General features: G+C 44.8%; 4 protein-coding genes across 4 annotated transcripts in view; all 4 read right to left on the bottom strand.

Moving 5' to 3' along the window:
- LOC311242621 (SH2 domain-containing protein 1A-like) overlaps positions 1-10,451 on the bottom strand; it is a gene marked incomplete at both ends in the record, with an annotated part of 16,546 nt that extends 6,095 nt beyond the window's left edge. The window contains 2 exons of the mRNA XM_084331614.1: positions 9,676-9,739; positions 10,315-10,451. Coding sequence (XP_084187740.1) covers positions 9,676-9,739; positions 10,315-10,451 — 201 coding nt within the window. The remainder of the gene's footprint in view (positions 1-9,675; positions 9,740-10,314) is intronic.
- A 2,701-nt stretch (positions 10,452-13,152) lies between these two features.
- Positions 13,153-15,265, bottom strand: LOC311243247 (type-2 angiotensin II receptor-like). The gene is made up of 2 exons (XM_084332395.1): positions 15,174-15,265; positions 13,153-14,859 (listed from the first exon to the last, which is right to left on the bottom strand). Exon 2 carries the CDS (start codon positions 14,793-14,795, stop codon positions 13,545-13,547), a length of 1,251 nt encoding a protein of 416 aa, XP_084188521.1. The 5' UTR covers positions 14,796-14,859; positions 15,174-15,265; the 3' UTR covers positions 13,153-13,544.
- Positions 15,266-43,355: 28,090 nt separating this feature from the next.
- On the bottom strand, positions 43,356-59,194 carry apool (apolipoprotein O-like). The gene is made up of 13 exons (XM_084331679.1): positions 59,139-59,194; positions 58,161-58,256; positions 57,909-58,031; positions 56,461-56,515; positions 54,305-54,403; positions 50,387-50,478; positions 49,218-49,319; positions 48,916-49,105; positions 46,933-47,091; positions 46,023-46,379; positions 45,853-45,912; positions 45,130-45,564; positions 43,356-44,250 (listed from the first exon to the last, which is right to left on the bottom strand). Exons 1-13 carry the CDS (start codon positions 59,148-59,150, stop codon positions 44,165-44,167), a joined length of 1,866 nt encoding a protein of 621 aa, XP_084187805.1. The 5' UTR covers positions 59,151-59,194; the 3' UTR covers positions 43,356-44,164.
- A 7,754-nt stretch (positions 59,195-66,948) lies between these two features.
- Positions 66,949-72,089, bottom strand: part of LOC311243244 (connector enhancer of kinase suppressor of ras 2) — a gene marked incomplete at both ends in the record, with an annotated part of 192,895 nt that continues 187,754 nt past the window's right edge. The window contains 5 exon segments of the mRNA XM_084332391.1: positions 66,949-67,161; positions 68,043-68,305; positions 68,513-69,278; positions 70,416-70,516; positions 70,675-70,745. Coding sequence (XP_084188517.1) covers positions 66,949-67,161; positions 68,043-68,305; positions 68,513-69,278; positions 70,416-70,516; positions 70,675-70,745 — 1,414 coding nt within the window.

Here is a 72,089-nt window from a genome sequence, read left to right as displayed (position 1 = left end):
AAAGGCACCTTACAGTCCCCTCTACTGATGGCCCTGGTGGTAATGCCAGTGTCTCCTTTCTGTTGGATGAACTCATTCAATGGGGGAGGGGCAAGTCCATGCAGAACCTTGTACATGAAGCAAGTATATTTGAAAACTTGGAAATTCTCGAAACTTAGCATGTTATGTTTTTCTAAAACATTACAGTGATGAAATGAAATTGGTTTCCTATCAAATACTTTTATGGCTTTTTTGTAGAGTAATTCTATTGGTGTAAGAGTAGTGACATATGAAAGAGACCAGTTGATAAAACAGTACTCGATGTGTGATAAAATCATTGAATGCAGAAACATCCTTGCAGCATTAACTGGCAGGCAGGGCCTGATCTGCCTGAAGTTTTCGATGTTAAACTTGACTGTGTTTGTCACTTTCTTCACATTACTTTTTGAAGGTCAATGTAGAGTCCAATGTGACCCCAAGATACTTGAATTAATGTACAATGTCCAGCTCCGCCTCTCCCAGAAACACATTAGAGTGAGTGACCTCTACTGGTGACTTTGTGAACATCATACACACTGTTTTATTGGTGTTAAGTGAAAGACATGCTTTTGTTAGCCAGTCTTGAATGAGACATGAGACATCAGTGAATGAGATTCACGTTTCCTCCCAACCGCGAGTAGGCCTAGAAGCGCAGAAATGGAGAATGCAAAAAAAGAAAGGGTGGAGCTGAAAAAGCTAGAATTGCTAGTAAAAGACGCAGAACAATGTTCTAAAATTACAGACATGTTTAGTAGAGGAAGGGCTGGCGTTAGAGTAGCTGCTGCTGCTAATGATGATGAAGTTCAAGTGGAAGGAACCAACAGTAACATGACAGGTGCGTGCAGTAGCCTAGTGCATATTCTACTGTTGGTGTGTGCCGGTTCATGAGGGCTAGCTAGCCTATACTAGTTCTTGCAGTGATTTCAGTCATTTTATTACAAGACAATGTGCTTTCCGTATTCCTGATTCCTTACAGCACGTGGACGTAAATAGTCGTGACTCGTGAAGTTTTTTCTCTGACTAAAAGTTTAGTTAGCAATGTTAGGACTAGTGCCCACCACAGCATCAGAAGCTAAAGTGCGAACCTAGAGAGCCAATCAGAACCTAGGACGGGCTGCAAATTAATTGGCTACTAATATTATAATAGTAAATACTCAAATAAAATACTATTATGTTCCCTTTCAAATTTTCATGTTGATATAATATTGGTAATCTAATTGATTGAATTGATTAGTTGCCATTTTACATGCTTAAATAAGATGTACCTTAGAATTCCCAACAGTTAGCCATGTTCTCGATTAGTCTCATCTACATGTTTGTAGATAACCACAGCTAACTAGCTTAAGCTAACAACTAGGTCAACTACTACCCCGTAGTTAAACAAATGTGATTGCATATAACAGCTAACTGCTACAGCTAAGTTGGTAGTTAGCCTATTCCATTAATGTTGAATGTATTTATGAAGGTTGTTGATGGTGGTTGGCGCTGAATAGCAGACATGATTCCGTCAGTCTGCCACAGGTGTTTGCTGATGCTGCTCACGACCACCAGTAGCGTATGACTGTGTGAGTGTGAATGCTTGATGGTTTCTGTGAAGCGCTTTGTGGAACAATGCTGATATACAGTTAAGAATGAGTAATTCGCTTTTGGTTTTTAAGAAAATGGTTTGTAAAGCTATTTTTGAAAACTACAAGGGTGAATAATACTGTTTTTTTTGCTATTTTCTTTTATAATACTGTTTTGGAGTCTTAATTTTTTTTTAATTTTTGTTAAGAATATAGGACAGGCATAGGCTATATAAGCATTGCTTCAGTCTGTACCTTCTCAGTCACTGTAAAATCAAATATTGTTAAATGATGGTGTATATTGTATTGTGTGAGATGATGACTGAATAAACTACTACTACTACTACTACTACTACTACTACTACTACTACTACTACTACTACTACTACTACTACTACTACTACTACTACTACTACTACTACTACTACTACTACTTTGGGTGTTTTCAAAAGGCTGAAAAACGCTGTATGAATTCAAGCCATTATTATTGATTGCTGATGTTCTTCTTATGCAGTTGACTCTGAGGAAAGAGAGAGCGCCCAGTCCAGCACAGCTGACCCTGAGGGGAGAGAGAGCGCACAGTCCAGCACAGCTGACCCTGAGGGGAGAGAGAGAGCCCAGTCCAGCACAGCTGACCCTGAGGGGAGAGAGAGAGCCCAGTCCAGCACAGCTGACCCTGAGGGGAGAGAGAGAGCCCAGTCCAGCACAGCTGACCCTGAGGGGAGAGAGAGCGCCCAGTCCAGCACAGCTGACCCTGAGGGGAGAGAGAGAGCCCAGTCCAGCACAGCTGACCCGGAGGGAAGAGAGAGAGCCCAGTCCAGCACAGCTGACCCTGAGGGGAGAGAGAGTGCCCAGTCCAGCACAGCTGACCCTGAGGGGAGAGAGAGAGCCCAGTCCAGACAGACAGACAGACACACAGAGAGAGAAAGAGAGAGAGACACAGAGAGAGAGACACAGAGAGAGACACACAGAGAGAGGGAGAGACACAGAGAGAGACACACACACACACACACACACAGAGACACATACACAGAGAGAGAGAGAGAGAGAGAGAGAGAGAGAGAGAGAGAGAGAGAGAGAGAGAGAGAGAGAGAGAGAGAGAGAGAGAGAGAGAGAGAGAGAGAGAGAGAGAGAGAGAGAGAGAGAGAGAGAGAGAAAACAAGCTCTTGGAATGGGTGTCTGGGAGGAAGTGGGGGGTCTTTCGATGTTGATTAAACGGCAAGCAACTAATGTCATGAGTGCCAAATTAAAGGACAATAAATCCAATCTAACTGAAATTGTGTAGCACAGACCTTTTCTATGGATCAAAACCTCAATATTATTATGGTGTAGTTAATACTTCATGTATCCTTAATCCCTAGGCTAATGAGGCACTAAGATGTTAGTAAAAAAAAAACATATGCCAATGACAGGAAGTAACGGTATATGTATGTGTGTGTCTCTGTGTGTGTGTGTGTGTGTGTGCACTGTGCATGAGTGCACATCTAGGGGCGGTGTGTAGATTTGGTCTCCCTGATGTTGACTCCTTAGCCACAGCCTTGGGTTGTTTAATACTGGACAAGTGTTTCATAACGGCCGTTGTGTGGGCCGGTTTCGGGGCCGGTGCGTGGGCCGGTGCGTGGGCCGGTGTGTGGGCTGGTGCGTCTGAATGTCCCGGGCTGAATTTGTGTCCCAGTCCGCCACTGATGACAAGGCTCCGGCCATAGCTTCTTTTTGTCCCGCCAGCGAGAGGCCTTTCGTCAACGTGGAGACCTGTGTTGCGGCCTTTCGCCCTGCGTTCCTTGGTGCAGGTAAGATGTCCATTGGACATTACCCCACTCTTCCTTCCTTCCCCTCCCGAATGTTTTGTTAATAACAATGTTTTTTTCCAGGCAAGACATATGTTACTTCACAACATTTGGAGATACGACATGTGCTGTGTGTGAATTGTCTTGGTCGTTTGTGTAGCTTGGGTAGCGTTGGCCAAAGCTGTGTGTGGCCTGGTGTCAGTACCTGGCTACTCTATTTGCAGTTAGCCTATTTAGCTGATGTCGGCCATTGGCTCCTTGCTACTTTGTTTTCTCTGGTATAGACCCTCTTCTCTTTGGATTTAAGTGTTGATCTTTGTCCTTTTGGATCTATGTATATTCATGTTGCCTTTGTGAAGTTATCTTTTCCTTCTGTTTTGTTCTTCCATTAAAAGTTGAATATCCTTTAGGGGCTCATCTTTGCTTATCTCTCTCATACATGCTCTCTCTCTAAAGGCCTCTACATGCTACAGCAACTTCAAAGCAACTTCAACACAACATCGGCGCGATTTCAACGCGCTTGTTGCAGAGAGTCTTGTAGACTGTGTTGCGAGGATGTTGTGTACCTGTCTCCAAAATCTAATCTAAACACCCGTTGCGTTGGTATTGCGTAGCAGTGATTGGTTGGTAGTGAATGGGGGCGGGGCTGTCATAGAATAATATTGGTCCGACTCCCGCAGCGAGGAATACCATCCGCCATTGTTGTAGCCAGCAAGCTATGCTATCAATATTAGCTAAATAATTTGCGTCATAACTGGCCTTTTTCTGAAAACCCAAGCACATATTGTTCCATAGCATACGCCTTCAGTTGATCATGACAAATCCTCTCTTACCTTGACGATTAAAAAGCCTCCATAATTTAGTAAATAAAGCTGTAGCCAGCCAGCTAGCATTGGTGCTATTCAAAATGCTATCCACATTAGCTACATAGCTAACCAACTAAATACAATGGTATCCTGAGGTAATGTTAAATACAACGTTTGCTAGTCGAAATGACTGGACACACACAGGGACAAGTTAAACATCAATCAATTAATTTATTCCAACAGGTAGTTTGAGCTGCATGTGAGCCGGTCTTTCTCTCCTCTCCATTGGAAACTAATGAAGTTACGTTAAAAAGCACAGAACCGGCTGACAAAAGTTAAGCTGCTAGCAACAGACACTATAATACTTCCGGTCGGGGGATTTCAAAATAAAAGAGCGACGACTAAAAGCACCGGAAATACGTTTATTTTGTACATTATCTAACGTTAACACGAACCTAAACTAACTTTAGATTAGTTTAGGTTTGTGTAACGTTAGATATTGTAAAAAATAAACGTATTTACGGTGCTTTTAGACTCGCTCTTTTATTTTGAACCCCCCCGCCCGGAAGTAAAAATGATGCTTATTTTTCTGCTTGTTATCAATGGGTTGGTTGAGAAGGGAAGCGTCATCTATCTAGGGAACCTAGCTACGTACGGGGTACTATGTTACATAGGCTGCGCGTTGATTTTGCAGAAGCATAAAGGTAGAGTGTCTGCAACACCGTTGCTTTGTCGATGTTGTGGTGCAGTTGCTTTGAAGTTGCTGTAGCATGTAGAGGCCTTAACACACAGACACACAGACATGCTCTCTCTCTCTAACACACAAACACACATGCTCTCTCTCTCTCTCTCTCTCTCTCTCTCTCTCTCTATCTCTCTCTCTCTTTCTAACACACATATACATGCTCTCTCTCTAACACACACACACAAACAGACATGCTCTCTCTCTATCTCTCTCTTTCTAACACACAACTGTGCAGCGATAACACTGTATATTGACTGTAGAACGGGAGCTCTCTCTCGCTCTCTCTCTTGCCTGTATCATGCCCAGCGTCGGGCAGCGCTATTATTTAAGAATATGTTGACTGTATGAAAAAAAAAAAAAAAAAAAAACGCGTTTAAATCTCGCACAGGGCCTCGCATTTCTCCCAGGCGGCCCTGGCCCCAAGTGTACGTAATTTCGTATTTCAAAGTTGATTGGCTGGCGTCGGATTACTGTCGGCAAAGAAGTCTTTCATTGCTAACGGCAGCTACTAAACTACCTAGCTAGTGACGTTACGTGAAAATGAACAAGGTGGATTATTTACTTAAGCACAGGTTTGAAACCCTGAATTTGGAGGAGAACATTTAAATCAAACGTCTGGGTCCACACCAGGCAACTGGATATCGTTATAACTCAAACAGCTTGCAAAGGTAACCGTTAACATCTATCCAATGAGAACCACCTAGAAGAGGCTTTTACTGAGACCGTCAGTCTGCTGAACAACTCCTATGACGAGAGGAGAGGAACTTTTCTACCTTAAAGAGGATAAAAACGTTTACTCGCAATACCATGGGACAGCCGCGACTTAACGCAAATTTGGCCAGCATCGAAAGTCAGTGCTGCCTTTCTCATCAAGTGAGCCCACATCTTTGGTTAGTGATATTTTATCATCCTAATGTTATGGTCCTGGTCCGTGCTTTGGCAATGCTGTTGTGTTGAATCGCTTGATGATGGTAGTGTCATGTTTAAAGACAAGGTTGTTATCATAATGTGGTTGTCATCATAGAATCCCTAAAAAGTTTACTGTGTGTTTTTTTGGTGTGGCCTTCAGTGGTGTTGAGCTCTATAATAGCAGTTCATTTAATCCATCACAAAGTGCAAAGGAAATCATCAAAATGCAATAAATAAGGTGTTTTTTTACACTAAAAACATCCGCTCCCCCCCCCCCCCTCACGCCTACCACCAGGCCAGAAAAAATCATTGCCCCACCAACATTTTACATATAAAAACGCCACTGCATATATGGTTAATATTTGCCATTTACCTCTGCTAGATCACATTTATCAATAAAAGTGCTATTCGTTTTTTGTGATAAAATGTGTAAAGATTTGTATTAAAAGATTATCCATTTTAATCAAGACTTGAATGGAATAAATAATGTTTATCTTGAAATGATATAAATGAAACAAGGTGGCGGCAGAGGTACACAGTGAACCTATTTGTTTCCACCTACAATGTCCACACTTCCGGGTCATTGTATTCTTTCTGTTAGTAAACATTGAAAACGGGTCCCACAGACCTGAACGCCTCTATACTTCCCACAAGCAAGTTGTCCTTCCGCGTTGCTCTGATTGGCCACGCACGTTTCTGGTCATGTGACATGTGCGCCCAATTGTGTGACGGCAAGTTCTTTGGACTGTTAAGCTTAGGCGCTCTTTCAAAGTTGGTTAAGGTTAGAGTTTGTCTTAGAGCAGGGCGATAGAACGCCAGCCCTGATTCCAAACTCTAACCTTAACCAACTGCGAAAGAGTCGCCTAAGCTTAACCAGTGATAAACTAGGCGTTAGGGTCGTTTGCAGGCTGTTTGACGCGGAAATGGGCTAAGACACTGCTCGTCATGCGATTGGGCACACATGTCACATGACCAGAAACGTCAGTGGCCAATCAGATTCGCAAAACGCACAAACCGTAGGTCAGTGGCCAATCAGAGCAACGCGGAAGGACAACTTGCTTGTGGGAAGTATAGACGCGACCTGAACACACAAGGGTTACTTTTCCCCAAGTCACTCTCACATCAGAAATTATAGTCTCAGCCGGCCGGGTGGCGCAGCGGACTAAGCGTCTGCCCACCACCACAGAGACAGTGGGATCGAATCCAGCTGTGGTGCTTCCAGCTTGGCCGACCGTCCATACTAACACAATTGGCAGTGTTAGACGGTGGGAAACCCGGTGAGGGTGGGTCCTGGTCGTTTTAAACAGCGACTCCTACAGTTCGGTCGGGGTGCCTGCACAGCAAGGGAAGGATCTGGGAGAGGTAGTGTGACCTTCCACACGTTACACCCTCCCAGTGAGAGTCCGCACTGCCAGGTGAAAAAGAAGCGGTGGGCTGGCTACACATGTGTCGGAGGAAGCATGTGATAGTCTCCGCCCTCCCAGACCGACGGTAGGGGGTAGAGTTTGCAACGACCAGGAAGGGGATTGGGAATTGGCATAACGACTAACATTGGGATGGGAGAAAAACAGAAAAAAGAAGGAGGAAAAAGATAATTAAAAAAGAAAGAAATTATAGTCTCGTCCCTGACTTTTTGCTAATTTTGCTGGTCTACAAAATCATGTTACATGTGGAATCAAAATAGAATTGAAATGATGTGGAATCAAATAGCATTCTGCTAGCCATTTCATGGAGACTTTAAAAAACATTTATTTCAGGATATTCAATATACTCTAAATATTTTAAACGCCCCCGTTCTCTCAAACAGGAAGACTCTTAATAAATGTAATAAAATAACGACTTTAGTTTGATTCTGTTTTAGTTGTCACCACTTTGAATTCATCTTTATTCTATTACTGCCTCAGGGACTAATCCAATGGAAATGATGGAAATGAATCTCCAGGCTGCGAGAGGGGGTTTCCGACAGTGTGTCTTTCTTGCCTGCTGCCATGTTGCCTTCAGAGTATCCCAGAGGGATTCCTACTGGCAGCATATCAGCTCTGCTTCACAGCACTAACCAGACTGTATTTTTTAATTATTATATTTATTTATTTTAAAAAAGAAAATTGTTTCCAATGTTTTTTCTTAAAGAACGGGGCAGATTGCACATGTGATTCTGAATTCATTTTTGCCCCCCCCCCCCCCCCCCCCCCCCCCCTCCAACAAAAGAAAAGAAAATGTGGCTATAGTTTTGTACTTTTCAAAACAACTTTGTTTTGGTTGTTTTCATTAATTTGAGTCACTCTTGTCTGGCTTTAAATGGTCTGAGAAAATAGGATTGCATAAGGGTGACTGACAGTGGTGGAACAACTCAGTGGTGGAACAACTACACAATTCCTTTATTTAAGTCAAAGAAAAGTAGGGTAGAAATACCCAGATAAAATAGTACTCTTGTAAAAGTCCTACATTCAAACTTGCCATTTTGGACCTTAAGACCCTATCTGTCTACCATGTACCTGACATATAGAGACCATCATTTCACTGATACACAGAACATGTTTGCACTACACACTGTAAACTTCTGCACTCTGTAGAGCTGTAGAGAGGGTTCGGATTGCGATACATTTCACAGGAGAGCATACTGAGACCTTGAGCTTCCCGTCTTGGAAAAGCACATTACTGTTGTTTTTGCAAAGGATTTATGATTGCCCATTGTCTGCTATTGTTGCCCAGTGAGAGCCTGCAGGGACATTGTAAGCAGCTCAATACTGGACCGATCAGTGACATGATGGTCTCTATGTATCCGGCACATGGTAGACAAACTGTGAACAGGGTCTAAGGTCCAAAATAGCAAAGCTATGCTTTAAGTAAAAGTTGAGAGATTTAAGTATTGAATGTACCAAAAGTAAAATTATGCATTTGATTCTACACAATGTCCAGTGCAACAATTGACCTCTAAAAGTGGTGTGTGGTCCTGTTTCGCTCTGCTCTGATTATGTCCTCTTGAAGTTGGCAGGCTTGAAATGTGAAAGTACACAATTTTCATGAATTTCTGCCATGTTTTCTATGCAAAATATTTTTCTTCAAAGTAACTATAACGGATGGGTTCAGATGAATGTAGTAGTGAAAGTACAAAGTTCCCCAAAATTTTAATTCGAATTAAAGTACAAATACCTAAACATTTTACTTAAGTACAGTGCTTGAGTACAAATACTTTTTTTTCTTTTTTCTCCACCACTGGTGACCGATACCATACGTAATGCAAGCCGTTATCGAGTGAAAATCATGTACAGTCTTTTTTTTGTGTGTGTTTTTCCCATTCTGTTGACACAGTCAGTAGAAATGAGACGTGTTGTTTCGGCAGCTAGTTGTCAGATGGAGACGTGAACCGTCTGACGTTACATCCAGGTCTCATCTCGGGGTGTTGGACCAACCCTCAGTGATTACACAGACTATCAGAAATCCTGTCAAATGTGATTCTAGATCCTCCCCCCCAACCACCACCCCCTCTGTGATGTGTTCATCGTTTATATGAGGGGAAGCTATCCCTGAGAATATATATATATACCTGTATATACAGTATATATATATTTTTAAAGGGAAAGGCCCTCGTTGCTTCAATGAGGAGGATTGGCGGCACAGGGGGTAGAGGCGCCGTCAATCAAAGGCCGCGTTTGCAGCCAATCCGCTGCCTGTTCAACTGGTTTTGCGTTGAAGCAACCTACCCATGTAATTAATTCCTTATGGTACACAAGCCATGAACGAGGTAGATGGCTAGTTATAATGTATTTGGTTTAGCGCGCGCACACACACACACACTGATGTAAGCCAGAAAAGACAGCGTAGAAATAGAAGAAATGTCTCACTTCGACCGCCCAGCTGCCTCCGCCGTCCAGGAAGAGTCTGTACGTGTACACCTGTCTGTGACGCCTGTGTACACACACACACACACACACACACATTGACATATATGACCTCCATTAATAATAATAATAAATAATGTATTATTATTGTATTTGTATTGCACTTTTCGTTCACTAGGATCCACAAGTGCTACAGGGTTAAAACATAGTTAAACTTTTTATAATTTTTTTTTTATATTTTATATATATATAATTATTAATAATAATAAAATAAAACACAGATAAAAAAATTTATAAAAACAGAACATAGTTAAAAAAACATAGTATAAACAGAAACAAGAACAGCACAAGAAAAAAAACACATTGACATATTTTGACCTCCCACCTTAATATCTACATTTAGTTTTTTCATGTCCAAAACGAAAGTAATTTAATACATCAGTGACGAGCAGAGTAGTAGAGAAAGCGAGGTCACACGTGGGGGTGTTGAGAAGCCAGTAATAGGGGTTGATCAAATAGAACATTTGCTGAAACTGCACTTCAGAGAGTATTGCACCCGTTTCGACTGACATCACTTTTTATACGGTAGAGACAGAGATAGAGAGATATTGCACCGTGGGCGTTGTACGAAGAGATACTCACAGCACACACAGGCAGTAGACGCCAACCACACTGTCACTGTTGCGGACCAGGTAGGAGCCGTCCTGTCCCACCTGCGCCAGCCGCCTCTCACCCTCCTCCTTGCCAATGGCCCCGTGGTACACGGACAGGTTCTCCATCACGCCCGTCCAGAGGCTGTCCTCCTACTTTAACACTCTTGGCTCTGCTTGGTTTCGCTCTCACCTTCGACCTCTCACTGCAGGCAGGTCTGTGTTGTCTCTGCTTCTATGGTGTTGCATCACAGGCAGCGCATCTGTCCAGTGGCTTGTTTGATTTTGTAGCCAGACATTTCCAATTGCTGTCAAACTAGTCAGAGCTGGCAAGCCAACTTTTGCATTTTAAGACTTTGGGGGCAAGAACCTCCCTCATTCTCTCTCTCTCTTTCTCTTTCTCTCTCTCACACTTTCTTTCACACATGCTCACCACACAGTGACAGTTTGTACATCTATCAGGAAATGATGGCATTGTGCGACAGGAAATAGCATCAAAAGATTCTTCTACCTAGAAAACACAAGGGGAAGATAAACATGTCAGCCTCTCCCATTTACAGAAGAAAAACTATTCTGCTTGCTGCAGAAAACGTGTTCCCAGCATTCTCATCTAAAGGCCACATCGTGGCTTTCTCTCGAACACAGATTTTCTTTTTACATTGTCCTTTTACCTTTTGTGTTTTCCAAATACCGTACTGATCTCTGCAATTCACCTCGGTCTGAATATCACACGCAACTCTCTCTCTGACCTTGTCTTTATCATCTTGACGTACTATAAGGAAACATTTGATTCTGTTTCTCTGCGTTTAGGATCATTTGAAGAGTGTGGCTGTAAAATGAGATGTCAATTGCCTTTGGAAAACTGCCCTGACACCCTCTTATGAAGAAAAAAGTCATTATTTCTCACTTATTGGATCTTCAGACTGTACACGAAACAGCTACTTTTTTAGAGGATGTAATAACCTAGCACTTTGGAAAATGTTGAGCGACGAATACAAAATAACAATCTTTTGATGCAAATGGGAGCCTTTTGGTTTAAAATCACATTCTATTTGGTGAGAATATAAACAAACGGGGATATCAGGATCCCCCCCCCTTTCTCTCAGCCACCGGCTTCATGTTCTTCAGCGTCAGTCCATTTATCTCCCAGATCACGTTGTCTCACCGCAAGAGCGAGTTGGATGGCACATGTTCACAGTCGCATCTCGCTGATCCTCCTGCTAATAAACACGTGCCAAGGACATTCACACTGGTGTTACAGAATAGTGAGGAATAGGTAATGAAGCAAGACACTGAACACGCTGCATTAAATAAACCCAACCCTGCAAGTCAGGTCTGTGGTGCCGTGATCCAAACAGAACCGCAATCAATCACTGGGTTTAATTTAATAGAGGGGGCATGATGGTTTGAATTAGATAGAAATATAGAGTAGACACGCCATGACCATTCTTTTTTAGCACAATGCAGGCTATGAGGACTCTGACATCGGGGCCCTCTTGGTCAGGTCACTCACTATTGTGTCAGGTTGGAAGCATTCGGATAGCCAGGTAACCCCCTCCAGCTTCCACAAGGTCAGCCTTTTGGTCACACTATGGCTCAAATCATAAAAAAAAAAAAAAAAGTCATTGTAACATCAGCTTTTTTTTTTTAGTTCTATTCATAAGGGAGCTAGGTTTTATGTATTCATAATTGTACGAGTCATCAGTCTGTGTCGCAACCATCCCTCCCCGGGCACGGCCCGATCATGAGCGGTGGGACCGTTAGGCTGTGTGTGAAAGCGACTCCACACGCGCAACATACACAGCACTCCAGAGCCCTCCAGTGGCCGAGGGAGGGAGACAACGCTTGGGCTTGGGTGCAATGGTCACAATATATTACAGTGTTGGTGTTGGTTGTTTCTGGCTGTACACTGAATGTGTAAATTCAACAAGATATTCAATATGATATCCTATAGGCTTAAATAAAGATTACAAAAAGAATACCCAGGAGAGGTCTCCATTCCAACGTCTCTCTTGTAACGATCGCCCTGTCACACAGCAGAGCTAAGACTTGTCTCTCCGCTCACAGAGCAGCAGGCCAGGGTCAATGCAGAATGAATCCATACTGGACGCAGATAGCCGGCTGAGATACACCATTGATTAGCCGGCGGCACCGTGGATCTGCATGTCAACACGAGTGGCTGGGTTGGAATGCATTATGAGGACATTGGTATGAGATTATGATATCTGGCCTTGATACGCAGGGAATGCGAGTGTGAGAGAGAGCGAGACTAAGTACCCCATCTGCCAAGCCGGCGGTAATCCCTGGGCTCTCACCCGCAGGTGGGCAGCGTTCACACACACACACACACACACACACACACACACACACACACACACACACACACACACACACACACACACACACACACACACACACACACACACACACACACACACACACACACACACACACACACACACACACACACACACACACACACACACACACACAGCTGTGGAAGCCAAAACATGCAAAACAAACAGCTCTCACCAAAAACACAACATTAGTCGGATGTGACTGCATTATCTTCCCATAGTGATAGCAGTAGTAAAAGCTATTTGTAGTAGTAATACTTAGTATAATAATGTAATACTAGTGGTCGTAGTAGTAGCAATAGTTGTAGAAATAATGTTATCTGAATTATTATTTGTATTTCTGTTATTAGTACTATTAGTAATATTACGATTATTATAATTAGTAGTAGAAGCTGCAATAGCAGTATCATAGCAATAGTAACCGTAGTTGTGGCAGTGAAACTGAAAAATAACTGCCAGTTGTAGAGGAATACTTGTATCTTTTTATTTCTCATATATTCAAATCCATATACTGTAAAATATTTTCAATAATATTCATTTTCTTTATATAACTTTACAGAATGATACAAATGTCACAAGTTACACCATAACATACACGTGATATCTCGAAGAAACAACAGAAAACGTAGACTATCTCAGACAGGAGAGGTTGTTTATCGCCCTCCCTCCCTCCAAATCTCAGGAGCTCATTAGCCTCATGGCCTTGTGTCCTTCTCAGGAATTTTTGACTCAGTCAATCATTAATAACAAGCTCCTTCTCACAAACCTGGTGTTGATAAGAGTTCCACAGTCATTTGAGTCACTCTTTGGGGTCCTAGTCGGAGGGAAATTGGAGGGGCCACTTTTCCCCTCCTCCGCGGGGGTACTAGGCGGGCCCGGGGGCCTCCAGCGTCCCCAAGTCCTTCAGGTCACTGAGCTTCCTCGAGAAGGAGCTGAGCCGGGTGCTGAAGGAGCCTCTCTTCTGGCTGTGCGTCTCCTCCCCGCGGGCCCTCAGACACGCACACAGGCCCTTGCACAGGCCCCCCAGGCGGCCGCGGAAGTGGTTCCCGATGAAGCAGTAGAGGACGGGGTTGATGGCCGAGTTGGCGAAGCCCAGGCAGAGGGTGAGGGGGGTGAGGGCGTTGATGCACCAGTCCACCCAGCAGCCGGCCACCAGGCCCTGGCCCTTCAGGATGTCCAGCAGGGTCACACAGTGGAAAGGGAACCAGCACAGGAAGAAGGCGAGGACCACGGCGGCCACTGACCACAGCACCCGCTCCAGCCCCCTGCCCTCCAGAGGCCGGCCTCCGCTGAAGCTAGGGTTCACACAGGGGGTGGGAGGTCTCTCCGTTTTACCACAGCTCTCCTGGGGCTCCAGGGATTTACCGCCTGGGTGACTAGGTCTGTCCGAGGCCCCCAGGAGCCCCAGCAGATGTCTGCCTATGGCGCAGTAGCAGGACGAGATGACGCCCAGAGGCAGCAGGAAGCCCAGGAGGATCTTCATCCACGTCAGAGCCAGGAAGGACCCGTCACTGGGGTAGCCCACCACGCAGGCCTCCACCCCCAGCTCCTCGATGTGCCGGGTCTCCCTCAGAACCAGCATGGGGGCCGCGCTGGCACACGCCAGGACCCACACCAGCACGCACGTGAGGCGCGCACGCTTGGGGTGCCGCGCGCTCTGGGAGCGGAGCGGGTGCACGATGGCCAGGTAGCGGTCCATGCTCATGCAGGTGATGAAGTAGATGGACGCGTAGAGGTTGAGCACCAGGAGACCCCCACAGACCTTACAGGCCAGCCAGCCGAAAGGCCAGTAGTAACCGAGGGAGTAATACACGGCCCACAGCGGCAGGGACAGCAGGAAGAGCAGGTCGGACACGCAGAGGTTCAACATGAAGGTGTTAGCCACCGTTCTCCTCGTCCCTGCGCCCTGCGCCAACACGCACACGGCCAGGGCGTTGCCCACGGTGCCCAGCACGCAGATGACGCTGTAGAGGGCCGGGATGAGAGTGGTCGACGGGGGCAGAGTCGGCCAGCCGAGGCAGGTGGAAGCGTTGGGGGCGACGGAGGTGTTTGCGTGAGGAGGGAGTTCCGGGGGCCAGGAGGAGTTGGAGGAGGAGAGGTCATTCAGGAACGTCATTCTGGAGATGACGGGACGACCGTGCCGCCACGCGTATTGGTTTCCCCCGCTGTCACTTCACTTCCTGTTGGGTAGCAAATGAGAGGACATGTGGAACCATGCTGCCTTTTATGGATACAACTAGCTATTCATAAGGGAATCATCTCACCAGAGGAATCTTTGCTATCAGACACTCTATTTCAACTACTTACTCAGTGCTTTTCCCCTTTTGAAACACATTTCAGTAAAGCTGATTACACCTTAGCTAGTGGGAAAATGGCAAGTAATGTAGTCTACTCTCTGACAAAAACGCTGAAACCACTCCATCAAATTGCTCAAAACTGCTCAAATCAGTAACAAAACAACATTCATTCAGATGGTTAAAAGATCATGTTTTACCTACAGTGAGTGATCTATAGTCCCAGGAGTCCTTGTAACTTTTGAAGCTTTGTTGGGATAAAGTCCATGTCCTGATAATTGCTGTTCTCCTCTGCTCCTTACAGCGATCTGGCTGCACTCTTAGACCATATCCACCCTCTGTGTGTGTGTGTGTGTGTGTGTGTGTGTGTGTGTGTGTGTGTGTGTGTGTGTGTGTGTGCGGGTGTGTGTGTGTGTGTGTGTGTGTGTGTGTGTGTTTGTATTGCATGTGTGTGAGAAAGCTGGGATGGGAGGCACAGAGCAGGCAGAAGGGGTTGGGGTCTTATAGCCCCCTAGAGTCCCTTGGTTGTTGCACAATATAGGGAAGCTGCTCACGCATCATCATCTTCATCATCATCATCATCATCATCATCATCATCATCATCATCATCGTCGTCGTCACAGCTAAGGGGGCTGGATTCTACCTGGAGATATGCCAAGCTCTCTCTCTCTCTCCTCCCATCTCTCTCTATCCTCTCTCACTCTGTCTCTCTCTCTCCCCTCCTCTCTTTCTCTCTCTGTCTCTCACACACACACACACACACACACACACACACACACACACACACACACACACACACACACACACACACACACACACACACACACACACACACACACACACACACACACACACACACACACACACACACACACACACATACATACACACACATGCGCACACTTACCCCCACCAACACACACACACACAAACTATTTCCTCCCCACTTTCAACTTTCTCCCAGAAAAGGATGTAATTGAAGTAAACTAAGTCAAGATGTGTAACAGCCTCTCCAGCCAAGGCTACGGTTATAGTTGTCTCCAGTGGGAAGTTTGCTGACAGCACAGATAGAGACACACGTCATACCTTACGCCCGTCTTAACGGGACAGTGTTGATCTGTCCCCACTGGGCCTCCGGGTGGAGGTATGGAGATTCATGTGTTAATTTGCAGCTCCTCTCCGTTTGTTATGAATGTGTCATATTTTGACTGCCAGCGGTCAGATAAGCCATGGGAAATATTTACTCTGGCTCAGCGGAAGTAAAGCCAGTCACCAGGGGAGAGAGAGTGTGTGCGGGAGACACAGCCCTGGAGATGGATGAGGAGGAGGAGGATTTACTGAAGGGAGTGAAGGAGGAGAGGGGAGGCGAGGGAGAGAGAGAGAGAAAGGAGAGGAGAGGTGATGAGAGGAGAGAAGAGGAAAGGGAGAGAGAGAGAGAGGAGAGGCGAGGAGAGGAAAGGAAAGGGAGAGAGAGAGATGAGGAGAGGAAGGGAGAGAAAAGGAGAGAAGAGGAAAGGAAAGGAAAGGAAAGGAAAGGGAGAGAGAGAATATGAGAGGAGAGAAGAGGAAAGGAGAGAATAGGAGAGGAAAGGAAAGAAGAGGAAAGGAAAGGGAGAGAGAGAAGAGGAAAGGAGAGGAGAGAAGAGGAAAGGAAATGGAGAGAGAGGAGAGGGAGAGAGAAGAAGAGATTCCCTCCAGTGGTTTTCCATTAAAGCTCCTGTTGAAAGTTAATGAGGGATGTGTTTACCACTCTCAAACAGTCCTTTGATCAACAGCGTGTGTTAACGCAGCAGTACCCACGTGCACACATTCTAGCATTTGTACATATACATATATGTATATTTATGTCCCTGCATGTTGTTTACATGTGTTGAGACGTTTGTGTACTCTGTAATTGCACTCCACCCCATTAGGAATCTATGAAGACATGGCGTGTTGTAAAAGCCATGTGAATGATGGAAGAAGGCTACAGATAAACCACCTCTTTGACGGCCAAAAAAGAAGCGTTTGGTGGCTGCTGCTACTGTTGCCCTGCGGGACATTTCTTGTTATTTCTATATGTCATTGCCCCCTGGGCTAATGTCAGTGCTCAGAGCCTGGCCTTTGTCATTAGTTTAATGGACAGCTCATACACGTAACTCTGCTCCTTCCTTATATAACAAGACACTCCCCTGGAGAGAACACTGGGAATGTACTGTATGCTACTAAGTTATGGAAGAAGGACGGATTATGGTCCATAAAACTGGGAGGCGCTACTTCTGTTACACTGGCATGCTGGGTATGCACAGTTGTTCACACACACACAAACAAACACACACACACACAGACACACACACACACACACGCACGCGCACACACACACACACACACACACACAAGCGCATAGACACATGTGTATGCACACATACACATACACATACACATACAGTACACATACACACAAACAGAGACCAGTGTTTCTGAGGAGGAGACTGGTTGGTCATGACACAGTGCAATGACCCAGAACAGACATTTACGATCTCATGTTAGCCAGCAAAAACACAGGCACATAGAACACAACATAGCTGTCTTTCCCTCCCATTACTCTCCCTGTCTCTCACTCTATATATCTCTATCCTTATCTGTCTCTCACTCTATCTCTATCCTTCCCTGTCTCTCACTCTATCTCTCTCTATCCTTCTCTGTCTCTCACTCTATCTCTCTCTATCCTTCTCTGTCTATCTCTCTCTCTCTATCCTTCTCTGTCTCTCACTCTATCTCTCTCTATCTTTCTCTCACTCTATCTCTCTCTATCCTTCTCTGTCTATCTCTCTCTCTCTATCCTTCTCTGTCTCTCTGTCTCTCTATCTATTTCTCTCTCTATACTCTCTCTGACCCCTTCTCTCCAACTCTCACTTTCTATCTCGTTATCTTTCAGTGACAACTGGCTAAATAATCGATATGTTTGGCTTGCAGATACACAGATGCAGTCACCATCGTTATACAAGCTCTGCCTCGAGGAGGAATAGCAGGGAACATTCCTCGCCGTTTCCATCAATAGAAGGTGCAAGATATTATCGGCAGCTTGTAGTAATTTGAGAAAAACCGTTAGTTTCACAATATGTCAATTCACTTCTACTTTTTGATTGATTGGTCGGTCGGTTGGTTGGTTGGTTGGTTGATTGATTGATTGATTAATTTGTTAATTTCTATAACGGGCTCCTCATGCGTGAAGAGCGATTTCCACAATGGATGCCACAGCTACTCCTTCTAGACTACCGACCGCATGCGGTAAACAATCTGAACACAAGCATGACCGCCAAACCATCTAAGGATACCCAACTACTGCAGGGATCAACTGATCAGCTACTGTATTTACTGAATCTTTATATTCCGATCACAGATATCCCTGGATACATGTGTAGCAAGCCAAGAAGATGACACCATCCTGCTTAGGGAGCTCTGGATTCTATATACTTTAAAAGAGGAGGTTCTTTCATATGACAGCATGTGATTAATCAAATCAGATGCATTCCATGTGGGGAAATGGGAGGTATAGAGGCAAAAAATGTAAACAGCTATATTCATTTTGGACCAGAAAAACAAATGTTAAATGATAAATACTTTTTTGGGGGGGAAAGCAATATATATATATATATATATATATATATATATATATATATATATATATATATATATATATATATATATATATATATATATATATATATATATATATATATTTTTTTTTTTTTTTTTTCTTTTTTTTTTAATGTTAACTATAGCACATTTGAGCATTTAATTTATTTTTTGTATTATATGTTTAAAACCAAATTAATAATAACAATAATAATACACTTTATTTGTATAGCACCTTTCATACAAAAAGTGCAGCTCAAAGTGCTTTACAACAGAAAAGGACAGGCATAAAATGAGCACATAAAGTGCAGACATAAATAAAATCACAGTTTTTCACATTAGGATCTAACATCCCAATAGGCCACCTTGTTTATGCTTTGATTCAGTTTTAAAAATAGACAATAATAAAAAGAATACGATAGAATAGACAGAGTAAAATAGTGCAATAGTGCAGTGCAATCAAATAGTAGAATATAATAGACGTAAAATTAGCACATTTACATTTTGTCATTTAGCTGACGCTTTTATCCAAGCAATTTACACGTTTTGTACAACAAGAAGTGCAGACATATAAAATCACAGTTTTTTAAAGTCAATAAAATTGTTCTGGATTACTGTTTAACAGTTTAAAGTTGTCTTTACCTTCTCTGTTTGGTATCCACAGTTTAAAACATGACAGTCTTCCCTCCTGTTTGATACCCACTTTGACCCTTCGAACCTCCCATTCAGGGCAAACCTCCCTCTCAGGGGGCAGTTCTAGGTCTGGGTCCCCTACACAGTTTTTTATTCTTGCTTGATACCCACACAGTTTAATACCTGACATTTTGGAATCTGTAAAAAAGGTTATATAGAATGGACAGAGTAAGATTGTGCAATATTGCAGTGCAATAAAGTAGTTCTGAATGACTGTTTAACAGTTTAAAACCGTCTTTACCTTCCCTGTTTGATATCCACAGTTTAGAACCGGACAGTCTTCCTTCCTGTTTGATACCCACTTTGACCCTTCGAACCTCCCTCTCAATTAAGAACAACTTAAAACACCCAATAATGATGAAGTGGACTGAATTTTGTGTTGGTCCAGCACAGGAAGGAACACAAACCCAAAGAAACACAAGAAGGTACAACAAAAAGGTGCCCACACAAAAAGGGTCCACCAAACACTCAAAGTGAAACAGAAATCAAATGACGAGTACTGTCCTGAACTGGACCAACATCCAACTGAACTGGACCAACATCCAGCTGCTCTGTGTGGTGAGGGTTCATATACACTGTACACACAGGGGCAGGTCATCAGCACACCAAATGAAACACAATTATGATGAACTTCCCACCACAGTCAGGACAGCTGAAACCCGCTCAAAACACACCTCTTCAATAAAAAAACGAACCTTCTTACTATCTTTTACTATTATGTACTTTGCTACTATGCCTATACTACTGTACTATGCTACTATGTCTATACTACTATCTACTATGTACTGTACGATATCTCATTTGAAGAAGAGAAGGATTGTCAGACTCCAGTTGGTGCGTTTCAACAAGTTTATTGAATATTCACCAGGACAGAACTCAAGGCAAAACTAAAACCGGTTTCTGTCTGACCCCACTGAGACCTAGTCACTCCTTACATCTTAAAACATTATTCCTTGGAAGCAAACCACTCCCCACAGATGGTTTGACACTCAGTATATTTGGTCTGGCACTCTGACTCACCAATGGGAATTTATGGTACAAACAAATCAGTATTGACATGCTTGGCCATAAGTTGAACCTAAAAGGTTGTCTAAGGTCACTAACTTCCTCACCAGATGCTTAAACTAGAATACCTTGAAACACACAGAAGATAAAATAGGCATATTGGTAAAATAGGCATATTGGTTTATATAAAAATACCTATGTCTATACTACTATGTACTATGTTAATGTCTATACTACTATGCACTCAAGTTGAACACTGTTTGATGAACAATACCACTTACCCATAGTTACCAGAGTTGTACCCTTCCTGCTGACTTGTTGTACAGAATTTGTAAGTCGCTTTGGATAAAAGCGTCAGCTAAATGACTAAATGTAAATGTAAATGTAAAATTAGCTGGGGGAAATCAAGGGACCGTCCACAATTTACAACACAAATCAAAAACATCCAATATAAAATCACTGCAAACCAAGGGATAAGAATAAAAACTAATCTAAAAACATGCAAAATAAAAGCACTGCACACTAAGCTACAAATCAAAACACCAAACAGTAAAAGGCATCAGGTTCACCCCAATACACACAAGGATAAACAGAATCGCTTGAATATTCCCATGGAAACTGAGAGCAGACAGCGAAAAAGACAAGCATTGGTATCCAGACAGATTTTGGAATATCTCAGCTCTCTTGTGTTTCTCATAATTGGGGAAAAGTGCTTATCCTGCTGTCTTGTTGTACAAAACGTGTAAGTCGCTTTGGATAAAAGCGTCAGCTAAATGACAAAATGAAAATGTAAAATGTGTTGTAAACAGGAGATTGTGTTTGCATGAGCCAATCAAAGAAAATCGACTTTATTCCCAAATAATATTAAAGGTGCTATAGATAAAAATGTGTATGTCGAGTAAAAAAAATAATACATCCACAGAGCTTTTAAAAAGATGCAGAATAAAATGATTGCTTTCCCCCAAAATAATTATGAATTACTGAATGTATCATTTAAAGATCTTTAGCAGGTCCAAAATTAATGTTGTTATTTACATGTTGCGTGCATGTATCCCCTCTCTACTGGTGCTCTAGTGCAACATCTAGTGGCTGAATGTTAATAATAATAATAATAATAATAATAATAATAATAATAATAATAATAATAATAATAATAATAATAATAATAATAATAATAATAATAATAATAATAATAATAATAATAATAATAATAATAATAATAATAATAATAATAATAATAATAATAATAATAATAATAATAATAATAATACTATTGGGATATAGGGTCCCTCTTTGTCATTCCGCCACAGGCCATGACCCATGGTAGAATGCTTCTGTTATACAACAAATCATTCATAATGTAATTTAAACCTGCACTATGGAACTTTTTCATGTGAAATGGTATTCCTTATTTTGCAAAATCACAGAGCATGGTTGGACTGAACAAGAGAAAACCCTCCCAACAGAGAAGCATAAAACACAGTGAAAAGTTGCCCTTATACAATGGCATGCAAATTTCTCGATTCTGATTGTCTGAAACAGTCAAGTTACACGTGGTTATTTCTTATAACCCACACTCGTGGTCCCAGAACCCGCCCACAACCGAATTACAATCACTCCGCCGTTCGTGGTTTTAGAAATGAAAGCAAGATGGCGGACAATAATCTTTACGAATGGATATGTTGAAGGCGTCATAAGTCATAACGACTAAATCAAAAACGATTCTGTCACGGCGAATGTGTTAGTTTCTTACACAATGTTGGATTATGTAATTGGTGGGTCATGAGCAATTGTGGAACAAAATATAAATCGCGGGAAGTCTGCCATTCGTCAAAAGGACAGTACAGTACAGCTCAATAATTGTTAAGGGGATGCAGACCAGAGAAAGACGTTTGTCTTGTTTACATCAGGGTCCCCCATTTTCAATTCATAGTGACATGTACAGTATGACATGCACAACATATATGACATCATGACATTTATGGCATAGGGACATACATGACATACAGGTATATAGTACTGTTACATTTGTGACATATATGATATGCAAATATACAAGTTCAAGTTCAAGTTCAAGTTCTTTAATAGTTGTCATACAGAAGTACAGAATACTTTCATACAAAATGCTTCTTACTGTTACGCTCCAGAGACTGTGCTAGACAAGATAGTATCAAATAACATAATAACATAATATAGCATGAATTTAGAAGAAGAAAATGAGGTCACAGTGTTCGGTATAGACATATGTACAATGTTCTGAGTTACCATATAATATACAATACACAATACTATGCAGTGTACTAATGTACAGTACTATCTAGTGCAAAGCAGAAATGGGATGAGGTACAATTTTAGGTACAATTTACAGTAGGGTGTACGAGTTGTAGTGCAATCCTTCATCCATAAATATAAAGTGTGGGGAGTGGGTGCTACAGTGTGTTTGTTTAAAGTGGGTGTGTGCTATAAGTGTGTGGAGTGGGTGCTACAGTGTGTTTGTTTAAAGTGAGTGTGTGCGTGTGGATGTGTGTGCTATGTGCGTTTGGTGGTTGTTGTTGTGTTGTTGTGTTACCCATAGATCCTGACAGAGAGTATATATGATGGGGAGGGGACTGTACATTAGGAGGGGGTGGGTGGGTGGGAGAGAAATATACATACGGTGGGGAGAGAATATATACATTACATACGGTGGGGAGGGGACTGTCTATTAGGTGGGGGTGGGGCTGTATGTATGTATGTATGTATGTATGTATGTATGTATGTATGTATGTATGTATGTATGTATGTATGTATGTATGTATGTATGTATGTATGTATGTATGTATGTATGTATGTATGTATGTATGTATGTATGTATGTATGTATGTATGTATGTATGTATGTATGTATGTGTATAAAAGAAAAAAAATACAATAGAAATATTGACTGACGTTTCTTAGGCGACTCTTTCGAAGTTGGTTAAGGTTAGAGTATGGAATCAGGGCTGGTGTTCTATAGCCCTGCTCTAAGACAAACTCTAACCTTAACCAACTTCGAAAGAGTGCCTAAGCTTAACCGGTGAAAGAAAGAGGCGTCACACGATTGGCGCTACCAGAAACGTCAGTGGCCAATCAGAGCGCGGAACGCGAACACGGACCTGGAAATCCGTTGGTAAAAGTATTCAGGCGTCGGGGCTGGGATGTGGAGATGCAAGTTTTGACTTTTTATTGCTGTTTTTACATCAAACGGAAAACCTCAAACTCTTATGAAGAGGAGAAAAAATACTCAAGATTAGCCACTTGCAGACGGCAGGGTGTGACGTACTGTATATTTTAGTTGATGAAATATTATTGTTGACTAAATATTTTAGTTGATGAAATATTATAGTTGACTAAATATTTTAGTTGATGAAATATGTTTTCATTTCAGTGTCACAGTATGACATCGATCTCCAAAATAAGAAAAAAAATAAAAATAAAATGTGGGGCCTCTATGACGAGGGGCCTCCAAAAAAATTTAAAATAAAAGTTAAAATAAAAAATAAACAAATATGTGGGGCCTCTAGTGACGAGGGCCTCCAAAAAAATTTAAATAAAAGTAAAAAAAGAAAAAATAATAATTTGGGGCCTCTAGTGACGAGGGGCCTCCAAAAGGCCTTGAGTGACGAGGGGCCTCCAAAAAAAATCAAAATAAAAGTTAAAAAAATAATAATACTAATTTGGGGCCTCTTGTGACGAGGGGCATTCAAAAAAATAAAAAATTAAAGTAAAAAAAAAATTAAAAAAAAATGTTGGGGCCTCTAGTGACGAGGGGCCTCCAAAAAAAATTCACTAGAGGCCCCCCGGACGGCCCGGTCGTTAAAAAACCTGGGTGCGCTGCATGTATCAAGGCAAGAATGCAGTGAGCGTGGGTTATAAGGTTATTGGTTTGATTGATTGATTGATTGAACATTTTATTAATGTCCGCCTTGTTTCGAACTGGTTAATTAAGCATTACATCATGCCCAGGAGTGGTTTGTGAAAAATAAACCATGCCTAGGGGTGGTCGTGAAAAATAAACCATGCCTAGGGGTGGTCGTTAGACCCCCCTAGGCATGGTTTATTTTTCACAAATCACGACTGCAAGTGGTGTAATGCTTTTATACAACTGCCACATTCATCCAACCTTATTGCTATACAATAAACACACATTAATCTAGGGTGACCAAACGTCCTCTTTTGCCCGGACATGTCCTCTTTTCACGCCCTGTCCGGGGCGTCCGGGGGGGGGGTTTATAAATTCATGGAAATGTCCGGGGTTTCATTGTTTTTCAGTTTCAGTTTCAGTTTCACGGCCCTTTGCGAGCATCTGAAGGCTCGGGACTGCATTTTTCGCCCAACATATAAATTACCGAATTAAAGTGCTATTCGTTGCCGTTCGAATGCCATCTGAATCGCCAAAATCCGTGCCTCACTTCTCGAGTTATATGCCGATATGTCAGGCGTGCGACTTTTTACATGGCGCGCCAGATTATCACCCCCCAGACTCCCGGAGAAGCTGATGCAGCTGCAGAGCCGCAGAGCCAGCGGCGCTCTCACAATATCTTGAATGAATGCGTTTATTTATTTCGAACATAAATTGAAAATAAATAATAATAAAAAACAAGTAATAAACAGATTAAAAAACAAACAAGCAGGAGTATAGAATGAAGTGTAAACGTATGTATTCCTACCCCCTTGATTTATTGATTGATTGATTGAAAACTTTATTAACAGATTGCAGAATGGGTACAATACAGTACGGCTCAATACACACAATTGTTAAGGGGATGCAGACCAGAGAAAGACTTTCGTCTTGTTTACATCAGGGTCCCCCATTTTCAATTCATCATAACATCAAGTCAAGTCAAGTCAAGAGTTTTAATTGTTACGGCATACAGGTATACAATGAAATGCGGGTGGTCTTGCCCGCAACGATGTGCAATACAGTGGTACAACATATAATAGAATCAAAAAATTAAAAACAACATTGTGCAGTAAACAGGTAACAGGTAACATGGAGTGACATCTCGGTATCTGTACATAGTTATTTACAGAGCATATGGGACATGCTAGATAGCTTTGGTAGTGCAATACACTGTTCCTGTTATTCTAATTTAAAGTGTCCTTTCCTTTGGCCATAAGTGTGCGTGTGTGCGACATGAGTGTGTGCCCGCTCATGTTAAAGTGTTAAGTGGCTGCTCGTGTGTGAGCGTGCACAGCGTGCGTGTCATGTGTGTGTTCATGTGTGCTTGTGTGTGGATAGTTCAATGTTCTGAGCACTCAATGTTCATTGTTCATGGCTCTGATGGCCTGGGGGAAGAAGCTGAGCCTAAGCCGCTCTGTCCTAGTAGCTGGGGTTCGCAGGCGTCTGCCTGACCTCAGCAGCTGAAACAGGCTGTTATTGGGGTGGTGAGGGTCTTTCATTATCCTGCATGCTCTGGATTTGCACCTCTTGTTGTATAGAACCTGCAGGGGGGGTAGTGCAATACCCGTGGTACGCTCGGCTGAGCGCACCACTCTCTGTAGGGCCTTCTTGTCCTGTGCCGTGCTGTTTCCATACCAGGCAGTGATGTTTCCGGTCAGGATGCTCTCTACAGCTCCTGAGTAGAAGGACTGGAGTATCTTCCCCGATTCTCTGAACTTCCTTAACTGTCTCAGGTGGTAGAGGCGCTGTTTCGCCTTCTTTACTACTGTGTCTATGTGTGTTGACCATGTCAGGTCCTCTGAGATGTGGACCCCCAGGTACTTAAAGCTGCTCACCCTGTCCACGGTAGCCCCGTTAATCATCAGTGGTGTGTGCATCTCCTGCTGTCCTCTCCTATAATCCACGATCAGCTCCTTGGTTTTACCAATGTTCAGGAGCAGGCTGTTGTCCTGGCACCAGCGTTCCAGTACCTCAACCTCCTCCCGGTATGCCTTCTCGTCGTTGTCCGAGATCAGCCCCACCACCACCGTGTCGTCTGCGAACTTCACTATGGAGTTGGAGCTGAACTTGGCCACACAGTCGTGTGTGTAGAGTGAGTACAGCAGGGGGCTCAGAACACAGCCCTGGGGGGACCCGATGCTCAGGGTGATGGTGTTGGAGGTCTGACCCCCCACCCTGACCGCCTGGGGTCTTTCTGTAATAATAATTAGCATTACCTCCACTCTGTCTGCACTGCAGCAGCTCTCTCCACTCATGGAACGGCATACTGTTTGAGAAAAGAGTGTTTATATATTAAATATATCGAACAGATGTTTCTGGTGAAATTTTTTTTTATTACTGTAATTACCGGCTAACTAAAACCCTGGCAGTTACCTCTCATGGTCATAGGGCGTCAATCTTCCATAGTGCAGCTTTAAATAGGATATTGTTTAGTTTATCAAAGGATAGGCTAAAGCAGGGGTAGGCAACCCTAGGCACGCGTGCCTGCACATTTTCATATATATATTTTTTTGCTTTGAAATATTATAGTGAAATATTTTGCACTGTTATCGCATTTATCTTGTTGAAATCCTCCCACAGGTTCTTTTTACTACCACATATATTTATTTGTTTATTATTTCAATTTAGCTGGAAATACATTGCTACATCATTCAGTAACATTTGCAGAGCCTTATAACAAAAACATTATTACGGTCACCATTGTGACCAGTGGGATTAATCAACACATTTTATTATTTATTTTTCTATTTCATTGAACATTGCACATGTTAAAAGCCATTTTTTTTTACTCAAAATGTGAGTATTACCAAGTCAACTTGTGTTCTTAAAACAATGACAATAAACATAGTTTTATTAGGTTGAAACAATGTGGTTGTGTACTTATTTTTCTGTTAACTTATTATGGATTGAAAACTGAAAACCTTAATGCACAGTAACTGAACTCAATATTTGTAAGTTCTGGTAACTTATTATTATTTATTTTTTTACAGTGTAGTCTTGCGATCAATCAAAACTTATTTACACGATATACCTCACATTCACCCTCCATTCACATCCTGGTGTTCTCCATTAGGCCTGTAGGTGGAGCTATGACAGCACACGTACAGTACACACACAGATGGTGTGTGATGTGTCCAAAAATGAATGGGCAAATGTGAGTGAAATGGTCGCACTGTATGCAGCTGTTTGTCTGCATTGCATCCCCCCCCCCCCCCCCCCCCCCAACTCAGATTTAGGGTTGATACAACCATCATAATAATATTGTTAATAATAACAATAACAATAATGATGTAATAATGTAAAAATTATCATTAAAAAGACCTGATTATGAGAAAAAAAAATTATGATGCATGGAATATTGTTGAGGCACACTAGTTACAACTATATTTCAAACAGTCACTCCATGTCAAAAAGGTTGCTGACCCCTGGGCTAAAGGAAGCTTATGGCTGAAGTCTGCTAGTTTACATTTCCAGACCGGCTGCAACTAAATCTGGGGGGAATGAAGAAGCGGATGTACAACACCACCGTACTGGGAGATGGACGTGGGAGACGATAGTGAGCAACACCGGGGGGCAGAACCCTGAGGAACTTTCCTTTAACCCTTTCACTACCACACTGCAGAAGGTTAACCCTTTCACTACCACACTACAGATGGTTAACCAGGAGTACAGGGGTCTGGTGGAGAAACTTGTCTCGTGGTGCGAGGACAACCTCCTGCAGTTCAATGCTGGCAAGACGAAAGAGCTGGTGCCGCCACCAACTCGTACACATGGTTCAAAAGCAAATACACAGAGACCCTAATAAGGAACACTTCAGCCACAGGCTCATCCCTGCTACATGGAAGGTGTCAGGTGTTCCTTTTTTGCAAGCTGCTATCCGCCTCTACAATGCCTCTCGTGACAACGGTCCTAGCCTCAGTCAGATACAGCAGGACACTAGTCTACTGGGACAAGCCCTGCATATAATATATTCAATATTATTTTAGTTTTAGTCAGAGAATACTTTTTTCCTATCCAAATATGTTTGTATTATACAAAAATGTATAATAACACACAATATACTTATTATTGGGGGCAAATAAAATGTCATCATATGTGTGTGTAGGGTAAGGGATTTAGGGTAAGGGGTGTAGGGTAAGGGGTGTAGGGCTAGGGAGTAGGATGTAAGAGATTCTTAGTACTGGGTTTCACCCCCTTATCCACACCCCACGTCTCAAGGCCAAAAACTGTGATGGAAGTGGATATAAAGGTCGATATAGTCAGTTTCACCTATCATTGTATTTCATGAAAACGACAAATGTTAATATACGACTTTAAACCAAGTATTAAAGAATCCAATTACATCCTGATTTTAATTAGCCTGGGTCCCACACTGAGAAAAAAACAAGCACACATTTTCAATAGCGGCAACCTTTTTGTGATAGACCACTCCCATTGCCACCGCCTTTTAGCCAATTGGCATGAACACACACACACACACACACACACACACACACACACACACACACACACACACGCACACGCACATGCACGCACGAAACCTGTATATATTGAAATTCTTTATTCGGAATAACCCCTTGAGATGTAGCATCTCGTTTTCGAGGGGCTCCTAGATAAATCTAATTTGGGTCACTGGCTTGAAAACTTTACAGCATTCAAAATTCTCCTACAGTCAGAAACCTTCACTTTTGTCATGAAAAGAGATGTTGCTAATGATGTTGCTAACAATATGATTCAGTCATGTTCACTGTGTACACAACTGTGTATATCTGTAAACTATAACTGTAACTATATCCACTAGTAAACAGTAACATAAAAAGGCTCCAAAGGGGTTTATATCTGTATTGCATCACTAGTAAACTTGAGACAAAACACATTATATCCTATATAGTTTTATATGAATTCCTCTTGTTTCTTTGAAGTACATTGTTTACAGCTATTTTTTATTTTGTTTTATTTTTTGTGGCCATCTTGGTCTATATACTTATTGTTAAGTATACTATATACTTATTGTTTATGTGTCTTGTAAGCCCATATGGGCTGGGCATACATCTGTATCTGTATGTAAGACACACAAAATATCAATCAATCAAAGTAAACAGTAACAGAAAAAGGCTCCAAAATGCTTTACATCTGTAACCGTTTTTACTAGTAAACTGTGATAGAAAAGGACTCTAAAATGCTTTATATCTGTAACCATATTTACTAATAAACAATGACAGAAAAGGGCTCCAACATGATTTATACTGTATCTGTAACCAGATCCACTAGTAATGAATTTAAAAGGCCATTTACAGTAAAATAAATTTAAAGACAGTCAGAGATAGCTGATTTCCTTGAGTGAATAAAACTGGTATTACACAGTGGCTCTACAGAATGCCCCACTGTAATCAGCTGACCCCATCTCTAGAGGCATGGGAAGAGTAGACCCAAAGGAACACATATATGCACATACATGTCCCCCCACACACACAGAGAGAGATAGAGAGAGAGACAGAGAGAGAGAGAGAGAGAGAGAGAGAGAGAGAGAGAGAGAGAGAGAGAGAGAGAGAGAGAGAGAGAGAGAGAGAGAGGGAGGGAGGGAGAGAGGGAGAGAAACACAATTAAATCGCTTACATAACGACTATGTTTAGGTTTTTTTTTGCAGATAAGTGTACATTTGTTTGATGGTAGGGGTCTCTGGGAAGATAACCACCCCCTCACAAACTCTCTCTCCTCAGTGGAAAACCCCGGGCTAGGAGGGTGAAAGGTCAAGATTCTGGACTCTGCTTCCTCTCTCTGCATGGCTGGGAGGAGCTAAAGAGAACTCTGGACAACATGACAGACAACAGTCCTCCAGAAACATATCCCAGTTAATAAGCTGAGAGAAAACACAAGGCACTATTCCCCAGCTCACCCGCTCTCTGTTGCACAGTCTGTTTTGATCTGACTCGATGGGCTTCATGTGGGTTCATTCCCGCTGTAGTAGATAAAAGCTCAGGGACGTTGAGTCATTCCATTCCAGGAGACAAACTTGTTCTCAGAGCATGGGGCTGATATGTGTCTAAAAACAGCCCGGTCGGGGGCAGACACCAAGTCCCTTAACCCCTCCACTGTAAACAGCAGCACAGCGCTGCGGAGCCACGGGAGGCCAGTCCGCGTGTTTGTATGTGTTTGTGTGTGTTTGTATGTGTTTGTGTGTGTTTGTGTGTGTTTGTGTGTGTGTGTGTGTGCCTGTGCACTATGTTTGAAACTTTCCAATTAGTTTTGTGTGCAAATGCAACATGTACTGAAGTCCAGGCAATTTTTTTTATGCAAAAACGATCTTACAATTTCTTACAAGTTAATGAGTCAGCGGTCAGTGATGCATGCATCACTCCATTTTCACACACACACACACACACGCACGCACGCACGCATGCACACACACACACACACACACACACACACACACACACACACACACACACACACACACACACACACACACACACAGAGAGTCTCAGGGGTCATACTGGTGGTCATCCTCTAGCTGTGTTTATGAAGTCCAGGATGATCCTATTCCTGTGAGAAGCTGTGTAAGAGCACACATGGTACAAGTCCCTGGACACAATGAGGGTAGTAGAGTAGAAACATGTGGGGCCAACATGTATCCAGTAATAATGTAACTTGAGCTCAACACAAATTACAACAACAGCTATTTTACTCGTACCGTATCCCTAAAGACATCCTCTTATACGTACGTACAAAAAGTATGTGAAATTAAAAATTAACCCTTGACCTCTCACCACTAGTGTCTATGCTAATCCCATGCAGTTTTGGGTAAGAACCATGTAGCTTTTTGCATGCAGTAAATGGTAAATGGTAAATGGCTGCATTTATATAGCGCTTTTATCCAAAGCGCTTTACAATTTGTTCCTCACATTTTACCCATTCACTCACACATTCACACACCGATGGTAGAGGCAACCATGCAAGGTGCCAACCTGCACATCGGGAGCAGCCCCCATACCTCCGTCATCAGCTCTATTTTCAATCTTTCTAAATGTTCTTATATACCCAAGTTGCTATTGCATGCACTTATGTGTTTCATTACACGTATATGTGCATGCTTAGCAACTGTTTCGCCTGTTTTATTGCAACACTACTATCACCAACATCTAAGAAGGGAGATCCCCCCTTGAACGGCCCTTCTAAGGTTTCTCTCCTCCACATTGCCTGTGGTGCATTTTTTCCTATTGTTAGGTTTTAGTGAGTTTTTCCTTACCTTCGCATGGGGTATGTCTGGGAGTGTTGCATTCATTTATTTTAAATTTTTTGGACTTCATGGTGTTTTAGTTTTGTTCTTGATTTATTGTGATGTTTCTTCTTGACTTGTTTAAAGAAGACGTGTCCTGCCCATGGGGACATTAACGTGTGTTGTCGGGCCTTACAAATAAATTTGATTTGATTATTTCTCTTCATTGCTTAAACATAACAAAAACTAGGTACAAATCATTCATTGAGCTCTAAACCTCAGCTGAACCTGAGGCTAAACAATGTAGCTGTTGAGCAAGTAGAGGAAACAAAGCTTCTTGGTGTTATTTTATATTGTAAGTTGTCGTGGACGGGACATATAGATTCTGTTGTTGTTAAGATGGGGAGGAATATATTTGTTATAAAAAGGTGCTCGGCTTTTCTGACACCACAATTGACCAAACAAGTCATCCAGACTCTAGTTCTATCACATCTAGACTGTTGCCCAATGATCTGGTCAAATGCGACCAAGAAGGAACTGGGAAAGCTGCAGCTGCTCAAAACAGAGCAGGTCGGCTGGCCCTTCGATGCACACGGTCTAGTGTAAACTATATGCATGTCAAGCTCTCCTTCGATGCACACTAAGGTCTAGTGTAAATGTTACAAAGGATCAGATTAAACCGAATATATATATTTATTGATTGATATATATTGCATAATATTTGTATATCGTTTGATATCCCTTGTATATTCCTTGTACATATACACGGAATATCCCTTTAGCCTAGTACAGACCATAATATTTCATTCTCCTATTGGACAGCGGTCCACAGGTGCCAAGGCCATGCCTCCAAAGTCAGGTTCAAAGTCACCGCCGGGGACATGCCTGGACATGAACGGTATTGCGCAAGGATATGAGACAGGAATAAAGCTGGTACTAGTTTATTCATCTAAGCGTATAAATACGGCGCAGGTGAATACAGAAGCACTTAGTAACTAAAGTTGAAGCCTCACCCACGATACGACGTGCGGTGAAGTATGGCCTGTTTGGCCCCAAATAGAGCATTGAGACCGCGTGCGAATTAATAACTGAAGTGTCACAGTTTAACGCTGTACCGTCGAGTGCGACCTATTCTATTAAGTCAGTAATAGTCTATTTGTGTATAGTGTATCGTGCGGCTAAAGTTCTACAGTGACCAGCATCACCAACGTTTTCTTCGTATCAGCTAGAGTGCTTATCCAGGCTGGGCTGCTTATCATGGCGCTTTCACCCGAGGAGCCCTAGACGAGGACCGTGTGGACATGTACACTGGATTATCTACCCGACGACTGCATAGCCCTTTTCGGCTGGATTATATTTGCTTTTGGTCCTGTAATTAATGGAGCGGAGAATCGCCGACACCCACAAGTGTGTGGGATTTACCCTGTGAGGAGCCACGTCGAGTCTGCCCCTCAGAAGCCTGAGGCAGGCTAGCTTTCTTCCATGTGGAGCTACATGCTACGGAGAACAGCTGTATTCGTCTGTCTATCAAGATCTTATTGCACCGTCTCCTGTACTCGGAGTCTCCTTATCATTGTTGACCCAGACTCTGCTACCGACAGATCCTCTACCCTTGCTGGCTTACAACCGGGGGGACCCTTCCAGTATCTCCCGCTATATTACTAGTGTACCATAGATATAATTCCCTAAGATTCAGGTTGTATGATTACCTCCTGCGTAATATGAGAATGGACATTCGTTATTGATTTGCCTACGCACATTCCTTTGCCTTATAAGCGCATTCAAAGTGAAGTAAAGTAAAGTATATTATGTACCCTTTGCTGCAATAAATACTTAAATACAGCTTTGTGTGGAACCGATTCATTGTGGGGAAGTGTTCATCATTAGATACCTGTGTACTGTATGGCCAGTAGGAATGTACATAAAGACGGTAGTGGTTTAATGATACCATACTTATCAATACAGTCAGGGAATTGTACCCCTCAGTTACAATTGGTCCTTCGAGCCGGAGGGTAACTAGCGTAATATTAATATAGTGGTATTAATATTGACATGGCCAATGATGAACACTCCACAAAACGGTTCTCCTAAAATAGATCGCCCGCAGCGTAGACGGCAGACACCTCAGTACTTAGAGGATTACGTTGCCGATATACTACCTAGCTTTCTACAGACGGTAAACGCGGAAAAAGTAGATAGTAAAATTATGTCCGACCCTATCGACCAGGCTACCCCGCCAATAGAGACCCTAGTGGGTTCTAACGTAACTGACCAAGCTCACGGTGGGGACCAGGAGGGACCTGACATGACTTTACCACCCGCCAAGACCGAAGAGGTAGTCCCCGGAGAGCTCCAGGATAAAGAAAGCCCTCCAGGGATGGAACTCGACCCACTACCAGAAGGGGCGAGCACCCCGGAGATGGATCTCCTCGACTCGCCACAGGAGAACGGATCTCCAACGAGTACTACCAGGAGCGGATCACCTCAACCAGCGTCTTCCCCCAGCGAGGCGGACAAGATGCTGGCACAGGCCTTCCTCGCCAGCCTGGCAGCCTCAACAGAGCGCGATCGACTCCAAGCACAGACGCTTAGTGAGCGCGAACATTCTTCCATGGAAAGAGAACGCCTTCAAGCGCAGCAACGGAGTGACGAAGACCGTATACGTCTAGAGATTAGACGCCTTCAGACGGAAGAGAATATGGGAAGAGACCGGGCCGAAGCCCAGCGCGCCGCCGCCGAAGCCCAGCGCGCCGCTGCCGGTGCCCAAAGAGAAGCAGAGCGTGACCTCGCTCTCACCAAGCGCGAAGCCGAGCGCGACCGATTACAAGCGCAGATAATGGAGCAGCTGATTACCAGGGCAACACCCCCTCCCTCCGCACGGGGCTCCAGGGCCTCGTCAAGACAAGGGTCAAGGGCACCCTCCCCTACCCGATCAAGCGACCCTGAGCCCGACCACCAGAGAGAGCCTATACCCATCTCCGAACCCCTTCCCCGACCGGTCCAAGCGAGACCCAGCTACAAGGAAGAAACGGTCTACACCGCGGAGAGGCTAAATAGACGACTACAGGATCTAGATGACCTGCCAGAGGAAGAAGAAGAGGGAGAGGAGGAGAGTCAAGCCCAACAGCAGCACAGTACTCCACAGGACCAGGAGGTCCAGTACAGCCCAGGCTTTACCCCCGCGGCTCTGCGCTACAGACCCCCGACTCAATTCACGGGTGAGCTTGACGCACGACCAGCCCCGAGGAACAGCACCTGGGTACGCGGGCCATGGTATCCAGCAGGTACCAGCCCACCAAGACACGTAAGAGGAGACTCGTCTAGGAGGCCTCTCTTCCAACGCTCACCGATGTGCCAGCCATCCATGGCATCGTACATTGGCACACCGACGTTCCCGGACTTCACACACGAGAACAGAGCACAGTACACAGAGCTACGAATGTGCTTAGAGACAATGATGTCCGATGTAGCTGATGAACCGTACAAATATGCTATCCTACTAAAGCACCTCAAGGTGCCCCGAGCGCACAATATAGCGCTGGCATATGCCACCTCTACTACCCCATACACCGCGGCTCTAGCAGCACTCGACCAAAGATATGGACGCATATGGGACTACGTAATACAAGAGATAAGGCATATTGACCGCCTACCCCCAGCCACAGACAATCGCTCACTAGATGACCTGTCTATCAAGGTACAATCCCTGGTAGGGATGCTGGGGGCGCAAAAGGAAAAGGGTATGCACGAACTGTACGCAAACTCTAATGTCGAGAGGATTTTAGAGAAGCTTCCGCCCGCCCGACAAGAGCGCTTCAGGCGGCAAAGAGACCACCGTGATCCTAACGGTCCCGAGCCATCCCTCCTAGACCTAGCCGACTTCCTGGCGAGAGAAGTCAACAGCCTACGGTTGGATACGTTCATGCGGAGCACACCAAGCTCCAGAGAGGGACCTAGGAGAGCAAACGATGGCCGCAGATTGGTGACCGTCATGCACCAATCAGAATCAGTACCGAGCAGCAAGAACCACAGTACCCCCTCGATGAAAGAGAAGTGGAAGATGGTGTGCCCGTACTGCGAAAAGGAACACTGGCTGTCACAATGTGACACGTTCAAGAAGATGACCGCCGACGAGGTGAGTCAATGGATAAAGTCCAACCGACGCTGTTACCGATGTGCGCGCAGTCACATGGCAGCCGATTGCCGCTTAAAGAAGAGGTGTAGTCGGTGTGACGGAGCCCACCTAGACGTCCTACACGACAGTAACAGAAGAAAGCCTGCACCCTCAAGCAGCACAAAGGCAAGTGTTATGTACATTGACCCCGCCAGCAGCGGGGGCGCCCGGGTGCTCTTAAAGGTGGTCCGCGTAACATTGAGTTACCAAGACAAGGTCATGGACACTTACGCCATCCTTGACGACGGGTCAGAGAAGACCCTTCTCCTCGCGTCCGCTGCGGCCCAGCTGGGGCTGCGGGGGAACGAAGACCAGATGACGATTCGGACAATAAGAAGAGATCTAAAGACGATAAAGGGCGAGAATGTCTCCTTCACTATCGCAGCAAGCGGGCAGCCAGAGAGACGGTATAGGATCACTAACGCTTTCACCAGCCAAGACATAGGCCTGTCGCAGTACACCTACCCCATCGCCAAGCTGATGGATAAATATGTGCACCTGCGTCAACTACCTATACCGCTCATAGACGGTGCCACCCCGACCCTGCTGATAGGCTCCGACCATGCAGACCTCATCGTCCCGATGGACCGGGTCCACACAGGGCCCAGAGGCTGTCCTGCAGCAGTCGAGACCCGCCTAGGATGGACACTACAAGGCCCCCTCGCTAGGTCTCTTAACCGAACAGCAGCCACTAGCTGCCTCCACTCCAGAGTGACAGAAGAAGACACCACCCTCCTACAGCATGTCGAGAGGCTATGGACACTAGAGACAATGCCCTTTAAGAACGAAAAGAAAGACATTCGTTCCAAGGAAGACATTTACGCTATAGCCCTCCTCGAGCAGGGGACAAAGAGAGTCAAAGTCAACAGAGTGATGAGATACGCAACTCCACTCCTGAGGCGAGAGGGTATGCCTACCTTCCACGCCCCAAAAGAAGCGACGGAGCGGTATCTATTGAACACAGAGCGGCGCCTAGCCAGAGACCCCGCTCAAGAGACTGTGTACCGCGCTGAGATTGACAAGCTAATCACAGCGGGACACATAAAGAAAATTGACATTAAAGAGGCCGATCAGACGACCGAATCATGGTACGTGCCGCACCACAAAGTCCACCACAACGGCAAGGATCGTATTGTGTTCAACTGCAGCTACCAGATCGGATCACAAAATCTGAATAAAGAGCTCTTGCCCGGCCCAACACTCGGCCCCTCTCTACTAGGCGTGTTACTACGTTTCCGCCAAGACAAGGTGGCCATCAGCGGCGACATCAAAGGGATGTTCCTGCAGGTGAGACTAGTGGAGGAGGACAAGCCCCTGCTGCGGTTCCTATGGAGAGAGAGGATCGGGGACGAGCAACCAGCCATCTATCAATGGGAAGTCCTCCCTTTCGGAACCACATGCAGCCCATGCTGTGCTACGTTTGCACTGCAAAAACACGTCGCAGAGGACCCAGCAGCCGATGAAGAGGTCCGACAAAGTGTAGGAAATAGTTTCTACGTGGACAACTGTCTGCAAAGCGTCTCAACGCCAGAAGAAGCCGAGGCCCTTCTACTCAAGCTCCGCGCCTCCCTGATCAAAGGCGGCTTTGATCTCAGGCAGTGGGCCAGCAGCGACCCGCAAGTATTGCGCAGCCTCTCCCCCGAGGACAAGGCAGCAAGCAGCGAGACCTGGATGGCGACCATCCCAGGAGAAGCCCAAGAAATGACATTAGGACTAGTCTGGCGCTTCAAAACAGACTCGCTCCATTATAAACACACACCCCTGACCAAGGAGCAGGGAAGGTCGACTGCACTACCGACCACAAGATGGAGTGTATGCAGAACACTCGCCAGACAATATGACCCGTTGGGATGTATTCTACCTTACACCACCAGGGCAAGGATGATTGTAAGAGCGTTATGGGACAAGGACCAGGGCTGGGACGACCCCATACCCGAACACCTTGCCTCCACATGGAGAGAGTGGGAGACAGAACTCAGCTCACTGCCAGGTGTCAACATACGCCGCAGCTACTTCCCACCCACAGTGAGGCCGGAGACGTGCCAGATGGACCTGCACGTCTTCAGCGACGCCTCCGAAGTAGCCTACGGTTCGGTGGCCTACTTGCGTGCCCGAGAGGAGGGAGGAGAAATACATACTGCTTTCATCCTGGTTCGCTCAAGAATAGCCCCACGCAAGCAACAATCTATCCCGCGTCTAGAGCTCTGCGCAGCCCTAGCAGGAGCGCAACTCGCCACGTTAATCCAACGTGAACTCACCATCCCGGTGCAAAGAACAATCTTGTGGTCAGACTCCACGACAGTACTCACATGGATCCGGTCTGATTCGTGTAGATACAAGGTCTTCGTGGGAGTCAGAGTCACAGAGATTCAAGATTTAACAGAAGCAGCAAGCTGGAGGTATGTGGACACAAAACACAACCCAGCTGACGTCATCACCCGGGGAATGTCCCTGGATGACCTCACCCGTCACAATCTATACAGTGACGGGCCAGAGTTCCTCAAGCTCCCGGAAGAAGAGTGGCCTACACCCACCCCACGGGAAGCGAGTAAAGAGGAGGCCGAGAACAAGAAATCTATGTTCTGTGGATTGACCACACTCGTCTCCACAGACCCCGACATAGACGATTGCCTCACCCTTGAGAGTGCGCAGCTAAAGACATTCCTGTGGCACCACCCAGAGGTTCAGCTCACTACTGACATTACCGCAGCTAACTACGAAGAAGCAGAACTTCTTCTCCTGCAACGAGCCCAGAGAGACTCGTTTCCCGATGAGCTAGACTGTCTACAGGGAGCAAAGCCCGTCCCGTCAGACAGCAGATTGCTCCACCTAGCCCCCGAGAGCGACGCCCATGGTCTCATCAGAGTGGGTGGTCGTCTGCGGAGAGCTCCAGACTTACCGGATGACGTCAAGTACCCTATAGTCTTAAACAGCCGACACAAGGTCACAGAGCTGATCATAAAGAAATACGACGAGGATGTGCATCACGCCGGGACAGAGAGAGTCTTCGCGGAGATCAGACGTCGTTATTGGATACTGCAAGGGAGAGAAGCAGTGCGGCGTTTCCAGCGGACTTGTCTAGACTGTCGTAAATGGCGAGCGCAGCCCAGTATACCCCGGATGGCTGACCTACCTCCCTGTCGCCTCCGACTCGGCGACAAGCCCTTTCACTCCACCGGTATGGACTGTTTCGGCCCGCTGTATGTAAAGAAAGGAAGAGGGACCGAGAAGCGGTGGGGTATTGTATTCAAATGCATGACCACCCGAGCGATGCATATAGAACTCCTTCCAACCATGAGCACAGACTCATTCCTTATGGCCTTCCGAAGATTCACATTGCGGAAAGGCAAACCGTCTATATTATTGTCTGATCACGGGACAAACTTCAAAGGCGGAGAAAGAGAGCTGAGAGAGAGCTTCCAAGCTATGGGCCCAGAACTTAAGACCCATCTCGCTCCATACCAGATTGACTTCCAGTTTAATCCCCCGAATGCACCTCACTTCGGTGGAACTTGGGAACGAGAAGTACGTTCAATAAAGACAGCCCTGTACGCCGTGCTTGGGGCCCAGACCGTGGCGGAAGAAGTCCTAATGACAGTCCTCACGGAGATCGAGGGAGTATTGAACTCAAAGCCCCTCGGTTACGTCTCAAGTGATGTAGCAGATGTCGACCCAGTCACCCCCAACACCCTCTTGATGGGGCGGCTGGACCCCGCGCTACCACAGACAGTGTACAGGCCTGAAGAAGCGAACGGCCGAAGAATGTGGAGGTACAGTCAAGTATTGGCTGACAAGTTTTGGAACAGCTTCCTACTCCACTACCTACCGTCTCTACAGACCCGCCAGAAATGGGTGAAAGAGAGAGACAATTTGACAGAAGGAACAGTCGTCATGATTATCGACCAGTCACTACCCCGAGCTATGTGGCCGGCTGGCCGCATAAGCAAAGTGATCACCGGTGCCGACGGAAAGGTCAGAGCAGCCGAAGTGCTCGTCCAAGGGCGGATCTACACCCGACCCGTGGCGAGGCGAATAGAGTTGCCAAGGCTTCCCGATACTATTGATGACGACCATGACCCCATGACTTTGTGAACTGCCCTACCCCTCACAACAGACATTGAGTAGTGGACAGTGCAGTTAATCTGTCTCTGCTTAGCTAATTAGGTGGGACTAATTAGGAGGCGGCTGTTACAAAGGATCAGATTAAACCGAATATATATATTTATTGATTGATATATATTGCATAATATTTGTATATCGTTTGATATCCCTTGTATATTCCTTGTACATATACACGGAATATCCCTTTAGCCTAGTACAGACCATAATATTTCATTCTCCTATTGGACAGCGGTCCACAGGCGCCAAGGCCATGCCTCCAAAGTCAGGTTCAAAGTCACCGCCGGGGACATGCCTGGACATGAACGGTATTGCGCAAGGATATGAGACAGGAATAAAGCTGGTACTAGTTTATTCATCTAAGCGTATAAATACGGCGCAGGTGAATACAGAAGCACTTAGTAACTAAAGTTGAAGCCTCACCCACGATACGACGTGCGGTGAAGTATGGCCTGTTTGGCCCCAAATAGAGCATTGAGACCGCGTGCGAATTAATAACTGAAGTGTCACAGCTTAACGCTGTACCGTCGAGTGCGACCTATTCTATTAAGTCAGTAATAGTCTATTTGTGTATAGTGTATCGTGCGGCTAAAGTTCTACAGTGACCAGCATCACCAACGTTTTCTTCGTATCAGCTAGAGTGCTTATCCAGGCTGGGCTGCTTATCATGGCGCTTTCACCCGAGGAGCCCTAGACGAGGACCGCGTGGACATGTACACTGGATTATCTACCCGACGACTGCATAGCCCTTTTCGGCTGGATTATATTTGCTTTTGGTCCTGTAATTAATGGAGCGGAGAATCGCCGACACCCACAAGTGTGTGGGATTTACCCTGTGAGGAGCCACGTCGAGTCTGCCCCTCAGAAGCCTGAGGCAGGCTAGCTTTCTTCCATGTGGAGCTACATGCTACGGAGAACAGCTGTATTCGTCTGTGGATCAAGATCTTATTGCACCGTCTCCTGTACTCGGAGTCTCATTATCATCGTTGACCCAGACTCTGCTACCGACAGATCCTCTACCCTTGCTGGCTTACAACCGGGGGGACCCTTCCAGTATCTCCCGCTATATTACTAGTGTACCATAGATATAATTCCCTAAGATTCAGGTTGTATGATTACCTCCTGCGTAATATGAGAATGGACATTCGTTATTGATTTGCCTACGCACATTCCTTTGCCTTATAAGCGCATTCAAAGTGAAGTAAAGTAAAGTATATTATGTACCCTTTGCTGCAATAAATACTTAAATACAGCTTTGTGTGGAACCGATTCATTGTGGGGAAGTGTTCATCATTAGATACCTGTGTACTGTATGGCCAGTAGGAATGTACATAAAGACGGTAGTGGTTTAATGATACCATACTTATCAATACAGTCAGGGAATTGTACCCCTCAGTTACAGTAAACTATATGCATGTCAAGCTCTCCTTCGATGCACACTAAGGTCTAGTGTAAACTATATGCATGTCAAGCTCTCCTTCGATGCACACTAAGGTCTAGTGTAAACTATATGCATGTCAAGCTCTCCTTCGATGCACACTAAGGTCTAGTGTAAACTATATGCATGTCAAGCTCTCCTTCGATGCACACTATGATCTAGTGTAAACTATATACAGGTCAAGCTCTCCTTCAATGCACACTAAGGTCTAGTGTAAACTATATACTGTACAGGTCAAGCTCTCCTTCGATGCACACTAAGGTCTAGTGGAAACTATATGCATGTCAAGCTCTCCTTCGATGCACACTAAGGTCTAGTGGAAACTATATGCATGTCAAGCTCTCCTTCGATGCACACTAAGGTCTAGTGTAAACTATATACTGTACAGGTCAAGCTCTCCTTCGATGCACACTAAGGTCTAGTGGAAACTCTATGCATGTCAAGCTCTCCTTCGATGCACACTAAGGTCTAGTGGAAACTATATGCATGTCAAGCTCTCCTTCGATGCACACTATGATCTAGTGGAAACTATATGCATGTCAAGCTCTCCTTCGATGCACACTATGATCTAGTGTAAACTATATACAGGTCAAGCTCTCCTTCGATGCACACTATGATCTAGTGTAAACTATATACAGGTCAAGCTCTCCTTCGATGCACACTATGATCTAGTGTAAACTATATACAGGTCAAGCTCTCCTTCGATGCACACTAAGATCTAGTGTAAACTATATACAGGTCAAGCTCTCCTTCGATGCACACTAAGGTTTAGTGGAAACTATATGCATGTCAAGCTCTCCTTCGATGCACACTAAGATCTAGTGTAAACTATATACTGTACAGGTCAAGCTCTCCTTCGATGCACACTAAGGTCTAGTGGAAACTATATGCATGTCAAGCTCTCCTTCGATGCACACTAAGGTCTAGTGGAAACTATATGCAGGTCAAGCTCTCCTGGATGAAAGTCACGGAGAGGCTAACAGCATCACTCCTTGTTTTTGTTAGAAATATCCTAATTGTTTATATAATCTACTAACACTCAGCTCTAACATACATGCATACCACACAAGACATGCCACCAGAGGTCACTATAGTTCCTAAAGGTAGAACACAATCAATGCAACGCAGTGCTGTATCGAGCCATGGTTCGAACAGATTGCTAAATCACAAACTAAAACAAGCTTTAAAAGACAACTGAAAGAACATCTAACAGCCCTACGCCTGTAAACACATGCTGCACATTTAGACATACATAACAAATAACCAGTTACTTTTATTTTTAGTGACAGGAATATTAGTAGCCTATACAAATAGGTGGTAAGTATTTACAGTATATGTTTATGGTTTCTCACTGCTTGTGAATTGAGTGCATATTAATAGTTATGTAATGTATATTGTACTATGTATGATTCCATGATTAGGAATGCGTTATGTATAGTAATATGTTTCATAGAAAGTATATAATCTTTTTGATTTTTAATACCACTTGGTTGCTGTCGTCATGTTTATATGTTATGTGTGGACCCCAGGAAGAGTAGCTGAGGTTTTGCATCAGCTAATGGGGATCCTAATAAAAATCATAAATGTAGCCGTGTTGAGGCTCTCTTCTCACTGTTATGTAACTTGTACTGTATGTTATTGTTTCTTGTTTGTGTATTTGTATTCATGTTTCCCCTCTGGGATTAAGAATAAACCAAACCATACAATGATCAGTGTCATCACTGATATACTGTGTTGTTTTACAATGTAGGCCTGCATGGTCACTGACATGTCAGTATTGTCATGGCTGCAAAGGTGTTTTTGGTAGGATGATAAGAGATTTGTATTTCTCCCTTTCAGAACATAATTGAGGTTTTTGTTGTTGCGAGTTGATTTTTGGGGTAAAATACGTGGACTGGGATAAGGCTGTGTCCTAAGACTTCCTTTGTCCTGCATGGGAACCAACACCACCATGTCATGAGAAGAACCAATACCATAATATATACCTATAAACTTAAACTATAATACATGCACTTATTTGTATTTGCACTATTATATTTAGTATATGTATTTTCTTTTGCTCTATGCTTTTATCTGTGAAGCAATTTGGTACAATCACAACTGTTGTAAATGTGCTATATAAATAAAGTTGATTATGATTATGATTAATGTCCTGCATGAGAACCAACACCATCATGTCATTGGAACAAAAACACACATTTACATGAAAAATATACTTTTATTTGGAATAACCCAAAAACCAGAGGACACAAAGTGCTTGATTTCACAAAGTGGCACACAACACAACTCCAGATTTTCACCATAATCTTCAGAAGCACATTGACGGCGCGTCTTCAGCAACTGAAACGCAGTGGGGCCGATTTACAATAAATAAAAACACTGCCATCAATGATTGAAAAAAGCTATAACACAAAATCCCAATTACATACTTTTTTTTAAAGACATCAACCGGGAGAAAGCTACATAACTCTGTCATCAGTAGCCTACGTACGTTAAGAGATTTGTAAACAGTTATGGGTGTATGTCTCAGAAGCTGTATGTTACCTTAAGGCCTCCCTGTGACCTTCTACACACTGCAGTGTTTCCCCACACAGATAATCTTTTGGCGGCGCATCACAATAACTTCCCCAACACCACATTATCAGTGCTTCTTGTGAGGTACGTATAATATCTTCCACTAATAACTATGTATTTAACCCGCACCGCCACAAAGCAACCTTGCAACCAGCAGGGGAAACGCTGTGCTCCTGAATCAATACTGCAATTACAAAAAATGGAATAGCCTCTGAAAGGCAGCTATAACAAAGCCTGAGGCATTCATAAACTGGGTATATATCACTTTCAGTAGGAGTAGAAATGGAAATGTTGCTACTTTGTGACATGACAAAGGTAATGGTTATGGTAAAAATAACTAGAGTAAATGATAATGGTTCCTGGATCTTTACATAATTTGACGTTTTGGTGACGGATGCAAGATGACAGTGCTGCTGTAGGGTTTCTCCTGGGCTCAGTGGGTGCTGTACAGGTCAGCATCATCGGGGTGCGACTGGCCGAAGTCCATCAGAGCCGGGTCGGCCTGGAAACTAGAGTCCCCTGGAGGAGAAGAGAGGACAGGCAGCAGCAGGTCAAGTTACTCAGTCACACTTGTTGTAGTTTCTTTGCTCCGACCACTTGGAATTATCTACAAGATACCTTAAAAATCAAGAGCCCCTTGGACAATTTAAATATATGATTTTAAACCATTCTGTCTCTCTCTCAATTTAGTTGACAAAGAACATCCGATCCCAACAATTGTAATAACGTGTTTGTTTTTCCAGTTTTGATGGTTTTTAAATCTGGTATAAGGCGACACGAGGGCTGCAGAGGGCGAGCCGGCCGTGGAGCTCTGCACTGTGGCTGGTGTGAGCGGTCCAACCCGCTTCCACAGGGCCATGAGTTACTGGGGTCACGCACCAGGAGCAGCAAACACAGGAGTGCCATCGTTTTCACGTTCGTAAATCCTACAACGAATTTACAATATAAAACCGTTCCGAGAATGCCAAATAAGTAGGTAAATCGAGTTACGAAGGAATTCCTTGGTAACTTTTACATATGTTCGTTCGAGAATGAGGACCAATGATTTGCATTTGTGCATTTCAAAATTGTGTCAACAACATGTCGCCTACATTATGTAAAGTTCATAGGCCTTTGATATGGACTGACACACTTAAGTTGTGGCTACTAGCTGTTGTGCTAAGAAAATACTCAAGCCATCCAGGCTGCACTGTGACTGTTTTGATTGACAATACATATTAAATATCAGGTATAACGTTACTGCAATAAGCTCAATAAACAGATACTATTTGACCAGAATTTCTCCCATTTGTCCAGGACATAGAACGCTTCCTGGACACATGGACCGGCACAGTTTTTTCTAGCGGAAACCTTGGTGCGTTTGTGTGAAAGCTGAATGAATATCCATGGGAACGTTACCCGTCGTTGGGGTTGAATCCTCCCCGGGAGCAGGGGTTTCCTCTGGGGCAGGAGGAGCAGAGGGTTCCTCTGGAGCAGGGGTTTCTTCCGGGGCAGGAGCAGGGCTTTCCTCTGGGGCAGGAGCAGGGGTTTCCTCTGGGGCAGGAGCAGGGGTTTCCTCTGGGGCAGGAGGAGCAGAGGGTTCCTCTGGAGCAGGGGTTTCTTCCGGGGCAGGAGCAGGGCTTTCCTCTGGGGCAGGAGCAGGGGTTTCCTCTGGGGCAGGAGCAGGGGATTCCTCTGGGGCAGGAGGAGCAGAGGGTCCCTCTGGAGCAGGGGTTTCTTCCGGGGGAGGAGCAGTGGTTTCTTCCGGGGCAGACTCTACCACTGCTGGGGCCGAGGGCTCCTCAGGAGTGGGCTCAGCCGGTACAGATTCTACTACAGATTCTACTACGGTCTCTGAACAGGCGAGGACAATATAAAGAGGACAAAGGGGGGGGGGGGGGGGGGAATTACAGTCGAAGGCAAATGGATGGGGTACTGAAGTTGGCAATGCCATTTGGGGGCCATTATGGGCCACGTAATACAGTTGTAGTGTATAATTCCATAGTATGGATAGGCATGTTAGACTTTATTTTTGGGAGTGGGTTTCTTCATTAAGCGCTTATCCTTAGCATTAGGGCACAAGTATCTTGTGTTTTATTATAAATCCATGGTGCAAAAGAGAGAGATGGATGTGCACAGTACCTGCTGCTGGGGCTAGTGGCTCCTCTACGACAGGGGAGGGTGGAGGCTCAGAGGCTTCCACTGCAAGAGAGGAGAATACAGCAACACATCAGACCAAGGTAAACTAATAGGGACTGTGGTGCATGTGTGTGTGTGTGTGTTTAACAGAGAAATCAACATCCACACACTACCTGCTGCCGTTACAGGTGGCTCCTCTTCAACAGCAGCAGGAGCAGACTCAGACTCAGACTCGGCTGGTACAGGTGGCTCCTCTTCAACAGCAGCAGGAGCAGACTCAGACTCGGCTGGTACAGGTGGCTCCTCTTCAACAGCAGCAGGAGCAGACTCAGACTCGGCTGGTACAGGTGGCTCCTCTTCAACAGGAGCAGACTCAGTCGGTACAGGTGGCTCCTCTTCAACAGGAGCAGACTCAGACTCGGACGGTACAGGTGGCTCCTCTACAACAGCTGCAGGGGCAGACTCGGACTCGGCTGGTACAGGTGGCTCCTCTACAACAGGAGCAGACTCAGCCGGTACAGATTCCACTACTGTCTCCGGACAGCAGAGGACAACATACAGAGGACAGAAGAGTTACAGCAGCACATTAGTTAGTCTGGATTGGCGCCATGAGACTGTGGGTATAAGCTGTCATTGGCCAACTATTTCAGTTGGAATTCTCCTCCCCTTCCTCTGAGACACTATTTTGCAAGGGCACCGTCGCTGCTTAGCGTCGCCCAGGATGATTGTGATTGGTATATAGAAATACAAACAAGCTAGAGTGTTTTTTCCCCTATACCGGAATGCTAACAGGTTCAGCCAGACCTCTCTCCGGCGCTGGCACAGCGCTAAGGTTTTGATTGATTGAAAATGTTATTAACAGATTGCAGAATGGGTACAGTACAGTACAGCTCAATACACACAATTGTTAAGGGGATGCAGACCAGAGAAAGACTTTCGTCTTGTTTACATCAGGGTCCCCCATTTAGGTAGTGTGGAGAGGAATGGCTACGCAAGACCAGTAGACCGCAAACAAATTGGAATATGGAAGTATGAATATGTGGAAGTGTGTGTGTAAAAGAGAGAGATCAAGGTCCATGGTACCTGCAGGTGGGGGCGTCAGCTCGTCTTCGACGGGAGCAGGTGGCGGCTCGGGTGCAGCAGACTCTGAGGTAGAGGGAGCCTCTGGTGACTGTGGTGGAGCCTCCTCTATGACCGCAGGGATAGCAGCAGCCTCAGCTGGTACAGATTCCTCTACCGACTCTGGACCAGAGAGGAAACAACCCAGAATCAGTTAGGTAGGGCAGGGCGGTATAACAGTTGAACCGGTATACCAGTAGAAATCCGTGCCACGGTAGAGATTTTACTCTTACCAGATGTGCCGGTAGAAGGCTACTTTTAGGCTCTTTGAATGTAAAAATACTTTTTCACATTTACAAATGTAACACACAAAGCTAGTGAACAATGCCATTAAAAGATAATAAACTAGTTTGTGGAAGACGAAAGTTGTCAAGAAGATGGTTGGCCCATTATTGGCTACTAAAGAATGATTCATGGCGAGATGGAGGCGGCGAGCGTGATGTGGGAGCTCCCGATACAAACAATAAAGAAGGATTAGGTCAAAAGAAAGACGCTTCGTCCATGATCTGGATGTGGTTTGGGTTTAAAAATTATTATCTGCAAGCAATGTGGAGTGAGAGTTGTTGTCAGATGCACACAAGCACTCTCTCCACAGGTGGTGCTAAATGAAAAACAACAACATCGCTAGCCGAGTCATTTTCCAAACGGTGGAAGGGCATTACAAATTCCATGCTCAATGACCTAAATTTACGTTAGCTGCTAATCTCAACTAAGTGGCTCTCAAAACAATTAAACTAATCCTGGAGCTGTTCACAGCGGAGGGACGTTGGTGAAGTTAGTTTCATATTAGCAAGCTCCAGCGCAAACAGTGAGGAATGGGAGGGGCTGCTGAGCTCCATACTCTCTCTCTATCTCTCGCTCCCTCTGTATGTTCAATGGTTCCCTGTATGTTCCATACGTTCCCGTGTTATACCGTGGTGAATATAAGTATGGTTTTAGAGCGGTCTGGGGTCATTCCCGAAATGCTGAGTTATAGCCTTATACGTCAATCCTACTATAGACGTTGCCGTTTCTTGCCTGTACACACTACTATTCCCAAATCACATCTACAGTATGTCATAGGTATTATGGTTCTTTCATCATGAATGCATGAAGGGGTAGGGGGGGGGGGTCGTTTCTGATTATTTGATTGTCAGTAATGGCATTCGTATTGAACACTAAAAAAGCTTATCAGCCCAATCGGTATAAAAGCATTGCAGGATCAAGCTAAAATTGACGTCAGATAGTCCTTACCTGTGATCGGGAGTATTCCAAAAATAATATTCCAATTGTTTAATCGCCATCTGGTACATCCGATGTCCATTTGGTCCACGGCATAACCCACCACAACATATGGATCGGGGATATTTGACGCGCTTCAATGGAACCGGGAGAACCGCTCCACTCGGCCGACAAGGAAAAGTGAGACCGGAGACATTTGGCCATTACACAGGCCAAGATACAAGGTTACAAAGGGTGCTCGATACCGCCATCTAGCTGGATGTGCACCGGTATTGCACTTTGGCGATCTCAGACTCATTCCCTATGATAACACCAAGGTCCCTGGATGAATAATGAATAAAAATATCGAATAAAGGAATAAACAACCAAAACCCGAGAAATCTCGGGTCTGGCGCCCAACCGCTGGCGAGTTAACCGACATATCTCGGCTTTGGCCTCCATTGAGTTAAGTTAGCTATAAGCCTTTCTCCCTCTCGTGTGTGTGTATTCGGAATAAATTGTTACCATCCTAGAGTTTTGTACTGCTCCTAAAGCATTTTTTATTATTATTATTATTATTATTATTATTATTATTATTATTATTATTATTATTATTATTATTATTATTATTATATGAAAAACAAATATACCGTGATATATACCATTACCGTCCACATTTCTAAATATTCTGTGATACGGCGCACCCCTAGTTGTAGGCACAACATGTCTGGAGTGTGTGTGAAGTACCTGCAGGGAGCTGGCCAGGTGTCGAGGTCTCCTCTACGACGGGAGGCTCTTCAGCTGGAACAGGTTCTGCCTCTGTGACGGGCGTGGCCTGATCTGGGCTCGCTGAGGTGAGGGGGGTCTCTGGGTCTTGGCACGGGGTGGGTAGCGCCTCCTCCGCCACTGGAGAATCTGGCTTTGGCAACGGGGTGGACTAGCAATAGAGAACAAAGAGGAACAGAGTTAGTTAGTTAGTTAGCAGGAAGACGCTTATCTGTGAACTTGTAAGGTTGGAGAAGCGTGAGTGGTCCTTGTAGTTTGTTTACTTGTGGCTCTGGGGCAGCTTTCTCCTTTGGTTTGGGGGTGAAGAGAGATGAGACAGCGGAGCCACTCCTCTGGCCTGCAGCGTACAGCTTCTTACCCGTCACCTGAGTGTGAATGAACCCATGTCAATACCGGTACCGGATACTGGGCCGATACCAGGCTAAAACAGAGTCAAAACACTCCCACCCCAACTCACCTGCCCTCCCCACCCACCCACCCTTAATCCCAGAACACCCACCTCCCCCATATTCCTAAAACACGAAAAAAGAAAACATTACATATTAACAACTAACACTACAGTACAATCAAAGCAAAAACAAATAATAAACAGAAAATAAAACAGAAAAGGAGCGGGAGTAGCTGTAGCTCAGGCCCACATCACTCCTCTGTAAGTATCAGGGTCTGTGAGTGGGTGATAAAGTCTCCAAGTTCTCTCTAATTTGGCTAGAAATCCTTTCAATGAGAACCTTATTTTTTATAATCTTAGAACCTGTAACACCGCCTTTGTGTTTTGTAATTTTAACACAAGATGTTAGATCTCTCTAATGGAGAAAACTTGACTACCGTATATAGATCTCAATAATTTTTGTCCCAACGGCCCCAAACTAATGGTCTAAGTCTATACCGTTCAGTATGTGATGAATCGAGTCGATATTCGCCATCGGCCAACACTTACAAGTTTATGACTGTATGTGGAAAAAGAGGTGCATCCCAACGTCATTATGATCGTAGCCTAATATACCTGAGAATTGCCCTGGATGTATTCAGAATCAGAATCAGAATAAAAAAGGCCAAGTAGTTTTCACATACAAGGAATTTGCTTTGGTCGTTTTTCGGTGCGACATTAGTGGACAGACATTAACAGACAGATAATACAATAAAGAGGTGGAGTAAGATAAAAAATGAAATATGAACTAAGTTAAGCACAATAGAATATAATTATGAAATAAAATTAAATATAGGCCAGGGCTGTATCATTTTATTCTACCTCTTTATTTACAGTTGTACAGCCCTGGCCTATATTTTATTTTATTTCATAATTATATTCTATTCTATTGTGCTTAACTTAGTTCATATTTCATTTTATCTTATTCTACCTCTTTATTGTATTATCTGTCTGTTAATGTCTGTCCGCTAATTCGCAGACTCTGTTTTCCAAAGAGTGCGTTACCTTGAGCACGGCCACTGTCTGGGCGGGGTAGCACACGGACACCCCTCCACTCATCATGGCCAGAGGGACCGCTACCCTCTGCCAACGAGACCCTGACACAAGGCGGGAAGAACAGAAGAGATGAGACAGACTCAACACAGCTCAGACTGCCCTATGTTGGACCTCAGAAGGCTGCTGCAGTCATAGGGGGCTTTCCAGATGGTAAGAAATCAACATCCAGGCTAGGGATGGGCCTAAGTAATTGAGTACTCGCCGTTTCAATTTAACTCGAGGCGTTTTTGAGGGTACTCGATTTGTAATTGTAAAAATTGCAATCATCAAAAGTGCTCGTTTGTGCCACTGACACAGCTGGTCAACTGTGGAGCATGAGAGCGTACCACTTAGCGTTATCTAAAAGATAAAAACAGCGGTTTGCGTTTGTGCATTTCCAAATTGTGCCAACATCATGTTGCCCAATTTGCGTAGCGTTCATAGACTTAGTATTGATACAGACATGCTATTCCATGAGCGGAGAACTGTAGCTGAGCAGACTGGAGGTAGTGTAATTATTCCAAATGGCAACTGACTGTTTTGACTGACAATACGCATTAAGCATTGGGTATATTACTGTGCATTGTTATGTCCGTGGAGCAATACATAATACAATGGGTAGTTTTTTTTTTTTTTTTTCGTATTTTTTTGAATACCCCTTAGAGGTAATTTTAAACACGTAGCGACAATGAACTAGTGGCTGCACTTGTGCGCCAATTCAAATTCTTACATGTCCCATACAAGCTCTCGCCAGACACACCAAGCTCCCGGTAGCCCCACTTGAATATACTGTAAGACCATTTCATAAATGTAACATTATTTCATCTCCAGACAGCCGGGCTGCCCCCCCAAAAATTGTATACATGTGTAAATGAAATGTAAGACTTTTGAATACCTTTTATGGCCTCAAATACCCTGGGTCACATAGTGGAGGCATATTTGATGGCAGTGCATTAGTGCCAGAGTGTGTGTGTGTGTGTGTGTGTGTGTGTGTGTGTGTGTCTAGCAGGTGCATAGTGTTAAAATTAGATAATGTCAACATTGTAGGGCAGTTAGACAAGCACCCTGAAAATAAATCCATTCATCATGCATTTGACAAGTATATCAGAAACGCGTCGGGATAAGATCAGAACATTCAGTGCAGGACAAACACCCGGCTGTATGTCGTGGGCCGTTTCTATGGTAACAACTAATCACACATATACACACACAGTGCCTGGGCACTGCATCAGTAATACAGTATCGGTTTTGCCCCCAGAATCAATCAAATTCAAACAATACCCTACTCCCCACAGGTTGGGTATTGAATCTGAGCAGAGGAAAAAACTATACTTTAAAAAACTATGCCATGCCAGGCATGCCTACACCGTGGCAAAATCGATACTTTTAAAAGATAATTAAAATAAATATATATAAATACCACATAAACAATCAATGACCAATTTAAAAAGGTACTATAGATAACATATACATAATTTTTTAATACATCCACAGAGGTTTTAGAAAGGTCCGGAATAAAAGTATTGCTTTTCCCCCCCAAAAATATATTGACATATTTACTAAAATGTACATTGTGTACGTAATACAAATAATTACATATATTATTATTACATATTTAAAATTGTTAAAATTTTAACATTTTCAGAAAACGTTTGAGCTCCCTGCTGGAAAACAAACCCAGGACAGTCGCATGGGAGGCAAGTGCCTTTACCTCAAGACTACCGAGACACTTTTCTGATACCATACCGTTACCTGAAACTAACAAAACCCTAACTTTATATCTTAACTCTTTCTCTGCCACGCTGGGAATGGGATATGGCTATGTGCTGCCACGCATTAAACCAATGGAGTCGCTCACCTTGTGTGCAGGGCTATAACTGTTCTATATTATAGCTATGGATACAATACTATGGCCCATTTGACAGAGTATCCATCGTTCAAGATGTGAAAAATAAATAATTTTTCCATCCATACATTCCCGCTTTATGATTAATTGATTGTCAATAACGGCATTCGTTAGTACAACAACGTACGCTGATCAGGGCGATGACTATGAAAACAAGGCACAATCAAGCTGAAATTGACATTAAATTGCTCTTACCTGTGGCCGGTGGGATTCCAAAAAGAATATTCCAATTATTTGATTGCCATCTGGTAGATCGTATGTCCATTTGGCCCACGACATAACCCACCACAGAATAAGGAATCGGGGTCCCGAAAGCAATTCAATGCAATCGGGTGAAGCCCTTGATCCAGGTTACTAGAAAAGTCCGCCCGGAGGCATTTCATCATACACAGAGTCTCAAAGGAAGTGCAACATCAGCCGCATACCACCAGGCGGCGGTATTGGACTTTTGCTATCTCAGACTCATTCCCTAACACTAGCCTTCATGGATGGATTATGAATGGAAATAGCGAATAAAAGAAATAACGATCAAATAACGAGTATACTCGTTGTTGGCGTCCAACGATTGGCGGCCAATAACGATTATACTCGTCGTTGACAGTGAATGAGTTAACCATAACTGTTAAAACTAACCATCATCATAGAATTGCTGTGTTTGTATCAGAGTGGGTGGGTGGGTTAGTCTAGTAGTGAGAGCACTCGCCCGCGACCACAATCATTGTGTAGGTTCATTGTGTTAGACTTTTAGACCAGTACCGCATAGTGAAAGACCAGTACCCACAGTGAAAGACCAGTACCCATAGTGAAAGACCAGTACCCACAGTGAAAGACCAGTACCCACAGTGAAAGACCAGTACCCACAGTGAAAGACCAGTACCCCATAGTGAAAGACCAGTACCCATAGTGAAAGACCAGTACCCACAGTGAAAGACCAGTACTCATAGTGAAAGACCAGTACCCATAGTGAAAGACCAGTACCCATAGTGAAAGACCAGTACCCATAGTGAAAGACCAGTACCCATAGTGAAAGACCTGGCAGTACCCCATAGTGAAAGACCAGTACCCACAGTGAAAGACCAGTACCCATAGTGAAAGACCAGTACCCACAGTGAAAGACCAGTACCCATAGTGAAAGACCAGTACCCATAGTGAAAGACCAGTACCCACAGTGAAAGACCAGTACCCATAGTGAAAGACCAGTACCCATAGTGAAAGACCAGTACCCACAGTGAAAGACCAGTACCCATAGTGAAAGACCAGTACCCATAGTGAAAGACCAGTACCCACAGTGAAAGACCAGTACCCACAGTGAAAGACCAGTACCCATAGTGAAAGACCAGTACCCACAGTGAAAGACCAGTACCCATAGTGAAAGACCAGTACCCATAGTGAAATACCAGTACCCCATAGTGAAAGACCAGTACCCACAGTGAAAGACCAGTACCCCATAGTGAAAGACCAGTACCCATAGTGAAAGACCAGTACCCACAGTGAAAGACCAGTACCCATAGTGAAAGACCAGTACCCATAGTGAAAGACCAGTACCCATAGTGAAAGACCAGTACCCACAGTGAAAGACCAGTATCCATAGTGAAAGACCAGTACCCATAGTGAAAGACCAGTACCCCATAGTGAAAGACCAGTACCCATAGTGAAAGACCAGTACCGATAGTGAAAGACCAGTACCCATAGTGAAAGACCAGTACCCCATAGTGAAAGACCAGTACCCATAGTGAAAGACCAGTACCGATAGTGAAAGACCAGTACCCCATAGTGAAAGACCAGTACCCCATAGTGAAAGACCAGTACCCATAGTGAAAGACCAGTACCCCATAGTGAAAGACCAGTACCCCATAGTGAAAGACCAGTATGCATAGTGAAAGACCAGTACCCCATAGTGAAAGACCAGTACCCCATAGTGAAAGACCAGTACCCATATATTTTGTGTGTGATTGAGTAGTTATGAGCAGTGCTTCAGTTACCTTTCCGTGCCAGGAACGCCCCCAGCAGGCCAGTCATGGTGATGCAGCCCACCCTGGGGAGGAAACCAGGGGGCGGGTCCCTCAAGTAATGGTACACATCTGGGAACAGACCATAATCAGCAACAGTTAATACAACCAGTTACCAAAAAAAGAAATCTCAAAGACTTGAATCTCAAAGCATTCTCATTTTGATTCGGTTATAGAAAATATTATATGTCCATCCCTATTACAATTCTTTGTAATAAACCAGCTTACTGGGCATACATTCTCTAGCGTACACACATAATGTTTGGTCAGTCTCCCATAACAAAATGTCTTAAATTATATCTAGGCCCAGGTGCAGCTTATCTCTTTCCATGATGCACTGCACTCCCCAGGATAACTTCATTCTCTTACTGAGTTACTGTATAAAATTAGCTCAGGGTTACCCATGACTCTGGGTTTCACTTCACATAGCCAGTCATTTTCAAGTACCTTGGAACCTCTGACATAGCTAGAGAAATAGCCAGACACCGTCTCATGACTGCATTTCCACATTGTTCTCTTAGAAATGCCTGAGTAGGGATGCACGATATTGATTTTTTGACACCGATACCGATAACTTTATGCTCCTCAAGCCGATATTTATTGTATTATAATATTTTTTTTAACTGTATATATATATATATATATATATTTTTTTTTTATCAAAATTTTTTTTTTTTTGTAGTAGTATTTATAAGCTCCGACGTCATCGGTACTGCTATCGGTACTCGAGAAATTATGGAGGTTTTTTTTGAGGAATTTAAACGTCGCAAACTAATCTTGTTGGCCGTTGTCTATCTCTCCTGCCTCTGTGTCTCTCTGCCTGCGCGGGGAGCGAGCGGCCTGCCTGCTCTCTCCTCTCTTCCCCTCCCACACACACACACACACACTCACACACACACACACACACACACTCACACGGGTGCTGCGCTGGAGTACAGACAGCTCTGCTCTCATAATGGCGGACAGAACGAAATGTTCAAAAGTCTGGGTCTATTTTACTAAAGTCGATGCTGATAACGCTCGTTGCCACAAGTGCAACAAGACATTTGCCAGTAATGTATAAGCGCTGGTACTTGTCAATGTGGCTGGCGGGGAGATAACGTTAGCTCCGAGTAGAGTAATGGCTGACAATCCGGAGGTAAATAAACGAACGAGAGCTTCTGATTGGTGGTAAGAAGAAGAGGTGGGTGCAAGCCGTGGGACGTAATTGGCAGATCGACTGTCTGTCTCCGAATGTAACGTGACTACGTCACAGCCAAGAAAGGGAGCGCTGGATTTGTGAAAAACTCCCTGTTCCTAAACCACACGCTATCAGTTTTACCACAGTACTGGCAAAACGGGAGGAGGCTATAATAAAAACAAGCGCCCTTCATCCAAATCCACCCACACCGGATTTCTTTTAACCAAAAAATTTATTATATGTTATCGGAGCTATCAATAACGTTATCGAGTTTATCGGGATGACGTCATAATTGCTGATATCGGCCCGATAATTATCGTGCATCCCTATGCCTGACATGACCAAACATCTTTCTTTCCTGTGTAACCTTGTGTCTGACAGTATAAAACACTCTGGGCTCACTTCGCAGATTGTCTTCCGCTCTCTGTATCGAACCGAGACTCTGTGGCAACTACCTACAGGACAGATTTACATTCTGTGAGATGACTAAGTTAGGCACAAACATTACTGCAACGCTAAAACCTGAAAAGAGATTCAGATAGATGACACACACAGCTCTCTTATTTGATATGTAGGTGGCCGGCACCGCCGTGTTGACGTGTTAGCAATGTTAAAGGAACACGTCAACATTATGGGAAATGAGCTTACAGTCTTCTCCAGAGTCAGACAAGAAGATAAGATACCAATCTCCACTCTGTGCATTCAGTAGAGAGCTATCCGGCTGCAAGCTATACTGAAAGCGGATACGGACTGGCTAGCCTAGCTGGTGGCCAAAAACACCTCTCCTGGAGTTTTAAGCTACAGTAGGCTAGTGGTCTGTGTCCACTTCCATTCGTTGCTAAGCTAGGCTATCATGGAGACAGATAGCTTGGTTTCTATCTTCTTGTCTGACTCTGGAGAATCTTGGTTGGTGAAAAAAAGAAGTGCGGTGACAAGACCGTTGACTCACCCTGGCCTGCGTGGTACAGATTAATCGTGCCACTTTTCACGGAGACACAGGCACCCTGCGAAGAGCACAGGACAACAGCATTACAATGATGACAAGCACCGTTCACCGGCAGAGAATAGAACTGTCCAGCGGGGCGACATTGAAAAGGATTTAGGCTAACATTAATGTCAGTTTGAGACTGAAGTTTCAATCATTCACAGTTGTTAAGCCATTGTGGAATCTCCTAGAAACAGCAGTATAAAGAGCTGCACGGATCTGCCACCACGAGGGCCCCTTCCCATTTTCTCCTGAACTCTACTGTGCTTTACCGTTGTACCTTGGAATGAGGTGAACAGACTGAAAACTTTATCTCATTAGATAAAATAGATGATGCATATATACATTTGTATTGCTGATGTTAACACAGTTTTCCGTTAATAAATCCCAATATCGTGAAAAAACAATATTGTGACTAGTATCGTGCTAATATCGTATTGTGGGGCCTCTGGTGATTCCCACCCCTAGGGGCGTGTGTGTGTGTGTGTGTGTGTGTGTGTGTGTGTGTGTGTGTGTGTGTGTGTGTGTGTGTGTGTGTGTGTGTATGTATATGTGTGTGTGTGTGTGTGTGTGTGTGTGTGTGTGTGTGTGTGTGTGTGTGTGTGTGTGTGTGTGGTCATGTCTGAAACACCAGCAGAAACATATGTTGCGATTGTCTGTAATACTAGTCTTTTACCTGGGCAGCCTGGATGTATGGCAACACAGCAACACTAGTCTTTTACCTGGGCAGCCTGGATGTATGGCAACACAGCAACACTAGTCTTTTACCTGGGCAGCCTGGATGTAGGGCAACACAGCAACACTAGTCTTTTACCTGGGCAGCCTGGATGTATGGCAACACAGCAACACTAGTCTTTTACCTGGGCAGCCTGGATGTATGGCAACACAGCAACACTAGTCTTTTACCTGGGCAGCCTGGATGTAGGGCAACACAGCAACACTAGTCTTTTACCTGGGCAGCCTGGTTGTAGGGCAACACAGCAACACTAGTCTTTTACCTGGACAGCCTGGACGTAGGGCAACACAGCAACACTAGTCTTTTACCTGCACAGCCTGGATGTAGGGCAACACAGCAACACTAGTATTTTACCTGCACAGCCTGGATGTAGGGCAACACAGCAACACTAGTCTTTTACCTGGACAGCCTGGACGTAGGGCAACACAGCAACACTAGTCTTTTACCTGCACAGCCTGGACGTAGGGCAACACAGCAACACTAGTCTTTTACCTGGACAGCCTGGACATAGGGCAACACAGCAACACTAGTCTTTTACCTGGACAGCCTGGACGTAGGGCAACACAGCAACACTAGTCTTTTACCTGGGCAGCCTGGACGTAGGGCAACACAGCAACACTAGTCTTTTACCTGCACAGCTTGGACGTAGGGCAACACAGCAACACTAGTCTTTTACCTGGACAGCCTGGACGTAGGGGAACACAGTCCCTCTCACGGAACACAGCCCACTCTGAAGGGCTCCAGGCTTCTCTGCAACAAACTGAAACTGAGGCTGTGCCGCAGGGTTGTACACGGACAGCTGGGGAGAGGGGTGGAGACACGTTAGTGGGCCTATACGATGCAGTGCACAGATTAAATACAACTCCTCAAGTGTGTGGGAAGAGGTACCATCTTAGTGGGGGCCTGCTAATTGCTTGAACAGCCATACCGTTTCATGGGCAAGTCCATCCACTGGAGCCTCACTGACTCTATACACACGTATGGATGCTAACCCAAACACCGTCGGGACGGCCACCATCGCCACCTAGACAGTGTGAACGAATGAATGAATGAATTTTTTTTAACAGATTGCAGAATGGGTAGAATACAGTACGGCTCAATACACACAATTGTTAAGGGGATGTAGACCAGAGAAAGACGTTTGTCTTGTTTACAGTACAGTCGGGTCCAGTATTTGTCAGATCAAGGCACAACACCACCAACAACAGGACTGCATGTACTGGTTTAAATATCAGGACATATTGAGGTCATGATACACGAGCAATATTGTGAGAAAATACATTTATGGACAATAAAACATTTAATAAAAAACATTTATCTATCATGAGTGTGTTTTTATTTGTCTTTCTTGCTTATTAATAATAGCCCACTAACGTTATGTAAAAAGTATAATCTGTCCTGAAGGAAACATTGCCAATGAAAGTCGCCCTGTGTGTCATCATCAATTTAAAGACGTTCATCTGACAGCATCTGCATTAAGTAGGCTACTAGTACTAAGTTAACTGTGCAGTTAGCTGCTGGTTACTAACATAAACACATTATTAACTGTTTATAACGTACGATAGCGGTTATGTTGTGGGGTACATGTACATGTACCTTAAGCTACGTACTTAACGTAAGAGGACACATTGTACAACAAGTAGGCCTAACGTTACTTTAGGTTGTGACGTTAGACTGCTAACGTCAAGTTAACTGGTAAGTTACCAGGCTAACTAGCTCAGCAAAACAGCAGCCCCCACGCTGGACAGCTGCATGGGGGGGAGAGTTCAGTTCCTGTCAGCTGTAATATGTCTCAAACAACCACTACCATTCATAACACACGCATATTTATTTTTGTATGTACTGTATATATATATGCCAATTGACTATTAAATGTTTGCCATAGAATGAAATATCGAACATTCACCTTGGCCGCCATGACAGCGTTCCTCTTCGGGGGTTGGTTGGGTCGCAGGCAGCCAAGGGGGCGCACCTTATCTCAAGACGTCACCAACGACAAAGTCGCCTACTGCCATCTACAGGCAGGAGTTATGAACTTCATCAAAATTTGCTCTCATTTGGACAATGCTCTTCTACAGGGCATGATTCTATTATTCTATTATATTCTATTGGAAGAAGAAAGTGCTCCCTTCAGACAAAAATCCAATACTTGTCATTTTCATTAGCCTACATTAGACAAGGTAGTGAATCACCAGTCAGCTCTGACTATTTGTTGTTGTTAACTTGTTTGTGTTTATCAGACGATAGAAGAGAACTATGGCAGTCCAGCAAACGATGGAACTATGGAAGTACAGAAAGAAGGCATCAGGTCCCAGCGTCGCAGAACTCGTCCTCAAGGCAGTATCCGCCTCTTACTGTCTGATACTATCATGCACTCTTCCTACTATACTAATATGTCTTTACTATTATTCACTCAACACTGCAGCACCCAAGTTTCAGCACTGTTTGATGAACAGTGTTACTCAGTTGTAAGAGTTGTACCCTTCCTGCTGACTTGTTGTACAGAACTTGTAAGTTGCTTTGGATACAAACGTCAGCTAAATGACAAAATGTAAATGTATCAGAGGTTGTATTGAGACGCAAACGACATTTGAGGCTAAAATGTAATAACTGGCAGCCCTGAATGAATGAATGAATGAATGAATGAAAACTTTATTTAACAGATTGCAGAATGGGTACAATACAGTACGGCTCAATACACACAATTGTTAAGGGCATTCAGACCAGAGAAAGACGTTTGTCTTGTTTACATCAGGGTCCCCCATTTTCAATTCATAATGCCATTTATGACATACACAACATACATGACATCATGACATTTATGACATAGGGACATACATGACATACAGGTATATAGTACGGTTACATTTGTGACATATACGATATGCAAATATACAGTATTGTTACCCAGAGATCCTAACAGAAAATATATACATATGATGGGGAGGAGACTGTACATTAGGAGGGGGTGGGTGGGTGGGAGAAAATACATACGGTGGGGAGGAGACTGTCCATTAGGAGGGGGTGGGTGGGTGGGGTTCGGCCATTTACGGTGGCCAGTTTCGAATTGCAGCCTCCCGTAGGTTTTGAATGTGGGTAGGGATTCACTTTTTTTTTTACGGCTGTGGGTAGGGCATTCCACATTGTTGTGGCATAATTGCGAAACATGTTTAGTCCCTTGTTTGTGCCGAATCTGGGTTGCACATGATTTGTGGAACTCCCTCTGGTGTTGTGGTCGTGGTATTCACTGACCTTTGGGAAGTATTTCGACATGTACATGGGTACCTGAGTGGTGTAGTGTATCTTGTGGACCAGGCCCATTGCAAGTTGCTGTACTCTGTCGTCTACTCTAAGCCATCCTAGGTTGTCAAAGTGGGCAGGGGTGAGGTGGGTTTTAGGAGTAAGGTCAAGCAGTAGTCTGACCAGTTTGTTTTGTGATGTTTGTAATCTTGATTTTAGTGCCTTTGAGGTGCTTTGGTACCAAGACTCTAGTTTGTTGGTTGACTTTTTTTATTACATTGGATGCCATTTTGTCATAGGAAAGATTTGCCTCTAGGATGGAACCCAGGTATGTAATTTCATCTTTCCTTGTGACAATATTGTCACCCACTGTAACTGAGAAGCCGTTGGTCTTGCTGAGTTTGTTATTTGATCCGTGGCCATCAAACCTGGTCTACAAGATACACTACACCACTAAGGTACCCATGTACATGTCGAAATACTTCCCAAAGGTCAGTGAATACCACGACCACAATACCAGAGGGAGTTCCACAAATCACCCACCCACCCCCTCCTAATGTACAGTTTCCTCCCCCTCGTATGTATATATTTTCTGTTAGGATCTCTGTTTATAACAGTACTGTATATTTGCATATCTTGTATGTCACAAATGTAACAGTACTGTATACCTGTATGTCATGTATGTCATAAATGTCATGATATATATATATATGTATATCTGTGTGTTGTGTATGTCATAAATGTCATTATGAATCGAAATGGGGGACCCTGATGTAAACAAGACAAAAGTCTTTCTCTGGTCTGCATCCCCTTAACAATTGTGTGCATCCTACAGCGGTTTACAGTATTTTGACTGAACACAGCGCACACATAATGGGCTCCCTTTGTGCCTTTTCATCATCATGGTGAGTAGTTACTAGTTACTCTAGTAGGCCTGTTGTTATTATCTGACATCTTTATCCAAGATAACATGTTCCTTTATTGATCCCCTTAGGGGAATTCAGGATCATAGTAGCACAGGGGAGGGTAGGTATACAGGCAGGTTAATAGAAATTATAATAAAATATAGAGGATGAAAATATCAGAATAGAAGGTAGATCAAATATATATTTTTTTAAATAAAGATGGGGGTCTGGTCAGCCGGACAGGTGTGACATACAGTATGTATACTCTATCGATAATACAGTGTGCCAGATTCCGTGCAGGGTTCATTAGTTATTAAGAATCAAACAGTTCCAACAGTTCTAACAGTTCTAACAGTTCTCACGTTCTCCAGCCATTGGCCAAGTCAGTCCTTGCATCAAGTCAGCTTGATGGCTACGGGCACAAAGGACTGACCGAGGAGATTTGTAGTGTGTGTGTGTGTGTGTGAGTGTGTGAGTGTGTGAGTGTGTGAGTGTGTGTGTGTGTGTGTGTGTGTGTGTGTGCGTGCGTGTGTGTGGGGGGGGGGGGGGTTGCTGGACGTGCTCCTCATCTTGGCTGGCCCCTCATAGAGGGGATGGGAGGGGTTCTCCAGGATAGCGTCCAGCTTCTTTCTCCTCTCCACCACCACCTCTAGATTGTCCAGTTTGACTCCCACTATGGAGCTAGCCTTCCTCACCAGCTTGTTCAGTTTGTTAGTGTCTTTTGAGTTGATATTACCCCACCACCAGTATACAGAAACGACAGACTGGTAAAACGACTGCAGCAGCCTATTGCACACGTTGAAGGACCGGAGTCTCCTTAGGAAGAACAGCCTGCTTCCTTCCTGTAGAGGGGCCTCTGTGTTGTCCGACCAGTCCAGTTTATCGTTCAAGTGTACTCCCAGGAACTTGTAGGTCTCCACCATCTCTACCTCCTCCCCTCGGGTAGTGATAGGAGTTGGGGGCCTCTATTGCTTTGAATGCTTATGCCTGGGCCATGTTTTCACATGCTTTTCAGACCGTAAAACATGTGGTGGTATCCAAGGTCTCAATGTTACACTTGACGACACACTGTATTGTTACTTTTGCCTGACCGTTGCTGACATGGTAACGGTGGTAATGAATGTCCTCTTGTCTAATATTGCTTGGATATCAACACAAATTATATGTAGGCATGAGACAAACGAAGCATGGCTCATAGTGCAGAGGATTCAGTTTATTGAAGTCAAAGTTTAACAACTTAAGTTTACAATCTGTATTTTCTTTTGTAATATATATTCATATATATGAAACCAAAAAAGGCTACTTTAGGAAGAATAAATGTAATTTGCTTCTTTTTTTTAATATCATCTTTAGTCAGTTTAATGTACAGAATAACAGTAAGCTAATATTATCCTTGAAAAAGAGCAATATGTTCCTTTATTTTTTTTTTATGTCGCAGTGCAACTTACGTCTTACACACCTGTGCAATGTACCGTGAGGTGTACACCCCTGAAATAATACACAGTGGAATCTCCCTTTTCGGCCTGTCTCTGCAGGTCTACACACACACACACACACACATACACACACACACACACACACACATGAAGATAACACACAGTCTCTGCCTACAAATCAGAACTCGCACTCCAGGATCTACAGTATGTCACCTGCTCGGCAGGGCGGCGGGCGGATGTAGAAAACCCAAAGGCAGGGAAACAGAGAAAGGGTCTGTAGACTGAAACTGTGTCGTAACACTACTATAGCTGTGTGTGTGTGTGTGTGTGTGTGTAGGAATGCCATCCTAGTCAGTCCATTGTTGCCAAAGAGAGGGTTGGGAGGCACAGGGAAAGTGCTTGCATCGTTTAGTTTCTTTGTGGTACTCTCAAATGAACCATAAAAAAAATTGAAAAAAAATGAAAAAAAACATGAACTATATCTATGGGGTGTGTTTTATTTCACAATGGGGGGGGGGGGGGGGGGGGGGGGGGGGGGGGGGGGGGATGCTGTTTGTGCTACTCAGTATCTTTGGGGGTCTTGCCACTAGGGGGCACTGCCGAGTCTGTGGCCTGATACTGCAGATGATATGATTCTGTGTCTGGCAGACCTTACAGAGCGCTCAGTGACAGAGGGCTATCACCACCACTAGGTATTAACTTTACATGTTAAGAGTATCTCTACTCTAATCTTTGAAACTCTAATCTTTTAAACCTCTCGACACGTCTCATAATGTCCTCTCCGTTTAAACCGAGACGTAAAACCTCCAGGTTAGAATCCTAAAGAGGATCATCTGTGTGAAATCAAAACACTGAGCAGCAAAAAATATATATATATATCTATACTCAGTTAATAGCGAGTATGTGTCTTTGAACGATAGCGAATGAGAAGAAAAAAACAAATCAAGAATACCTCGAATTCATGAACATATAAATAAGAACTAATTCTTTTAACAGTACTTTTGCATGTATCATGCGCTACAAGTCTAATATCTTGCAATCATGAGAGGAGGAATAATAATAATAATAAAAAAATAAAAAAAGAGAACACAATTAATCCACAATGTTACCCTGTCCAATCAAATCAATCCCGGGCCGGGGGGCATTTTTCTCATGCAACACTTCAACCGGGAGTAAATGTAGCCTATTGGTCAGCCGTGATGGAAACCAGTGACACCTGCTCAGCGACTTCTGTCTGTGGGGTTTTATCTTGGCCTCCGTGTGGTTTAACTACAACCCTGCGTCTCACAAGAGTAAAGAGGGGGATACTGCAAAACCTTGGCATAGAATACATCATACTTTACATTATACCTATGACACAAAAACGTAAATAGATTTATATATTCTCCTATGTTTAAATATATTTGTAGACTGTACACAAATCTTTAGAAAATGAGACGGCAAATGCTTTACCTGATATTGTGAACAGCAATGGAAGAGGCTGATGATGAGACGTAGACCCTGTGACGCAGCCGATGATATGAGAGAAAAAAGTGCATTCTTTGTGAGTGGCTCCCTTTTTCAAAGAACTCTCTTAAACTCTTTGCATTCGCTGTTAAAATAAAAAGGAGTGGAAATACAATAAATGTGTTTGCACCCGCGCAGTGATAATAAGTACATACTCCCTTGTCCTCCTTTCCGCTACCCCTATAGAAACCCCTATCATCACAGTGGTAGTGGAACACACACACACACATATATATCAGTATACACAATAGTATACAAGTATACACAAGTCTCTGACGACTAGAGAAAGAGGAGTCTGGAAGTAATAGACGGAAAACTAAATCAAGGGAGGGAGGAGATGGAGAGAGATGGATAGAGAGAGAGAAAGAGAGAGATAGTGAGAGAGAAAGAGATAGTGCGAGAGAAACAGAAAGATAGTGAGAGAGAAACTGAATCAGCGAACCTCAGAAAGTTGCACATTATGAGAGGAGCCTCCTTCTGCACATAGAAATCGGCAATACATTTATTTTATTATTATTATTTTCTTTTAAAATCTTCGACAAGAACAGTTCACAGTTAAGAGTCGGCGGCTAGCAGGCGTCCAGCCGCCGCGATGGTCTCTCACCGCTAGTGACGGTGGTCTCTCACCGCTAGTGACGGTGGTCTCTCACCGCTAGTGATGGTGGTCTCTCACCACTAGTGACGGTGGTCTCTCACCACTAGTGACGGTGGTCTCTCACCGCTAGTGATGGTGGTCTCTCACCGCTAGTGACGGTGGTCTCTCACTGCTAGTGACGGTGGTCTCTCACTGCTAGTGACTAGTGATGGTGGTCTCTCACCGCTAGTGACGGTGGTCTCTCACTGCTAGTGACTAGTGATGGTGGTCTCTCACCGCTAGTGACGGTGGTCTCTCACTGCTAGTGACTAGTGACGGTGGTCTCTCACCGCTAGTGACGGTGGTCTCTCACCACTAGTGACGGTGGTCTCTCACCGCTAGTGACGGTGGTCTCTCACCGCTAGTGATGGTGGTCTCTCACCACTAGTGACGGTGGTCTCTCACCGCTAGTGACGGTGGTCTCTCACCGCTAGTGACGGTGGTCTCTCACCGCTAGTGACTAGTGATGGTCTCTCACCGCTAGTGATGGTGGTCTCTCACCGCTAGTGACTAGTGATGGTGGTCTCTCACCGCTAGTGATCGTGGTCTCTCACCGCTAGTGACGGTGGTCTCTCACTGCTAGTGACTAGTGATGGTCTCTCACCGCTAGTGACGGTGGTCTCTCACCGCTAGTGGTGGTGGTCTCTCACCGCTAGTGATGGTGGTCTCTCACCGCTAGTGACGGCGGTCTCTCACCGCTAGTGACGGTGGTCTCTCACCGCTAGTGATGGTGGTCTCTCACCGCTAGTGACGGTGGTCTCTCACCGCTAGTGACGTTGGTCTCTCACCGCTAGTGACTAGTGATGGTGGTCTCTCACCGCTAGTGACTAGTGACGGCGGTCTCTCACCGCTAGTGACGGTCTCTCACCGCTAGTGACTAGTGACGTTGGTCTCTCACCGCTAGTGACTAGTGACGTTGGTCTCTCACCGCTAGTGACTAGTGACGTTGGTCTCTCACCGCTAGTGACTAGTGACGGCGGTCTCTCACCGCTAGTGACGGCGGTCTTCATTGGTCTGCAGGCTCAAGGCAGAGACACCAGCACCGATGGCTACTGTCCACACTCCCTACAGTATGCTGTCACAGACACTTCGCTTTGACTTTCCCCCCACGATGACCCATCCAAAAGATGAGCCAGGAATAACAGTAAGGTCCCTTAGAAAATAAACTAAGATATGCACAGTAGTGTGAGAGAGAAGGAGAGAGAGAGAGATAGATAGATAGATAGATAGATAGATAGATAGATAGATAGATAGATAGATAGATAGATAGATAGATAGATAGATAGATAGATAGATAGATAGATAGATAGATACAGATAGATAGAGAGAGAGAGAGAGAGAGAGAGAGAGAGAGAGAGAGAGAGAGAGAGAGAGAGAGAGAGAGAGAGAGAGAGAGAGAGAGAAAGGGGGAGAACTGGTGGCTCTGGGTGCAAAGTTCATCAGTACAAAAGTACAGTGCTGTGGTGAAAATGATTCTTCTCTGTATTGCTGCTACATAGCTCCCCCTGCCCCCTGAAATCAACCAGGAAATAGCAAAAAAAAAAAAAAAAAAAGAATACAAAGGAACAAACATGTCAAAAAGTGTGTCCCCACCCCCTCCTCCCCCCACCCCCCATTTAGTTTGATGAGCATGTTGAGTTTTTATGCCGAGTTCCATAGACAAAGGAAGATTAATGCTTTCTGTTCAGGCATGCAGTAGGCACCCTGCGGGGTCCTCAGGATTATCAAAAGTTCATACACGCATGTCTCTTGACTGTTCCCTCCATGATATTTACACATCTTACAGTGTGTGTATGTGTGTCTGTGTGTGTGTGTGTATATGTGTCCGTGTCTGTGTGAATGTACGTGCTCAGGGATTGTGATCAGGAAAGAGGGTTGAGCTAACACGAAGATGTGTGTGTGTTTGTGTGTGCGTGCGTGTGTGTGTATGTATCTGTATCTGTATGTGTGTGATTGTGTGTGTGTATACAGTCTTCTTCTCTTCTTCCTCCTCTCTCACACGTGTGTCTCAATGAAGGAGTGTGTGTGGGTCATGAGCGGCGCGGCCAGTGGGGAGAGATCGTCCTGGCCGTTGGTGCCCGCAGGGCTCAGCTGGCAGATGTCTGAATAGAGCTCACTGTGCCACAGCTTCCACTCTCTGAAGCCCTGGGAGCAGAGGCCTGGGGCCTCCAGCAGAGTGCAGATGGCCGCCAGCTCGGACTCTTTGGCCTGCGTGGGGACAGAGAGGAGGAGACACCAGGGAGTTACTGCACAACGCACGTCTGACCTCTTACTGACTCGTCGTAACCACCAAACCTGCACGGACTGATACACATAAGATGATCCTTTATTGATCCCCTTGGGGGAAATTCGGGTGTCAAAGCAGCATGGGGGGGGGGGGGGGGGGATACAGGGTGGGGGATGAATAGCTATACTGTACATGACGTATTATATCATGCCAGTGAGGGTACCTTGTGTATTCTGTTTACTGTTACTCTTACTCATAGTATACTATACATTCATATTCAAGTTCTTTATTGCCTATATTTATTCTAACGTATAATATAACCGATAGGGCATACAGACCCGCATCTACACCTTTGTTTACACGGTTTATTTTTCCTCATATTTTTATATTCAGATACAATTTTATTGCCTATATTTATGTCTTTCTACTACTTACCCTGCCCATACCTGTACCTCCCCACCCCCCTGCCCTATGCTGCTATGACGCCCGCATTTCCTCAAGGGGATCAATAAAGGAATATCTTATCAAAAAAGAAAAATACAACTTGGGCCGCCTGCCTTGATAGTCGATTTAGTCGAAGTTGCCTCGGTCAACTTTTAGATTACTTTAATTTGTGAAGTCTCTTGTTAGTTGAACTATGAATTTCTTTAGTCTTTAGTTGAAGTTAGCTCTAGTAAAAAATAGAGCCTGACCAATTAATTCATATTCACGCGAGCTGCTGCACTAAAAAAGTGGCTCTATGGAGAAACCATGGCACTCCCCTGGCTAAAAGTATAATGGAGCTCTAATTATACTTATTGTACTCTGTGGGTTACTGTGTCTTTGTCTCAGTGGCAGCCCTGCGCGTGCCTGCGTGCAGTACCTTCAGCGTGCTGCGGAGGGCTCGGACCCTGTGCAGCCTGTCATTGAGCAGCGGGTCTCTGGCTCGCTGGGTGAAGCAGCGTCTGAGCTCCTGGCGGCTGCAGGGCCGGGGGTCCCCCAGGGCCGACACGTTGGCCTGCTCCAGGGCCCGGTACAGCTGCTCCAGGCCGTCCATGGGCTCCGGCTCACGGCACTCCGACACACGCCGCTCCCTCCCTTCAGACACCCTTCTCTCCCGGGCCTCAGGTCGTACCTCCCGCAGGTCTGAGAACAGCGGGTTAGAAAGATGAAAGAATCTGAAACACTACCAGCTTATGGTTCAGTTATAGTAGGCTTATATACACAATATGGTACAGTTATAGTGGGCTTATACACAGTAGGGTACAGTTTATCCTTCTGATGTACTAGTTGTAGACTACTTTGTGTAGTGTGTGTGCATGTGTGTGCATGTGTGTGCGTCTAGTTCCTCACCCTCCTCTGCCTCGTTGATCTCTGCAGCCTGTCCCTCTGCCTCCTCATCCTCGCTCCTCTCCTCCATGCGAGCGGGCGTCTGGAGGAGCTTGCCCGGCCGCGGGTCTCTGTTCCTGGGCAGGCTCTGGCTCCGCTGCTTGTGGGAGCGCCGATGCGTGTGGGAGTGCGTGTGTGGCCCCCGCTCCAGGGGGAAGGGCCCGTCTCGCTCCCTGTCCCGCTCCGCGGCGTGGTGCCTCCGCACGGGCAACGTGGCCTGCCGGCGTCTCTCCGGAGACACGCCCTGTCTGCCGAGCCCCCCGTACATGCCCATCTCCCCCGTCACGCCCCCCATCATCCCCTCTCGGAGCCCGTAGCCCCCCCCCTCGCCCTCCCCGGGTCCCGTCTGGAGGAAGTGCAGCCCCGCGCTGGTCAGAGGGGTCTCGATCAGGTCCTGCCAGGAGCGGCGCTCGCGGTGCGAGGAGCGGCAGCCGGAGGAGTGGGTGCTGGTGCTGCCGGTGCCCATGCCGTCCCCGCGCTGGTCCTCGGCGGAGGAGTGGGAGTGGGTGGACTCGCTGGAGAAGTGGCGCCCGTGCTTGGCCTCGGGGAACGGGCTGGAGGAGTTCACCTGAGGAGGGAGAGGGGACGTGGAAGAGACCATCTGTGGGGGGACGGGGGAGGTGGAGGCGCTCATCGCCGATGGCGGAGGGAGGGGGGAGGGAGTGGAGCGCAGCAAGCTCACAGAGCTGACCGAACGGGGCAGCTGGTCGTAGCTATGGAGGAGGAGGGTCTGGAGGACGGACGGAGGGGGTGGGTGTTTGCCGTGCGTATGGGAAGAGAGGAGGGTATGGGGAGAGGCGGTCAGGGTGTGAGGAAGAGGAAGGTACACGGAGGGGTGTGAGGAAGGACCGGAGGGAAAGAGGAGGATCGGAACAAAACGAGAAGGAGGTAGAGAGGAGGAGCCAGTATAGGACAGATAGGAAGTAGAGAGAGTGGGAAAGGAGGAGGGAAAGAGGAGAGGAAGGCAGGAGAATAGAGGGACCAAAGGATGAGAGTGAGAAAGCAGTGAAATGGTAGATGAGTAACAATGGCCACTCCAGGAATGGCATGGTTTTATATGACTATGATTGAGGTGTTGAGCTGCGTATCATTTGATAAAAAGCACTTTCAGAATAACATACCTAGCAGCATGATATGCATACAGAATCATTTTAGGGCATATGAAAGTTACAGTACAGTCTCTCTCTGGGGCTGTGGTGTGCCTATGGTCTTTGCTGCCCCCTAGAGGCTCAGCCTTTAACTAGAACCTGGCGGCATAGACGCGACCTGTTCGCTGTATACAAACGTACCGCGTTCGAGCCAATCAGAAACACCAACCGAGTCACGTGACTAAGTTGCCCCCTACCTGTGCGAGCTGCTGCGCTAAAAAAGTACGACGGGGCTCTAAGGAGAAACCATGACACTCCCTGACTAAAAGTTGTTTCAAACGAAAACGGCTGGATGAAATTTAGCCAAATCAGCATGGCTGTTAGTGTGAGTCTTTCAACCTTTTACATATCTAGCTTTGGCATGGATTGATTGTTTAGATCGCCAGCATGGCTAACAAATGTAAATATATTGTAGTCTGTCCTGTTGTTCTGACCAGGATTACGTTCCTTTTGCCCCCTTGATGCACGTGCACACAGAGTCTGACGTATACAGCGAACAGGTCTATTGAGAGGAGCGCTGGTCTCGGCTGCTAACTGACCAGCGTCCCTACTCTCCATGTTTTATTAACGCTGAAAGCTGTGTCGTCTGCTCGTCTGAAACATGCTGCAGCTTTTAGGATCAGATATTCTATTATAATGAAACATTGCAGAGAAAGGATTCTGTGTGTAGATACGCATGTACATATGTAAGCATGTGTGTGTGACGTGTTTCCACTCACCGATGGCGTGCGGTGGTAGGTATCACACAGAGAAGAGGGCGCCTCCTGTTTCAGTGTCATCGTGCCATCAACCTCATCTTGATCACTTTCACTCCAGTAGTCTGATATTAGGACACACACACACACACACACACACACACACACACACACACACACACACACACACACACACACACACACACACACACACACACAATGTTAACTATCCATAGGCGAATGTCATGAGACGATCATTATGAACCAATTAAATCAAACTAACCTTCATCAGGGCGTGGCACCTTGTCATCAGGTGTGTAACCAATAGCAGCTAACCCCAGCCTGTTCATCCACCTATGACAAGGACAGAAAGATAGACATGTAGACCCAAAATAGAGAGGAGAGGAGAGGGGAGGAAAGGAGAGTAGGGAGGACAGTAGAGGACGAGAGGAGTGGAGAGGATGAGAGGGGAGGAGAGGAGAGTAGGGAGGACAGTAGAGGAGAGGAGAGGAGGGGAGAGGATGAGAGGTGAGGAGAGGAGAGGAGGAGAGGGGAGGATGAGAGGGGAGGAGAGTAGAGGAGAGGAGGGGAGAGGATGAGAGGCGAGGAGAGGAAAGGAAAGGAGAGGATAAAAGAAGAGGAGAGGGGGAAAGGAGTGGAGAGGAGGTGGTTATTCTGGGTAAATGATGGATAGTGAATAAAGAACTATTCCACTAAATCATTTAAATCATGTCACAGCTGATATCAGCTCATATCACACTGACTGCTTTCACTCCCCTGATGAGGGGAAAGAGGCACAGAGGTCATTAGAGAGAGAGAGAGAGATAGAGAGAGAGAGAGAGAGAGAGAGAGAGAGAGAGAGAGAGAGAGAGGGGGGGGGGGAGAGAAAGAAAGAAAGAAGGAGAGGGATAAAGAGAAAGAGAGAGATAACTGATGGATGTCTGTTCCATATTCTCTCTGAACATTCAGTCTCCAGCCATTTCTCTTTTTTTCTGTCTCTATTCAATCTCTTCCTCTCTTCTCCTCCTTGTCCCTCTCTCTCTCTCCATCTCCACTGCATGTCCTGTCTTGTCCCGTGTCTCTCTGTGCAGACAGCTGATAATGAGGTCACGACTAAGAATAGAGACCCAGGCGGACGGACAGGAAACGCATCACGCGAGGAAGTACGTCCCATAACAGGAATATCTCGTCACTCAGTACCCAGGATTCTCCAATTAAAAACAAGCAATGAGGCACTGTACGCCCATTGTGAAGGTAGTGATAGTGACCAGGGTTTTCCTTGACTATTCATTGGCAAGTTCAAACACATCCAAAAACTCAGTTGACAGTATTTGCAAGTAAATGAGTTTGAATATGACCACCAGTGATGTCATCGGGGACATTAATCCTTGTGTTGTATTAAGTACAGCTCAATGAAATGATAAGGTAGCAGTCCCTATGAGACGAGGTATTGCTATTTTTTCATCTACATCATTTCATGGAGCTGTAATTAACACGACACGAGAATTCAACATCCGTGATGACATCGCATTGAAACAAATGTGTGCAGAACTATTTCGAGTTTTTGGATGTGTGTGACATGATGTGCAAAATAATAAGTGCCCCTGCTCTCTGTGCCCTGTGGAGTGTTTATTTCAGGGCTTGTACAGACTAGTGCTGAGGAAGGACTCCGGAACCACATTTACCTGTTGACATCAG

Source organism: Notolepis coatsorum (genome assembly GCF_963971535.1).
Source record: "Notolepis coatsorum genome assembly, chromosome: 16".
Taxonomy (NCBI): Eukaryota; Metazoa; Chordata; class Actinopteri; order Aulopiformes; family Paralepididae; genus Notolepis; species Notolepis coatsorum.
The sequence above is the reverse complement of the archived record's forward strand: the minus strand, read 5'-3'. Positions and strand labels throughout refer to the sequence as shown.

What these genes read in the sequence shown, in the direction of transcription:
- LOC311243247 (XM_084332395.1), bottom strand. Translation starts at nt 14,795, where the DNA reads ATGACGTTCCTGAATGACCTCTCCTCCTCCAACTCCTCCTGGCCCCCG.
- apool (XM_084331679.1), bottom strand. An exon ending in GGCGTTCCTGGCACGGAAAG is followed by an intron (nt 50,479 to 54,304) that starts GTAACTGAAGCA and finishes GCCTTGTGTCAG; the next exon opens with GGTCTCGTTGGCAGAGGGTA. An exon ending in AGACAGTGGCCGTGCTCAAG is followed by an intron (nt 49,320 to 50,386) that starts GTAACGCACTCT and finishes ATTCACACTCAG; the next exon opens with GTGACGGGTAAGAAGCTGTA.